General features: G+C 38.3%; 2 protein-coding genes across 3 annotated transcripts; one reads left to right on the top strand and one right to left on the bottom strand.

Moving 5' to 3' along the window:
- Positions 1–9647: 9647 nt before the first annotated feature.
- WDR48 (WD repeat domain 48) lies at positions 9648–39623 on the top strand. 2 transcript variants are annotated; one of them, XM_035554338.2, is made up of 19 exons: positions 9648–9728; positions 16609–16749; positions 18106–18184; positions 18459–18541; positions 18653–18782; positions 22161–22249; positions 23123–23224; positions 23567–23791; positions 25335–25409; positions 25754–25856; positions 26333–26430; positions 27871–27978; positions 28294–28390; positions 29217–29312; positions 31167–31275; positions 31618–31705; positions 32300–32376; positions 33428–33620; positions 34615–39623. In XM_035554338.2, exons 1-19 carry the CDS (start codon positions 9681–9683, stop codon positions 34708–34710), a joined length of 2037 nt encoding a protein of 678 aa, XP_035410231.1. In that variant the 5' UTR covers positions 9648–9680; the 3' UTR covers positions 34711–39623. The 2 variants fall into 2 exon arrangements, with proteins under 2 accessions (XP_035410231.1, XP_035410232.1); XM_035554339.2 differs by having other exon boundaries at positions 31170–31275; positions 34615–36583.
- A 298-nt stretch (positions 39624–39921) lies between these two features.
- Positions 39922–49348, bottom strand: GORASP1 (golgi reassembly stacking protein 1). The gene is made up of 9 exons (XM_035554340.2): positions 49102–49348; positions 47105–47185; positions 45854–46057; positions 44783–44869; positions 44287–44417; positions 43587–43725; positions 42795–42939; positions 42261–42416; positions 39922–41590 (listed from the first exon to the last, which is right to left on the bottom strand). Exons 1-9 carry the CDS (start codon positions 49162–49164, stop codon positions 41310–41312), a joined length of 1287 nt encoding a protein of 428 aa, XP_035410233.1. The 5' UTR covers positions 49165–49348; the 3' UTR covers positions 39922–41309.
- Between the last annotated feature and the right edge of the window lie 8185 nt (positions 49349–57533).

Below are 57533 nucleotides of genomic sequence, written 5' to 3'. Positions count from 1 at the left end.
TACAAAAAGCAGTCTGAAATTAATGAGAATTATATTAACGTTCAGTTAAATGTTATACTACTACACATAATACTACTACACATAATACATATACTACTACACATAAACTAAAGGAATAGTTGCATATTTTCTGTAATATAACAGTTATACATTAACATATATAACAGTTATACATTAAATTTACATTAAAGGCACATTTTCTTATGTACATTCTACCTATATCTAAAATAAAACCACTTCTAAGACCTAAAAGCATAGGTCATATACATATGTATATGTATCCACAGAAAACCTCTTGAATATTTTAACGCAATACATGTAGATTGAAATTAACAAATTTGCAATGGATATTTCTCATAGTATACAAATATTTAGCAAAAAAAAACCAAAACACTTACAGCATCCCCATCGAAATAAAAAGCCTTCACACTGGTTTCTTAAGCTAATTTCAGCTAGCTGGTATCTTCTACAAGACAGAAGGTTTTCATTCTCTCACTGTCACCATTCTGTTCTAAAGAATATCCTGCCTACCTAGCCAGCTCCCATCCAGAAAGTTTTCTTTTGTATTGGGATGCTTGTGGGAGGGATGGAAGGAGGAGCTTGGCTGTTCTGGGAGCAATAAATGAAATTTTGTGATCTCACTGGGAATACTGTAAAAAAGGAAAAAAGTGAGAGGGTAATTCTTTTCAAGAATAATCACCTAAATATTACTCAATTATTTTATTTATTTTGAAATCACAGCTGCACTTACAAAAGCACAGAATGCTTGTGTTCAATGGGAAAAAATATATGTAGAAACGTGACAACAAAAACTGTTCTACTACATATTTCCTTCTGAAGCTGATCTTTTAACCAGCTGAACTTTCCAGCATACATTACATATTGGGACAAATTTTGAACTTCATTAAAAGCTTTTGGTAGAAATTACATTTATATATTACTGGGTTTAATTCTCTAAAATCTACTTATTATTATTCCCAGCTGTGATGTGTATCCATTTTACTTTATAAAGACAAAATATCATGGTCAAATAGTTGTACCTGTACCTTATATATACAAAATCTGAGCTTGAAATGCATTCAATATTACATCATGCCATAACTTCTATTAAAACATACATGCCTTGTTTGAGCAAAATAAAAACCACCATGTTTATCCTCATATCCTGAAATTATATTTTTAAATTAAAGTAATGTAAAGAATCTGCTAGCAACAGGTATTGGTAGTAACAGGTATAAATACAAGCCTTATTGCTATGAACAATTATTTTTCTCACATCAACAGCACCCGTTACTGTCCAACAACTATTTTACTGTTCATCGGATCAATCCTAAATCTTTGTGACAGATGATGAAGAGCTGTCATGGGTTTTGCTGGAAGAATTGCACTGAAGAAACTACGCTGTCCTTAAAAGCCAGGCAGCCCTAATGCGTGCAAACAGAAAAACAATTGTGATCAAACACTTTGCCTGATAGATGCCATCAGCAAAGGAAACAACTAAAGATGGTTTTAAAGAAATAAAGATGCTAAGTGTTCTGTGATGTAAGCAACAATAAGGCATTTTAAGTTCAAGTGTAAGTTATTTTTCCTGAAAGCAATAGCATGTTCTCAAGTTCAATTAAGAGCGCAGAATTTTAAATATCAGTAAAAGGTCATTCTATAATGGCACTGTATCTGCTCTGGTCAAAATCAGCCACATTTTATAAAATGCCATCTGCTAGTACTGCCAAATACAAAACCCATCCTTACCTGAACATAATTCAGCTGCATCCTCTTCATCAATCTGACCCTGTGAAAAATGGGGCACAGGGACTAAAGACAGATCTCAAAGGAGTACAAAGAGTTGCACTTCTCCCTTTTTATTTTGCACACTCTAATACCTGTTTTCTTCTCAGTTTCTTTCATTAATCTTCAAAATCTCAGAAAGAAGAGAAAAAAGCTCATTTAACAAAATGTTCATTATAATAATAATATATATAATATAATAATAATAATTATATTATATATAATTATATATATTATATATAATATATATTATATTATATATATTATATATGTTATATAATATATATTATATATATTATATATTATATATATTATATAATTATATTATATATAATTATAAAATAATTATAATAATTATATAATAATGTTCATTACAGAACCAACTAACTGTTGATTTAGTCTCCTTGTTCTTGCCATAGATCTGTCTCTTCTATTAACTGCAAAGCGTACTTTGCTTTTCCTTTTTTTCTTTTTTTTTTATTGCTAGAGCACAAGAAAAAAATATTTTTTTCTTGGTGGCATTAGTACATCACCATTAGTCTAATGACTGTGAGCACGTAGATGTCAAGTGCTGAAAAAAAACAGATTTTTGGACAGTTAAATGTATCTTGTGACTGTGCCACGACTCTAAACGTGAGATGCTGCTTTAAATTACTATTCAGATAAATACACTTATTAAAAATTGCAAGGCATTTGACGATTCATGCACATTGCATGACCCTCTTAACCTCCAATTCTATCCAGCATCCTCATCTGCTCATTTCTTTCTTCTGAGAAATACTCTGTTGTGTAATCTTAGAAAAAGTTGTCTCCTATATTCAGTGGAATAACAGACCTGCAATGCTTGCCTCTATCTTAGAGAAGGGTTTCACACAAGGTTTCTGTTATTTTCCTCATTTATAGGGATGATACTGTGTTATTTAAGCTCCTAACTTAAATTCAGCTGAACCAGAGCCTTGCTAGTAAATAACTCTTCAATCCAACACACAAAAGCTGAAAGCTGAAACTAGTCTAATGCAGACCAATACAAGCACGTGTAATTTGACAAAAAGGACAACTAAGCACTGAAACAACTGGTGAACGCTTGTGGCCTTCACAAATACTCAAAATCTTTAGCATTGATTAGATTAGGCCTTCATTTTTTAATCCTTATCTTGCCCTACGTACATACAAACACAGTTTGAGAATTGGTAGTAGATTTTCATAGTATAATACTTCTCTATAACGCTTACTTGGAGTAGTGTAAGTTATTAACCCTGATGCTTCTAGCTCATAAATGATATTTCTTAGAAGCTATGTAATGGCGGCAGCTCACTACTCAGCAATAAAATTTCACACTCCTTGTTAAATGCAAGCAGACACCTTTGCATCAGATATACTTGCAATAAGATTATTTGCAGGGATTCCTGTCTACTAAAGCTCCAGCTCCAGAGAACTTGCGATCCTCCCTCCTGTGTGTATCTAAAATCTGCAGATAGAGAGAGGCATGCCCGCAACTGGGGAAATACTACAAAATAGCCAACATATCACATTAAGAGCTCTCTCTAAATAATGCACACACCCTTATTACACTGCAAACTCAAATGCATCCATTGCAGACCGAATTAATTCTGCTGCTGGCCAGAAGCTTCAGGATTCTCCTTAATTTCAAGACCTAAATGAGCAAGAGATGCCAGGAATGCCCTGCATAAAATACCATATCCCCTGAACCGAGTGACATGGAATATCAGGCAAAAAGAAATACATCTTCTTTGCTATACCTGGAATGCACAATAAATAAACGTTGTATGTAGAATAAAGCAAAAACAAACAAACAAACAAAAAATAAACATGCATACACAGAAATAGATTTATATTATACAGAATAGGTAAAGGCCAGAGTTTGTCAGTGAGAAATATTCAGAGGCTCAGGCCAACAGTCACATCTGAGATACACCGAAGGTGCGCCCCAATCCCTCTTAGAAAAAAAAAATAACAGTGTAAAGGATGTGATGAATTTATCAAGGTAATAATTGATTTGATTCCCATCTTCCTTTCTTCATTGTGCACAATGAAATAAGAAATCACATGGACATGAAATTTGGTATTTGGTAAATAGCTAATTGGTTTTACAGAATAACAGGAAATAGCTTTTAGGGTAAGTACACATTAAATGCGTTGTTACACAAAGTAGCTTTCTGCCTAATGACCTAATGTACACTGAGTAAGTCTGAAAATTAGCTCAGTGCCTAAAGTTCAAGCCACTCCATGTTTCTTCTTAGTATTCTGAAAAACAGTTAGGTATTTTTGAAGCATTTTGTATTTCTCAAAAGTAACATGCTTATTATAAGCATGCAAACATTGCTAATACCATTTCTGAAAGATTTCCAGTATTTTTGATGCACTCTTGCTTACACAGCTTACTCTTGAAGTCTCACCTTATATTGCATGCCTCCAAACATAATTATGAAATGACAAATGGAAGAGCTCTACCAAGAACCGAACATTTGGTTTCAAACATATTTCTTACCATAGCTCCCCTGTAAGATTAAGGTCTAAATTTCAACTTTTTGTCAAGAATGCAACAATACCAAGCAGCTTTACAACCTGAAAACAAACAAACTGGATTTTAGTTCTGTCTGTCCCTCCTCTCCAGCTAGCTTGGGCATCTGATTTATCAAAATGGCTTGAGAATTTATTTTATGTCTTTGCTTCCAGTTGCCATCATACTGGTTCCAGTCATTAAGAATGTATGTGTGGTCACTGTTTTGCTATTGTATCCACTGTGCCTTTGCTCACAAGTGGCCCTGCTGTGATACCTGCTCAAGCATGTCACCTGCCTTAGTGACACCACCAACTCTTGCCCCTCTGCACCATGAGGAAACTGACTCCTTCTCATCCAGCAGTCAAAAACAGAAGGATCATAAACTCATTTGAAGTAATTGTCATTGAATTTCTACAAATATTCCCTCATTCTGAACCATGCAAGAAATATAATACAAAAAATCCGTGGGTCTTTAGACTGTCATCTAAAATCAGAACTTTATTCCAGATGAATTCTGCAACTTTTTGGACGTTAGACCAGCAGCAAGACGTGCAGTTACAGACAGACCAGAGACACACAGCAAAGACTGTGACTATTGTACATTGTTCTGTGAATAAATTTTTGTGACTTTTACAGCAGATTTTGGACATGAAGGAGCCTAAAGATTATATTACTTCAACAAATGTCTTGTTCTTGTAGACATGTAGAATGTGATATCCCAGGAAAAATCAGTCTCACAATAATATTAAATAGGACTTAATATTAGCAACTTTCACACCCCGTAAAATACAGAATAAATACAGCAATATCAAACAGTTACCACTGAGTCATGCCCATAAATTATATATTGGCTGCAATACTTTTGGCTTCAAGCTACGTAGAATCTATCACGTCCTTTGGGGGATTTCTTCAGTGATTAGCTGCCCTTAAAAAGCATGTCTTCTTCATAGCTTGAATTTATGTAGCTCTTCTCCAAGCTACATAGCCTATTACAGCGTTTCCTAGAGGACTAAAGAGCTTTTTGCTTACGAAAAACATTCTCTACTTTTATAAGTATATTTAAAAATGTAGTTGGAAGTGATATCCTAAAGCCACCTCACTCATGCTTTAGCCCAAACCAGCATCAATTATCCTGATGTAATTCCTGGAGATATTTGTCTAGTTCTTTTGTTACAACAGATGGTGATTCCAAAGCCTCCAACATATTCTAGTGCTTCACTATTCTCACTGCCAATGAAGGTTCTTCTTGTGCTTCATATAATTTTTTCTGAACTGCAATTTCAGTCCATTACTTCTTGTCTTCATCATGGACACATAAGCGAGTTTATTCCATATTTCTTAATTATTTCAAAACTGATACAATGGTTCCTTTCATCTTCTCTTCTGTAGACATCTGAATTTTTCACTCTAATTCCTACTTCTCAGGCTCCAAATCATTCTTACTGCTTACTTCTAAATTATTTTCAGATTTATTTATTTTTTAATGCTGTGGCAGCCAAACCTCACGAAGAGGGGCTGGAAAAAAAACAAGGAGAAGCAGCTGGCAAATGCTATAGCATTCTTCATCCTATCATTATTGAGAAAATATCTTTATATTTTTATTTACTTCAATGGTTACTTAACCAATAAACATCCTTTTAGTTTTCTCCTCATCTCCATGTCCTGGCTTTACCCATGAACCCTGCTCAGCTCTCTTACAATTCCCTTTTGGCTCAACATCTGTTTGCTTGCACTCCTGTTTTCAGAAATTCACAATTTAGCCAAAGATGATCAGATTTTCAGGGAAATTGAAAAACAATCCCTGGACTCACATATACATCATGTTCCTCCTCTTCCAAAACCAAAAGCTAACATTATAAATGTGGTGATCTCATCACTTTTCTAAAACGAAACAAAAATCATGAAAGGCTGAAAGATTTACTGCAAAACAAAGAAAAATTTACCTACCCCATTTTTAGTGTAATATTGTCTTTAGGACTCCATATCAGTTCAGACTTACTAAACATACACACAGAAGCCTGAAACTTATCACTTATCACTACGATAATTCTTTTGTTTTAGCAGCCCTCAGCAAATATGACCTTTGTTGGACTACACAGTCTCCAGAGGTCACTTCCAATTTCAATGATTCTGATACAGTGATTGCTGTGCATTTTTTTTTCTCCTTCGAGTAATTAATTGCTGATATGAAAGGTTTTTGAAACACTGTACTATATATACTAATAGCAGGGACTATCCACAAATAGTCACACAGAGAGGAAAAACAATTTAAAAACTGCACAACAATGTAAATAACAAAGGTCCTCAGTCTATAAACAAATCTAATTTTAAAGCAAATATACAAAGCAAGAAGATTGCCCTTGAAGACATAATATGAAGATTAACTCTAGCAAGTGAATAATCCACTTGCGATTATAATTAGTAGGGTTTATGAATTAAATTATTCCATTTATTTTTTCAGAGTAACAGAAAAATCATAAACAAATACGTAAATATCTTTAAGAGAAAGATACAGAGAGAATTTAAAGTATGTGTGAAAATTATTGTGCTATGAAAAGAATCTCAAACCTCATAATGGACTAATGCGTACTGAAAGGTAGTAAGGCACTTGGCTCAGAATTTACTTAAGCAGAAAACTTCTGCCTCTTTCTTTAGTCCATAGTCCATTGAGATTACATAGGCTATGCATATCAGCATCTGAAATGCTCTGATAATTACTGTTAGTCTGAAGCTAGTACACAACTACATTCTTTTTTAAAAAAATAAATTATAAAATAAAGCCATAATTTTATCTAAGACAAAATACAATGCGTTAAACAATAAAACTTTTTCACATTTGTCTTAGATGCTTTGAATCATATACTTCCCGCTGCTGTAATAACACAAAATAGTAGAAATACTGCAGTTAAGGAAGGGCTTTGGTCAAGACAGATCTCATTTCAGAACCTTAGCCTCCACTTGCAGTTGTGATGGTGACACAGCACACTCAACAATGCTAGAAAATGTGATCTATATCAAGATAAGCAAAATTTATATTAGCATTAGTGAATGGCCATTGAATTTTCTGGTTATGGCTATAATCAGCAATAAACGAACGTGAATATGTGAAAATATATATTTTCCACTTACCCCTTTACCCATTTTTTTTTCACGGTAAATTTTTGTCACTAGGTATTATCAATCCTCCATCCAATTCACCAGTTCCTTTACTGTTTACAGTTCTACCATAATGAAGCAATCAGTGTAAAAAAATGCCTTCCAAGAAGACAGCCCTATACACAATTCTATACAGATCTTTACCCAGAATATAGCTACTGCCGCAACCAAATACTTGATGCATTAATGGTTTAAGTGCCGAAGAGATGCTTTGAAACTGGGAGGTGTACCTCTGAAAATCAGTGTAGAACTTCATACAGCCATACATTCACAACTTCAGGATCTATTTTTGCATTAGAAAAAATAATATGATCTTCCCCTGCTCTCTAGGAAAGACAAACAAGTCCTTCCCATCAGCTCAGTGGGAGAGCCTCAAACAAGGGCCAAGCACTTGTCCCCCACCACAGACTTTTACGACAAAGGCTTTGGAGCTGAGTACCCTGAAGGGTGTGCATAAAGCCTCCAGCACCTCGGAAGCGCTGCCGGTGAGCTGGAGCTGAAGCCCATCAGGGCTGGGACATGGCACCAGCCTTGGGTGAGCACCTCAGCCCCAAGCAAAGACCTCCAGCCAGGGGGAAAAGAACTCAGCCCACAGCCCTGGCCTCTGGGGCTCTCCTGGGGATAAAAACATGGCTCTTAGGCCACTGCACTGCATGGAAATGAAAACAAACAAACAAACAAAAAAACCAAAACAAAACCAAAAAAAAAAAGCAAACAAACAAACAAAAAAAAGCGGGGAGCAAGCAACAATGCAGGTGAGGAAGTGGCCCCTATGGTCAAGGACATGGTCCTTGACACGGTCCTTGAAAGGCTCTTTGACGCGGGCTCAAACAGCATTCTCCTGGAGAAGCTGACAGCCCATGGCTTGGACAGGTATACCCTTTACTGGGTTAAAAACTGGCTGGACGACTGGGCCCAGAGTGCAGTGGTGAACGGAGTGAAATCCAGCTGGCGACTGGTCACCAGTGATGTTCCCATGGGGTCAGTGTTGGGGCCCATCTTCTTTAGTATCTTGAAGACTTGGATGAGGGAATTGAGTGTATCCTCAGTAAGTTTGCAGATGGCACCAAGTTGGGGGGTAGTGTCGATCTACCAGAGGGTAGGAAGGCCCTGCAGAGGGACCTGCACAGGATGGGTCGATGGGTAGAGGCCAGTGGGCTGAGGTTCAACATGGCTAAGTGCTGCGTCGTGCACTTTGGCTACAACAACCCCATGCAGCGCTACAGGCTTGGGGCAGAGTGGCTGGAAAGCTGTGCAGAGGAAAAGGATCTGGGGGCACTGACTGATGCTCACCTGAACGTGAGCCAGCAGTGTGCCAGATTGCCAAGAAGGCCAACGGCATCCTGGCTGGTATCAGGAATAGTGCAGCCAGCAGGAGCAGGGAGGTGATCGTCCCCCTGTACTCTGCTCTGGTGAGGCCGCACCTCGAGTACTGTGTTTGGTTTTGGGCCCCTCAGTACAAGAAGGACATTGAGGCCCTGAAGCGTGTCCAGAGAAGAGCTACAAAGCTGATGAAAGGCCTGGAACACAGGTCCTGTGAGGAGTGACTGAGGAAACTGGGGTTGTTTAATTTGGAGAAGAGGATGCTCAGGGGAGACCTCATTGCTCTCTACAACTACCTGAAAGGAAGCTGTGGGGAGCTGGGGGTTGGCCTCTTCTCACAGGTAACTAGTGACAGGACCAGAGGGAATGGCCTCAAGTTGCGCTAGGGGAGGTCCAGGTTGGAAATGAGGAGCCATTTCTCCTCAGAAAGAGCAGTCAGGCATTGGGACGGGTTGCCCAGGGAGGTGGTGGTGTCACCGTCCTAGGGTGTGTTCAAAGAGAGGTTGGACGTGGTGCTTAGGGACATGGTTTAGTGGTGACATTGGTGGTAGGGGGATGGTTGGACCAGATGGTCTTGGAGGGCTTTTCCTGCCTTAATGATTCTGTGATTCTGTAACTGTACGATTCTAGGGCTGTGTGATTGTGTGACCGTATGGTTTTACGAAGGGCAGGACGTTCCCCACTGCGGGCACAAAATGGCGCAAAAGAGCGCTGGCCCCACCCCCTCCCCTGACCCCGCCCCCCGCCGGTCTCCCTAGCAACGCCTCAGCCGCAAGCCCCGCCCCGCCCTGCCTCCGCGCGGGGGCTCGGGGAGATGGGGAGGGAAAAAGAAAAGGGGCTTCCGGTCCGGCTCGCCCTCCTCGGAAATGACGTCAGAGTGTCAACATGCAAGATGGCGGCGCATCACCGGCAGAACACGGCGGGGCGGCGGAAAGTGCAGGTGGGGCCCCGCGGCGGGACGGGGCGGCCGGGGTGGGCCCGGCACTGCTCGGCTCGGCTCGGCTCGGCTCGGCTCGGCTCGGCCCGGCCGCCGCAGGAGGGCTCCGGGCAGGGGCTGCGGGGTGGGGGCGGCCCGCAGGACAGCGGCTGCGCGGCCCCCCGGGGCTGTGGATTCGGCTGTGCTCGGTGGGGAGGGGGAAAGGGGCAGGGGGCTGGGGGCTGGGGGCTCTGCCCTGCAAACGTCGGCTCCTTGTGCCTGCTGAAATGCCGAGGGGAAGGGGGAGGCTCGGTGCTGGGGAGGGGCCCGTGGCCGCTTCGGAGTGGGGAGGCAGGTGCGGGAGGTGCTCAGCTGCCCCCTGTCAGCCCCCCCGTAAGCATTGTTTAACAGTAAAAGTCATGAAAATGTGTTTGTTGTGGTCCTTAACTTTAGTTTCCTTGTTGTCTAGGATGCTACCAGCGCTTTAGATAGTTTTACACTTCTCAATATGGGAAGGGTTTAAGGTTTTATCGATGTGTAAAGCTGCCTCCCTCTAACGGCAAGTGCAAGTTTCAGCTCTTTCTATCCATTGTAATCAAAAGAAACGTTGATTAAGCCTGAAATAGCATCCTTCCAAACAGAGGTCAGTTCAGTGGTCGAAGGCATCGTTTGTGTTTTGTCTCAAAGAGAAAAAGTGTTACCTTTTCTAGCTTTTGGTGGTTTTCGTGGTTAAGAAAAGCGGATGATAGATAAAGAATAAAAAATTCCGTTGGTATTCCAAAAAAAAAAAGCCCACTGACATTGTTTAAAATACAAAGAATCCAAAATTTAATGTCCCTTTTATTGATCTCGTTGTCTGTGCCATATACAGGTTCTTGCAGGTGAACTTCCTAAGGCGGGGGGTTTACGATAACTAGTTATTTCTTTGATGTAGCCCTATTTCTTTATGAAATATTATTTCTCTGAGAGCAGCATATATCAAAGAGTACGTTGTTTCTGTGTTTACTGCTACACTCCTCTTCCAAACAATGTTTAGCTCAAAAATGTGTATTTACGGGTGTTTCTGTGCTGATTTATGACGTCCCCTTTTCTGCTGTCATTGCGTTACTTGATGCTTTTTACTTCGCGTACTGCTCTGCTGATCTGGGCTTCAGGCAGTGCATATTAAGTCTAAATCAGCAGAGAATAACTTTACATATGCACATAATGTAACTAAAGCCTTGAGTAGAAGCTAAGTATTTTATTGCACTCATATTATTTCACTTAACTCGGTTAGATAGAGAATTTCAGCCACGTAGTGGATTTCTAAGTGGCTCCTGTATCCATCAGCTGCTGAAGGAAAGTTAAAACCATTAACAATTTATTTTGCTTCCCAGTGGCTGAGTGTTCAGGGCGCTGCTACATCAAGCGAGACAGGGGGAGAGCGGTTTCTTCCAAATCATTGAGACTAGGGGAAGACGCTTTTTAGAAAAACACCTCTCGGGCATGGAGGAACCTGATTCCTTACGTGACATGAGACCTGGTTAAAGTTTATGGAAATCTGAACTATTATCTTTGATGCACCTGTTCTGCTGGTCAGCAGAACCATCCAAAACGTCAGTTTAGGATGCTTCTGCGTGTAATTCTATGTTTAGAAGGGTTTAATCAGACTAGGTGTTTCAGGCCTCAAAATAAATTCCGTGCATAAATAAAAGTAAGAAGTATAATTATTTAAATGTAAGTCGGGCGTTGGAAGTGGCCTGTGGAAGGCTGTTTGTGCTGCTTAAGCTTGGTTATGCATGTATGAGGGTTGCAGTGGTAAGGTCGCCTTAGTTCAGGAGGGAATGAGAGTGCAGGGGTGTGGGAGCAGCAGCCACCACTGTACGAGGAGCAGTTGGCTGTGTGCTGTAGCTTTCAGGTCTGTTGCTGTGAATTAATTCAAGATGAAGCCGCTTTTCAGCAGGTGGCTTAAAGTAGCTGCCCGTGAGGGGCTGCTTTGTAACTGCTCTCCCAAACCTGCTGCCTGGCCAGGATGAATTTGCCCATGTGTTCAAAACCCCTTGACGCAACAGATGAATTTGGATGTGACTTGGGTCAGTATCTTGGTTATGAAACTATTGGCTCAATTTTAAATATTTTTATTATTAAGTCCTGTACAGAGAAGACTTTCTGCACTGATTTTGTCGTATCCATGCACTAATACTACATGGCAGCCAGTGGAAAGTAGTGAAAGAAAAAAAAAATATTTCTAAATATTTCCGATACCGATTTTTCTTTGGTAGAATTTACTAACATGCACAGATTTTGTATACTACAATTCATTAGATTATATATGTGTATATATTATATCTAATTCTTAAGCAAATGAATAGCCAGTAGGTTGATTCATAGTAGAAGGATAAGATGAACTTCTTAATACATTACTTCTATTCTAGGGCTTGGAACCTCTGGTGAAAATTCAAATATCAATATGTTCTTAGTTTTAAAAACTTATTTTGAGGAATATCATCTGCTCTACCAAGATGCTAAAGAAATAGGCATTTTTCTTGGTGGGTGACTGCTTTTTCTCTCACTTTCTAATGCAGTTGATGATAGTTGTGGAATCCTTCCAGGGATTTAGAAAAATACCATTTTTTTAATTGTCCACATTAGCATCTGTCTCTGAAATTTTCCCTGTACTTAAACTCAGGGAATACATGCTATCAGACCTTGCCTCTTTGCTTCTTATTCCACCGTGATGGAGTACTGGTATATTTAAAAGCACATGTTACCCACCCATTAAGAAAATCTGTTATAAAACACGTAATTTAACTGGGGTAGCAAGATTTCAGATTAGTTGATATACTCACGCATGAAGGAGATTAATCACAGGTCCTCTAAGAACCTCACTTGGCCTTGTGTCCTGGAATGTATCTGTTGACACTGGTTTATATCTCTAGAGCTCGTAGTCGTTGAAATGCCTACTCCTGATCCATTTAGGATACCGGATCCCATAAATAGTTTATAATGAGGGTCCATCACCTTGTAATGTTTTCTTTCAGTGTCTACCACAGTGAAAGCTTGTTATTCGTTATGGCAGTTTATAAATGCTATGGCAGTATAAATGTAAGAAGCCTTGGTCAGTATTACAGTATTTCATATCCCATCTTGCCCCTTCTGGAATACCATGGCAGTAACACAACTAAATCGGTATCACAATCTTTATCTTTGTGGTTTGAAGCCGCCTTTGTGAATCAGCGCAGTGAACCAGGCGGTAACGTGCTCTCAGTCGGCTCTGTTTGAAGTCTTTGCCAGGTGGTGGTGGCCACAACTTCCTGGTGACCTTCACAGCCCTCTTCAGATACAACACAGGACCTCATCTGGGGCAGAAAAGTTGTGTATCCTGTGGGTTGGGCTGAATTTTACCACAGCAGAAACCTGTTGCGTTTATATTTGTGCATGGGCACATATGCTTGAACACTTACTTTATGTTTATTTTATAGTTACTGTATGTACTAATAGTTGTTCTATTTCTATATTCAGTGGCAGTTCAATTTAAAAAAGCAGACCTTTCTTCTCAAAACTAAGGTTATAAGGAGAACCGCGTGGATTACCAGCGATCTTCCTCTGTTCATCTTAGTGAACTCTAGGTTTTAGTGAACTTGCCTGCTGCCCACCAGTCTTAAACAACTGTCGGGTCTTTTAAATCACATTGTCATTTTTATTGATCCACTTCATTTTCCCTGTTTTGAGAACCATTTCAGCACCCTTTCCGCAGATTTTATGGAAGCCTTATTTTGTCCCTTTCTATTATATATTTTGTTATTATGTAATTAACTATTTGAATACAAGCTTGGATGCTTCAGGCGTGCAAATGTCTTGTGAGGTTATTTTTTATTGAGCAATGTGTATACTGTGTGTGTTGTTGGCATGTGGAAGTGATTAAAAAGACTAAATAAATTCTGTTGAGTATTTCATTACTGCTGGTAGTTGAAAACTGTTGTCAGTATTCCTGTCATGTCTAAAACAGCAGAAAAACAACACCCAGTTAACCCAACAGCCAGTTTCAAGATCATCTGGATGGCAGTTTAATAGTTATGCGAGCTCCATTACCGATGGAAGTGAAAATTATTTTACTACATCTAATCTGTATGAGCATTCTTCACTGTTAGTGAAGATTAAGAAAGTAACACTATTATGAGCAAAAAGCTCCTTAAAAAGTTTGGGTGACGTGGTGGTTTTAACTCTGCTGGGCAGCTGAACTCCACCACAGCTGCTCTCATTTCCTCTCCTCGAAGGAAAAGGGGGAGAAAATACAATGGAAAGAGCTCAAGGGTTGGGATAAGGACAGGGAGATCATCCACCAATTACCATCACGGGCAAAACAGACTCAAAGTAGGGAGATTAATGTAATTTATTGCCTATTGCTAACATACTAGAGCAGTGAGAAACTAAAGGCAAACTAAAACCACCCTCCTCCTCATACACCCTCATCTCCTTCTTCCCCATGAGCAGCACAGGGACCAGGGGCTGCGGTCAGTCCCTGACACTTCATGTCCGCCGCTCCCTCACGGTCCCTCTCTGCCCCTGCTCCACGCGGGGTCCCTCCCACGGGATGCCGTCCTTCCCGAACTGAGCCTGCAGCTACCAAACCCTTGCTGTGTAAACCCAATACAGGTGACCGATCTAGTTTGACGGTCTTCTTTATGAACAGAATAAAGAGAGAACTCTCGATTCATACCTGAAAATATAACAAATCTGGGAGATGATTGACAGAAGAGGAACAAATCCAAAAACTGGGGATTTGTCAAAAAAATGGCCTGCTAGCTGTTTGGAGGAGCAACAGCTGAAGGACCTCTGCTGCTCTGGACTCTGTCAGTGCATTTCAGAAAGATTTTCACCTTAGTAGTGAACATCGAATTTGATCTACTGATCTTTAAGTTCTTAGTTCTTTATAGCTAACATTAATTTGCGTTTATCTGCTTGTGCTTAGTGTTTTTAACTGAACGTTTTCATTGCCTTTATTTAAATAGTTTGAAAGTAGTGTGAATTTGATGGCCATCCCTTTGGTTTACGTTTTGTGTGGTGCTAGACCTTGACTTTGTTCCTAACATTCTTTTATTCAAGCAGACTGTGTGGGTCTTTTAACAACATAGCTGTCATATTATTAAGGCCAGGTGAGGAGTAACACAAACATCTTGCTCTATACATCACTAAAAAACACTCCAAGTATTTGAAGTGTTTCACCATAACTCTATTAGCTGTGCTTGACTGTCCTCTCAGTAATGTCTCTAAAGCTGTGTAGGTGGAGACTTGAGCATGGATGGCAAGAATATTATGGATGAATCTGGAATGGGTAGGATAATTCAAGAGTGTTCGAAGTTAGGACAATCTGAAATTGAGAGGAAGAGCCGTGACTCTGCAAGGACTGCGAGTGGCTAACAAAGACTGAGCCAGAAGTGCTTTTAAGAGCATCAGGATGCAACAGATTAAGTGTAGTAAATGGACTTGTGGAATAGTGATGGAGCGTATTGCAGCACAAGGATTCACAAGGCCCTAATTCTGATTCTCCAGTTGATCAATAGAGCTGTTGGCAGCTGTTTCTAACACACAGAGAATAGGACTGGATTCATGGTTGTCAGAAACAGTAGGTTTCTTCCTGTGCTGCTTGGGGATAACAGAACTCAGTTGAGGACGCATTCCCCTAATGGACCTGTCAGTCCTCGTGGTATAGAGTCTGAGATGCTGTACAATGTTTCTTCAGTGATGTGGACCACTGAAAATTTTGTTCAATTTCTTGGTTTCATTTTGCATAATTGAGAACGATCTGGAAAACGTTTTCTTCATACTGCTATAATGCAGTTTTTGGACTTCTAGATCCAATAATGACTTTCAGATCTCTGGTTGAAGACTACTCCTTCAAAGTGTTTTCAAAACACTGATAGCTATATATCCAAATGATTCCTGCTGCTGGCAGGTTGGATTCTGGCGAGTTTATAACTTTACCCCGATGTGACTGTTTTATATAATCTGGGAAGAAGCATAGATGGCGGTTTCCCCTCCTTTTCTCCAAGTGTGAGGGCTTTCCTCCTAGCACTACGCAAATCCTGTGTAAGTGATGAGAAGAGAGGCAGCACAGTGTGAATGGGAGAGCTCTAAAGAGTCTACAATGCCTTATAACTGCATTTACTGCACAGTAATAGTGGAGAGTGCAGTAGCCCTTGCAGTTTGTCTCCTCAAATCACCATTTGGTGTTTCTAAACAAAACAAAGAAATTACCTATGCACTCAATGCTGTGAAATGCAGAAAGAATGAAACTGAAAGAATAATTTCTCTGGTTGAAAGAACAGTAAATATTTATGCTGCTTATTACATTAGAAAGGAGGTAGTTAAAAAAATAACAAAAAAAAACAAAAACCAGATGTCAAAATATTGTCCTTCTTAAAGTATCTTAATACTACTAATAGTGATATCTGGGATAGCTAGGATTTGTACCTGCAGTTTTTCAATGCTGTGTAACCCTCAGTGCTTGTATCCTCTCCCCTGTGAGTCTGGAAAACACCATCATCCCAGCTTTGGAAGCTATGAAACCCACTTAGAATATGAGACATGAACTCATTGTGTTTTTCTGGGATCACCCAGCATATCTGTGCAGAGTAGGGAAATGAACTAAGCATTCTCTGAGTTAAAATGCTTAAATAATCCTTTGGGCTCCATATCTATGACTGCTAACATCTTTATGATTCTTCCCCATTTTTTAGGGGGGCGGGGGGGGGGGAATGACCAAGAGTGATGGTAACTCTTGAACTGACAGACTCATTAAATGCTTTTAAAGCTCTTCATATTTTCTATCTGAGAACCTTACAAAAATGAAATTAGATGGTAGCATTTTGTGGCCAAGTCAATATCTTAATGCCATAATCAGATTTGTGTAAATGTATTTTAGGTCTCCTATGTGATTAGAGATGAGGTGGAGAAGTATAACCGAAATGGGGTAAATGCACTTCAGCTGGATCCAGCATTAAATAGACTTTTCACAGCAGGCCGAGACTCTATTATAAGGATATGGAGTGTCAACCAGCACAAGGTAAGCCAAGAGAATTTATCAGTCTTAAATCTCCCCCTTTTTTTTTTTTTTTGAGTTATCATGCTAGTAAGCTGCCTACAGGTATACACCTGTTACTGTTTATTAACAATATTTAACAGTATTTTTAATTAATTGCCAGTCATTTTGACATTACTCATTGTAACAAAATATGTGGGATTTTACAAACCAATACATGGGCCAAACAACTAGTTAGAGCTGAGATAAATACAGAATGTTGTCATTTCCAGTGATAAAGATGACGGAAGAACAATCACTAGGACTACGCATATCATGTTAATTTTGAATGAACTTTTCAATGGATTGTTTGGTATATTCTTTTATTTTGAGATGACCTTCAGTCATCACCTCCCCTTTATTGTTATCTTTGCTTTGAAGAAGAAGAGGAACCATTGATCAGATTCTATTGGTTCCACTTTCTTTCACCATTGCATTTGATCTTCTAACTAAAGAAAACTTACGAAAATGTTACACTAAACATATGCTAAACACTCCTGGCTCTCTCAGCCTTTCCTCAGAGGTGGGATGTTCCTTACTCATCTTTGTAGCCTTTTGATGGACTATCTTGAGTACGTCCATGTCTCTCTTGCACTGGGGAGCCCCGAACTGGACACAGTGCTCTCGGGATGGCCTCACCAGTGCTGAGTAGAGGGGAAGGATTACTTCCCTCCATCTGCTGGCGATACTTTGGCTATTACAGCCAAGGACACCATTAGCCGTCTTTGCAGAAGGTCACACACTTCAATGTTCATGTTCAAAGAGGTGTCCACAAGGACTCACAGTTTTTTTCTGCCAAGCTGCTCTCCAGTTGGTTGGTCCCCTCCTATGGGTCCAACTGAACAAAAGGTGAGTGTTACAAACCTGAATGGATTACTGGAAATCAGGGCTTCCATGTGAAAGACGCAGAAGATAAAGCTTCCTAAAGTTCATGACTTGGAGAGATCTCGAGAGATCTTGTATTGTGTTTTGGTTGTTCTGTTTCTCTTTGCAACAGAACAAGTCTGATCCTGTAAATGCAGAAATAACTAGCTTGGCAGGCCCTGCTGTTTTGGTTATAAGTTTTCCTGTACATACAGGATACAAAACCAGACACTTTAAGGTGAAATTATATATGAGGTAGGACTGAGAGTCTAAAATGTATAGGAATTCCACTGAAAACCACTTTGGTATCTTACATTGAAGAACAAAACGAAACCTGGAACGGTAACTTCAAGCAACTTCAGTTAGGGAACTTTCAATCCATTTGAAGGTTGAAAATGTCACAGCAGGATCTGATAGTTGTGTTAGCTTTTCCATTCATGAAGAGATCTTATGAACTTTTTTTTTTTTAATTTCCAGCAAGACCCTTATATAGCATCTATGGAACATCACACAGATTGGGTAAATGATATTGTACTGTGCTGCAATGGTAAAACATGTAAGTATTAAAATATTTAAAAACTAAATACTCAGAAGTTATGTATAAAGCTTTATTATCCACTGCTTCTGTGGTTTTACATCTTGTCTTAGCATGTAAAATTTCTGTGATGTATTGTAAATTTACTAAAAATAATATAAGCACATGTTTAAATGAATCCCATATACACATTTCAATTTTCATTAAATCATTTGAAAAGAAAATTAAAGAATAGTGCAGACATTTTCTAACGTAATAAGCCTTTGAAGTTTACTCTTTATTCTTTCCAATCTAGTGATATCTGCTTCTTCAGATACTACTGTTAAAGTGTGGAATGCACATAAGGGATTTTGCATGTCAACACTAAGGACGCATAAGGTGAAAAACATTATCTGCAACTACTCTATTTTACTGACAGTCTTTTAAATATTATGATATAGACTTCAAATGGATAATATTGTTGACTCATGTTGTTATACTTTGTTGTAGGATTATGTGAAAGCCTTAGCATATGCAAAAGATAAAGAACTGGTAGCATCTGCTGGTCTGGACAGACAGATATTCCTCTGGGATGTAAATACTCTAACAGCACTGACTGCCTCAAATAACACTGTCACAAGTAGGTACCTAGGGAGGGGAGGCAAACGCAATGTACTTTGAGTAGCATAATTGTGTGGTCATTTTAAGACTATATATACCAGTTTCTGTGTGTATGTTAAAAAAAATGTGCAGGAATCTGATTTTTTTTTAATATGTACTCAGCCCATTTGTTGCCATTTGTTGTTCTATAATAGCTGAAAATCTAGAGCAACCACCAGTCATGGTATTCAGAATAGAAGGCAGGTCTCTTTGAACATTTTCTTGAAATGTAATGAGCTGTTGTTCATTGAAACTTAATAGAGCTTTAGCTTGACAAGCTTTTTGCTCCTTGACTAAAACAAATTATAATATACACAAAAAATACTGAGAAATATCTTGAGGGAAAATTTCTGTAATGTATTTTGTATTTGTTTAGATGCTGCAACAAATGCAGCACAGCCCCTAAAGCAGAACTTGATAAATTTATCAAATTCATCTGTCAGAAAAATAAAGTTACTATATATATTTAGATATAAATTCCTGCAGTTGTGGGTGGTGTTGAAGTAATACTAAGCACTGGTTACATGCAGGGATAGTGTAGTAGTGAGATCTAATCACTAGTTACATATTAGAAGGCAAGGGGAAAACGTTGGTGGATTTTCCATCAGGGTTAATCCTTAATTTCATCATCGTCTTTTAAGAATGCTCTGATCCTTCTTCTGTGTCCCAGTAAAGACATTGCAGTAAAATATGAGATTTTTTTCCCCAGAGAGCAGTTTCAACACCACTTTTTTGGAATAGTCAGCATAGAGCTGGTTAAGTTTCTCTTCTGGGAAGCATAGCACCAATCTTGAAGTTCAGTTATAGTAAGTTGCTTGAATGAGTAACACAAGTCTGGGTCGTCAGCATCCTGCTTTGCATTGGCTCTTGCAGAATTTCTGTTTTGTGGTAAGGGATCTAGTTTGACAATGATGTGCTTTGCTGCCTGTAGGTTGTTTAGAAAAATGCTGTTCCAAGTGAGTGATCTCTTTCATTTTATGTTTAATGTTTGGTACATGTTTGAACAATAGTCGAGTTTCAGCTGCATGTGTTGGCAAAGCCCTTATCTTGCCACACTGCCACACTTAAATTCCCTAAATAAGACCATTTGCCTACTCATTCATAGGTTAGGAATAATTCAAAGGAAAAAACAAAAGTCTGCAAAGCTAAAATTTGGAATTGGCACAACAGGCAAATTAAGAAATTTCAGGAAAAGTATGTGATTATGTAAATAAGAAGCAGGCATCTCATTGCTTTGGTGTGGTTTTCTTTTGAATTATGGTTTTATCTGTTTCTGAAAGGAATGTTATATTTCAGGGTCTGTTAGCTTTAAAAATGAAAGGTGCATCTGGTGGGCAGAACTGTCAGTTTTGCATTTTTTTTCTGTCTACAGGACTCTTAATTCAGGTATAGCCTTATGCTGACACATCTGTGCAGCCTTCAGGAGAGAGAGGACTTCTAGTGAGGTATTTTGGACTGCCAAGTAGTAGTAGGATGACACATAACTGCACATAACCAAACAGATATACGTATTATTCCCCAGAAGTCTGATATCACTAAGAGTAGAAGTGTTTTATCACCAAACTTAGCTGATAACTTTAAAACGTTCTATCTTCTGGTTGAACAGGGAGTTTATGAAGAAAGAATTTATTTGCCTGTTAATAAGAAAACTTGGTTGTGGGGGAAAAATGGGTTTCTTAAACACTGCTACAGTGATACAGAACCCCAATGATCCAGGTGAATCATAATTGGGAGACAGGGAGTGCTGTTTTGAGCACAAGATGAAAACGAAGTAGAGGCATTACTTCTGAGATGGCAGAAATAAATTAGCATTTCTGGAGCTAGAGCAGTAGTGCTTCATTAGGGAGAGGGAAGAGAAGGAGGCGGGGGGTGGTTTTTCTCTGTAAGTACAGCTCTGCCAACTAAGAGTGCTTCTGTTGGGAAGAACACTGTATATGTCCTAGATAAGCTGGTTTTCCTCAGTCCTTTCAAACACAAGTGATTTCCACAAAGTCTAAGTGAAGATTGTATTAGTGGTTTAACTTCCTGTCTGATTATAGGGAAGCAATGTACACAAGCCAACATTAAAAGGAAACTTCATTTTAAAGAGTGTGTCTCAAATCAGGATAACCATAATTTAAATAAGAGGGAGAGATTTTGCTTTTGGGAGGTAGTTCTTTCCAGAACAGGGAGGAATCAAGCATTGCTTTTTGTCCCACATAGATTTTGTTTTTGAGCACTTCAGATTCTTTCTTCTGTTCCTGATGTTCTCCTGCCTGTGATAACTCTCTAGAGGCAGATTTAAAGCCTCTTATAAATTGTACGGTTGTTGGACAGTGTGCTAACCTTCGAAGGTTTTTAGTGCTGCTTTTTACGTTCAGTTATTCTCTGGGAACAATTGAAGACTATTACCTATTTTGACCACATATAATAGATTTCATTTGAAAGTTCGCATTTAGATAGCTATAGGTAACGGTTAAGAGAACCCTGAAGTAAAGCTGCACAATTCTTTCCCTGACAAAATGTTTATGATACAGGTCGCAAATAGCGTGTTAAAAACTTACTTCCATGACGTGCATAAATTACTATATAAAGTTTCCCGTTTTTGCTGATGGTATAGTTTGGTGCTGTTGTAGGCTTTTTGGCATACCAGTGATACGGTTTTGAATCTTTGAAGCTTGCTGAAATGCCTCATGCTGCTCTCTGAATAGATTTTCATTTGCTTTGACCGTGCTTGTCTCAGTTGAGGGTTGATACTTTAATCTGTCCAAAACTAGGCTATGCTCGATGGTACAGAATTTGTGAGCTCTGATGATTACTGCAGTCCTTTACAGGTAGTTGTGATGCTAAAGAGTTTCCATAGGGTTTTCCTGAACAAAAAGGTAGCATCCGTGCCCAAGTAACATGATTCAGCGCTACAGTGAAAGTTTACTAATGCATCTCCACTGAACAGTCTTTAATTTATAATGTAGAATTTTACTGTTGTTTGGCTTGGAAAAATTTCTGTACATTAATCCAAACACTAAGTTATTATGAGATCACTTAGAAGTACCATTCTCTAATGAAGTAGTTGGAAACAGCAATAGCACCCTGCACTGAATTGTTGTGCCAAAAAGACACCAGGATTGTAGTGACCATTAATCTGAGGGGTTACTTTGTTTTTATATAACATTAGATCAATAATCACGGTGGTGCTTTCATAGGATTACGCTGTCAGCAGTCTTTCCTTTTTTTGAAGGATCCCCATATGTGGGGTAGGGTGGCGGTATTTTCATAGGTCAAATTGCATTTGGGTCTGAAAAAGGTAGCATTTTTGACTGAATATGTTTTTAAATGACAGCAATAAAATTGAAAATGTTAACTTTTTATTTTGAAATAGCTTCTTCCCTGAGTGGGAACAAAGACTCTATCTACAGCCTTGCAATGAATCAGATGGGAACAGTTATTGTATCAGGGTCCACTGAAAAGGTAAGCAAAAATCTATTAAGGCATGTTCTACATCCGTTCATGTTTTAATGTAAAGAAAAGAGACAACTTTATTCATTTTGAGTTTCACGTCTGTCGGAGCTTTTGTGTTTTAAATAGTGAAGGTAGACAGTTTTTGTTGTTTTCTAAGCAAAAGTTGAAGGGTAGGATACAAATACCTGCCCCAGTATAAAAATGTGTAAGTTATCTCCATAGCTTTAATACATCATCTGACTTTAGACCTCTCTATATCAGGGTTCATTACATTTCACCATAAGAGCTCTGATTTTGGGGGCATATTAGATGATTATACTCAGATGATTATGCAAACTGAAGCATGTGCCACATGTAAGAAGGAAATGGTACAGCAACTTGCAGTGGTGGGAAATGAAATGGGATAATGAAGTAAAGTGTTTGCAAGAGAGAGACCATACTTTTTGTTTTATTGAAAGATAAAATACTCTGAAGTTCTCCCTAATAATTTTTTTCCTAATCTGATCTTGAGAGAATTTTATTTCCAAGTCAATATGAAAATGAAAATACCAGCCAAGCATCTGAGAGGATTCTCAGAATCTTTTTCTTCTTTCCCCACATCACACTATCTTGCTTCCAGTCATTTCCATTCCTTAATGTCTCAAAAAGATGACAGAAAAAGCCAGAACAAATGCAATTACAAACAAGGGAAGAAAATCCCATCTGATTATTAGAGGTGCATAAGATCTAGTCATGTATATCCTGTTCTAATGAAATATGCTTTTGGTGATGGATGTGTGCATGTTGAGAATAAGGGTCAGTTTGTTCAGAAAGACGTAATTTTCTGTAGAGGAAATGCATTGGTGAAAAGAATGTTAATGCAGTTATCCTGTGTCTATGCAGGTTCTAAGGGTGTGGGATCCAAGAACTTGTGCTAAACTAATGAAACTCAAAGGGCACACGGACAATGTGAAAGCTTTGTTGTTGAACAGAGATGGCACCCAGGTATGTGCTTTTATTTGAGGCAAAGGCATTTAACAGAACACAGAAATGTCATTAGCTTTTTCAGTACGGTAACTATTTTATTTCGTAGGCTACAGGAGATACCCTAACTAGAATTTTAAAGATATTGAGTGGTTAAGGGTTGTCAGTGGATGAGGTCCATCTAGGTATGGGGTGGTGGTTGATACAACATGTCTGGAAATTGTGACTAGAGTTGTTAACTGCCAGTCTTCATTTAGCATTGTCTTACTGGAGAAAAAAAAAAAGAGTTATGAAAGATCTTTATGGAAGAGAAAAAACATACTTAAATACTTGCTTGATTTAAGTACAATGATTGTTGCTCAGTGTCTTTCAGGCAGTTCCGATGGGACTATCCGTCTGTGGTCCCTTGGGCAGCAGAGATGTATAGCCACATACCGAGTCCATGATGAAGGTGTTTGGGCCCTGCAGGTCAATGAAGCCTTCACTCATGTTTATTCAGGAGGAAGAGACAGGAAGATTTATTGTACAGATTTACGAAATCCTGATATTCGTGTGCTTATCTGTGAAGAAAAGGCACCAGTTCTTAAGGTAACTGATTTTGCTTCACAGAATCACAGACTGGTTGAGATTAGAAGGCGCCTCTGGGAGATCATCTTGTCCAACCCCCCCCTGCTCAAGCAGGACCACGTAGAGCCAGTTGCCTGCGTCCAATTACAGACAGCTTTTGAAATCTCCAAGGAGGGAGACTCCACAACCTCCCTGGGCAACCTGTTCCAGTGCTTGGTCACCCCCACAGTAAAATAATAAATAAATAAATCCTGATGTTCAGAGGAAATCTCCTGTTTTTCAATTTCTGCCCATTGCTGCTTGTCATGGCACTGGGCACCACTGAGGAGAGCCTGGCTCTGTTCTCTTTGTGCTCTCTCTTGAGGTATTTACACACATTGAGATCCTCCCTGAGCGTTCTCTTCTCGAGACTGACTAGTCCACCCTCCAGAACGTGTAACCATTTCTAATTGTTGGCTAGAATTGGAAATCTTGGAATTTTGGATTATATGAAAAACCTATAGATTTTTAAATGTTCCTAGTATTCTTTCTGTTACAAAGCAAACAAGTTCTTCTAAAGAGGATATTTTGATGGAAGTTGTGGTTTAAAAAAAAAAAAAAGTTAAATCATCAAACGTTTGTGTTAGGAAATAGAATATTAGGGCTGGTATAAATCTTTAGCTGTGTCCTCTGATGCGTGTGTTAGATTTTCTTTTTTGCAACAGTTTGAAGTCTCACAGATTAACTTCAAACTATATTTCAAATATTTAATACACATTTGAGGAACAATTTGAAATTTTCTCTGCTAGAAAGGCTTTAAATCACTAGCGTGGACAATGAATTTAGTAAAACGTGCAATTATATTGCATGTTGTGTAATGAAACAGTGGCTTCAGGTATATATTGTTAACAGAATCTGTATTGCACATTCTTACCTGAGTAACAAGTGTTTAGCATATCACATCTCCAACACATGGACTTTGTCTCCTAAATTACGTATGAAACTTAATTGTCTGAAGAAATGCCTAGCTGCTACCTAAAATACATAAATTTAGATATTCCTGAAATTGAATATACTTCAAACATGAGAAGTTGTTTTTACTAGGCTTTAGTACAGTTTTAAGAAACAAAGACAGCATTGTCAAGGCTTTAGATAAAAATGGATGTTTCTTAGAAGTACTTTATATGGACAAGACTGTATTAGAATATTGTGCATAATCGTGGGAACCAGTAGGAAGATTGATCAAGGGATTTTTGAATACTGAAACAGAATTTTATCTTAACTGGAGAAAACTGCGCGCTCAAGTCTGAGTCTTTTGAGAAGACTGCTTTTGAAGAGAGTGCAGATTGGAAACATTTTGTCGTCTGTAACTCTAGATGACATGACATTGGAACATTTATGTGTAAAAAGTGTGTGATTGAAGTAGAAACCAGTATATAAGCAGTGTGTGTGTGTAGATATATATTGCTTTTATTCTAAGCCAACAGAATATATTCACAAGGAAAGCCAGTATATAAGCTGTATGTGCACACAGAGTAAAATTAAGTTAAGCATGGCTGAAAGCATCTATGGTTTCGTTATTTAGATGGAACTTGATAGATCAGCTGATCCTCCTCCAGCACTTTGGGTTGCAACAACTAAATCTTCTGTGAATAAATGGGTAAGTGATATATTTTACGCTATTAATTCAGTAAAGTAGTTGTGGAATTTGCAGTCTTGGTTTGGGATCTGTTGGTCTGTTGCTTGCAATTGAATTGTGACTTGCCATGACCTGTAAGTTTTCTTTAAAAATAATAAAATGTTAATACTCAAGTTGACCAAAAGACATCAAGCTTTGAATTGCTTTCTTTGCTATCTATTTATGCTGCTTTCATGAATAAAGTATCTTATCCTGCAATAGATGATTAACATCTAAATAGCAGCATGGACTGGCAGTTGTTAGTCAGATACGAGCAAGGTTTTTAGACTATTATGAATGTGTCATTATTTTATTTCTTTCTTTAGACTTTGAAGGGAATTCACAATTTTAGGGCATCTGGAGACTATGATAATGATTGTACCAATCCTATACCACCACTATGCACACAGCCTGATCAAGTTATAAAAGGTAAACAGCGGTTTTCTAGAATGCTTATAAAATCCAGTATCGTTAGCAGAAATGATAGATCTTTAAGACTGGCACAATTTTTTGGTACATGATTTCTGAAAAGACCTCAACTCTGTGTAAGGACTGCTCTGCAATGACTCTCTCTGCAGTGTTCTGCAACTGCTCTTCAACAACTAAAAACTTGAGTGGGTTATCACCACTGTTTTCATCAAAAATCCAAAACACAGCATCATATGAGCCTGTATGAAGAAAATTAACTTTACCTCAGTCAAAACCACAAGAAATAGAAAGACAATGTGATTAACATTTATGTAAAGTTAGTTATGATTAAAATAGAGTTTACACATTGGTGATGCTTATATAAAATAGTGAAACCAAAGAGCAGTCACATATGTTGTGTTATACAGTTTAATTTAATGTAAAATTATTTAAAGAAACAACTACCGTAGTGACCTTAATTCTTGTTTGTTTGATAGGGGGTGCTAGTATTATTCAATGCCACATTCTTAATGACAAGAGACACATATTAACCAAAGACACAAATAATAACGTGGCATACTGGGATGTGTTGAAGGTAAGTACATAATTCTGGATTAAACATCTGCTGTCGGATGAATAAATACTTCGTGTTTTTTGAAAAAAAATATTTATTTTTTTTTAGTGTGGGAGATTGCTGTGGTAGAAAAAATAATTTTCGTATGGTTGCCTTTTTTTTCTTTCTTTTTTTTAATGGGAGGCAGCATTTGTGAGCTTTTCTGCATCTTAGGAGCATCTTTGTGTCATGTGAGGTTGGGTAGTAACATCTTCATTCACTTCAAAGTCAGACCCTTGAATTCTGTCCTGAAAATAGTCACCTAATTCAGTAATGTATGTTTTGATTGGATTTTCTTTTGAAGAGGGCTCAAAGAGGGCCTTGGACATGTCTGCCCAATGCTGTATGTAGTAGTATAAGAACACTTATCCTGTAAAAAGGAAACCTGTGCTTCAGGTCCTAAGTCTGCTATGAATCCATAGATCCCAAGAGACTGTGCTGATTAGTAGTCAGTGGATTATTCTGGGAGCTTGAATTTACCACTTCCACTGTTGGCTAGATAGCAGGCAGGAGTGCAGGACTGGACAGAAAGCTAGCAGGAGAAAGCATGACTCCTCCCTAATGCCACTTGCTTCTGTGGGATGAGAGAGACGTGATGTCTGTCCCTAGTTGTCTTTATCTCCTTACACCCAGCGATTGGTCAGAGGAGAGGAAAGGCAGTGCAAAGAGGACTGGAGCCTCAGATCAGTGAGATGGTCAGCGGTTTCTTCTCTTGCAAAACCCTGTGTGCTCCAAACAAGATTCAATAATAAAGCACACTCAGCTATCTTACTGAGTTCTTGCTGACTGAAATGAAAAAGAAGGGAATGAGGTTAGTGAATGTAGATTTTGTGCTAAAAATGTTCTAGAAGACTTGTGGAAAAGTGAATAGCTTTTCTTAATTTTCATTTACAGTTGTTATATGTTTGAGAACAGTATTAGTAGCAAAGTTATATTCTAATGTTAATCGTTCAATTATTTTCTGCTTTTGTTGGTAGGGTTTTCAGAAGCATCTCTTAGACGTATCTGCATACATACTCACTGTAGAGATGGGGTATTCAGCAAATGAAGGTGGTGTCTTCTGTTTAGGATTCACTGCATTCTAAATCTGCGACTCTCTATTCAGGAAACTGGAAGAAAAGTGGGAGTTTGTTACTTCTCACTACATCCTCCAGTCTTCCTGTAACATTTTCTTTTTTTATCCTTCTCTATTGGCTTGATGCCATTACCTTAGAAAAAAATCATCACATTCCACATGAACTATTTTTCAATTTATGGAGAAAAATTTGAAACTTTAACTTGTGTATTTCTACACTACATTATTATGGAGAAATCATAATTGTCGTAATCATGTTGAGTGTATGTGAAAGTTAAGTAAAAGTTTTTAAGGGTTTATGTAACTCAACACAACTTAAAAACTTCTGTGTTTGTTTTGGTGTACAGGCATGTAAAGTTGAAGACCTTGGGAAAGTAGATTTTGAAGAAGAAATTAAGAAGAGATTTAAAATGGTGTATGTGCCAAACTGGTTCTCAGTAGACTTGAAAACAGGGGTGAGCTACAACTCCTAAGTCTATTGCTCTGCTGTCATAATTAATATAATTTTGTATGCTGTTAGTTCGCTGTTTGAAGAACAGTTTATCTGATGGGTTTGATTTACTTTGAAGCAAATCAGCAAATTTTACCTTAGTCCTTAACAGTCCTCTATAACTTTTTTTTGTTGTGTTATTATCAGTTTAAATGCTCCAATATGAGTTATAAATTAATTTTTAGCTTTGTATTCTCAGCTGTTCCTTCAGTAAATTTGTAGACTTTTTTTATACAAAACAATTACTGTGTTCTTCTTGCTGATGGTCTTCTTCCAACAGATGCTGACAATTACTTTGGATGAAAGTGACTGCTTTGCGGCCTGGGTTTCAGCAAAGGATGCTGGATTTAGCAGTCCAGATGGTTCTGATCCAAAATGTACGTTTTTACTAGTATTAGTGCTTTATAGAAACAAAAAAGCAGGATGAATTCCAGTATTTGTTACAAAATATTCCAGTGTGAGATAAGTTGTTGGTTGGTTTTTAGGTATGTTTTCTTTAGACTAAATTCTGCAGAGAATTCTCCAATAAAAATGTTATTTTTTTCTGAAATATTTCAATTGTTCAATTTTTTCTATTTAACTTGGTTTTAGGCCTCCAGAAAGCAAAGGGAAAAAGTAATATTTCTTAACTTAGAGCTATTACTGAAACTAGAGAATGCTATAGCATGTGAGTGATCCAGCAGTAGCATTTCAGAAACTTTAGTCTTTTTGAAAAATCAGCTTTTTCTGAAAGACTGTAGCATCCAGTTTTGAGTTTGTGATATCTGTTCCTATAAATAGTTTTTTTGGGGGAACAGAACTACTCAAACTTTTGGGAAAGTTCTTGTCTGTGGATCAAATAGGGTCGGCCTCTTTTCACAGGTAACTAGTGATAGGACTAGAGGGAACGGCCTCAAGTTGCACCAGGGGAGGTTCAGGTTGGAAATAAGGAGCCATTTCTTCTCAGAAGGAGCAGTCAGGCATTGGGACGGGTTGCCCAGGGAGGTGGTGGCATAACCGTCCCTGGGGGTGTTCAAGAAGAGGTTGGACGTGGTGCTTAGGGACATGGTTTAGTGGTGACATTGGTGGTAGGGGGATGGTTGGACCAGATGAGCTTGGAGGTCTCTTCCAACCTTAACGATTCTGTGATTCTATGAAATGTAAAAAACACTGGTGTCATAACATCTTACATAACTGAAGTTTTTCCTAACTGTGTCTTGACAGTAAACCTTGGAGGGCTTCTACTACAAGCACTTCTGGAGTATTGGCCTAGAACACACATCAACCCAATGGATGAAGAAGAAAATGAAATAAATCATGGTTAGTATTTTTAATGTTTTCCTTTTTCAGAATTTATTCATATATTTTTGTCTGTTTATTTAACAGATACAGCTTGATTTGCTATCTTATAGTTGTCTATATATGAATTGTAGCTTTTAATGCTGTTTACTGCTTTTAAAGTTGTTTTTCACCAAAACATGCTGAGTAGTTTATTCTCGTCTAAGTGTCAGCAAAAATATTAAGAATTCTAATCTTAAGAAAAAAAAAGTAAGGTTCTGAAGTTACAGAAACATGATGCCGTGATGAAAAACAATTAGTGGCAAAAGCAAGGCTCAACTTGGAAAAGAAGCAATCTAGATAATGAGAGCAAAGAGCAATGATTCATTTATTCAACATTAGTCAGTACTCTCTTGACATAACGCCAATTTGCTTTCAGGCATTATGAGCAATATAATATAAAAGAAATAGTTTTTGGAAAAAAATGCATTCAATGAATATTACAGTCATGGGGTAAGTCTATAAAAAAAAAAAGTGGTCTTTTAGGTAATAGTGCGAAGTCTAATCAGGCAAGTAAAATGCAAGATGGTGGCTGAGTTTAGCAGAATGAGAGGGACTGTAGAAGTCCTACATTTGTGAATTACTTTGAAATATGTTCAACCCAGGTCAGAGTTGACTAAAAGTCTTTTCTTTGAATGGCAATTAAGAAATTACTTTCTGCAGATAATGCAATTAAGAAAACTGTAAGTTCAGCAATATCTTGCCATTTTGTGACAAAGATTACGCCAAGAGTTACCTACTTTTTTCTTTCAAAAGTGATCTCTGAGCAGGGTGACAGCACTTGGCAGACTTTTCTGGATAATGTTGCTGATTCTGATACTTTTGTGTGTTAGCAGTTCACAGCTTGAGAGTCAGAGAGAAGTGTAATTCTCAGGTATTTGTATTATTGGGACACTTAGACTACTCTACTTATTTCTGCGAATAGTTGTGAATGAGTGGAATGTTCAGAACATTCACTACAGAATCGGAGTCTTCATTTTCTTTTTCAAAAGTAAAAAAGGAGATGAGAACTTCATGTATTATTGTTATCTGTTGTTAACAGAACTGTTGGGAAGAAATCTTTCAAACTATAGAATTTTTCTCTTGCTTCTAGTTTGAGTATTATATTCATCTGTCCTAATATGTAATAGAATTTCTTTTTTGAGTTCTTTGATTTTTTTGATATTTCTTTCACTACATTCTGCTTGTAAGAATGCTAAGTATTTATTCCTCTCATGAGCCTGAGCCATTTAATTTTTTTTATGTTGCTTGAATTCGACATAATGTTCAAATGCAGTAATTACATGCTGAAATGCAGTCGAGTTGATTTTTCTCAAGTGGAAGGAATAAATCTAAATACTTCTATCTTGTGTTTCAAGACACCTGAATGACAAAAAACAGTGCTCTTCAAAAATGACTAAATAATGCTGGTTTTGGGGGGTGTTGTTTTTTTTTTTTTTGGAATCTTGCATGGATGTAGAATCAGGTTCTTCATTGTTTGAAGACCATACTGCTAAAACTATCTAAAAAATGAATTTAGAATACAATAACTTCAAGAAAGTATGTGTTTGAGCTTTACTAGTACGCTATTTTTGACATTTGGCAAATGCAGGTAGAAAGGCAAAGCTAACATCTTTGCGTTCTGTACTGTCAGTGTAGGGGAAAATTTCATCACTTTCTAGAGTTTGTTTAGATATACTTGCTGCGTGTTGGAAATGGGGATTTTCTTGCTTTTATGAAGCTTGTGATTTTGTTTCATTTATTAAATTCATTAACTGTAGGTAGAAAAGACACCTGGTCTATGCATACCCAATTTTAATGCCTAATGCAGTCTTACTGTTGACTTTTTTTTTCCAGCAGTGAATGGTGAGCAGGAGAACAGAGTCCAGAAAGGAAATGGATATTTTCAAGTGCCACCACATACACCAGTTATTTTTGGTGAGGCTGGAGGACGCACTTTGTTCAGGTATAGAGACTCAAAAGTGTAAATTAAGTGGCCAAACATTTCCTTTGTGCAAGCAGAAATGTTGTCAAAATATAATACTTGTATCCATTCTGTACTGTACATTCAAGACATGCCCTTGGCAGAGAAAATAAGCAGCTGTTAATGATAGTTCTTGCATTGTTCTAACTCATGTATGTTGGTGGACATCAACAAGGTGTGGGGTAGGTTTTACAGCATTAAAAGTTGTATGGTAGTTGTAAGTTACATGGTGTTATGGCTTTGAGACTTTTTTTTAATGCACATTACAATTACTCTTTTCCTAAAGCTTAACTCTTTCATTCATAAAGCTTTTCTGTGTCTTAGGTTATTATGTCGGGATTCAGGTGGTGAAACTGAATCTATGCTTCTTAATGAAACCGTGCCACAATGGGTAATTGACATCACTGTGGATGTAAGTATCCCATGTATAGATTTTGATATTTTTGTTGTTGTTGATTTGTTTGTTTGCTTTAAGGTCAATTACAAAATTTTTATCTGAACTCAATCTGAAATGATATTTTAATTTTTTTGCTCTGTTCTTTACATATTGCATTTTAAAATAAATGGTCTGAAGGACTATATTTAAGAACCTTTGAAACATGTTATTTTTTGATATGTCCAATTCAGATTTTTTGTTCATGTCCTTTTGACAGAAAGCTTAGAGAAGGAACTCACAGCACTGTGCGTAGTTGGTATCCTTTTCAAGTGTGGAGCTCAGGAACAGAAAGTAGTTTTCATATTGCTGCAGTCGTTTCATGCTATCTAATTTCCTTTGAAATGAACAATAATTCATATTCAAAAGCTAGATATAGTACGTACATCATCTAAACTGAAGCATCTCGGGAGCATGAGTAATTTGGAAGTTGTCTGTGGTGGTTATGTTTATTAAGACTCTCTTGGGTTTTGATAATTAGGATCTGAATGTACTTTACATACCAGCTGGTACAAATAGGAGCTGATAATAGTTCATCCTAAATTTAACACTTTTCAAATTGCTTCCTTCTAGAAAAATATGCCCAAATTCAATAAGATTCCCTTCTACCTCCAACCTCATTCATCTTCAGGGGCAAAAACTCTAAAAAAGTAAGTAATAATGCATATTTGACTCTCAAAAGTGGGAAAAAAAATGGAAGCTCTTAAAAAAGTTTAAATAGAATCTTACTGTGGTTGATGAACTTGTAGAAAAATGTTTCCAGTCATTTAATCACCAATGCTCTGAAGCATTCAGTTGTATCAGAATATTTGAAAGAAAATAAGGGTTGTTTCGGTTTCAACTGACAGTTGCTTAAGTTGATGCTAAGAAGTCTCCAAAAACCAAACACTGTAATTTAACTTGGTGTCTTTTTGTGGTGTTTGTGGTATTTCATCAGAAAGCAGAGGAACTTACTGATTGTTACAATGTCCAGAACCACAGTTTTATATTCAGTTATGTTTCCTCTTTGTAAGAGTGATGAATAATAGATTTTTGAAAGGAGAAGGTACAAAACCTGACAGGGAATGCGAGATAGTCTGTCCATCACATTAGCTGCAACTGGGGACTGTGTAGGTTAGAAGTCAGTGCAGATCCTCAAATATGAAGTCAGTGTTGTGGACAGTATGCCTACTGTTTATTTGCAACAATTCTGGGTATTGTTCATAAATGTCCAGGTCCTCTTTAAGTCTTGATGAATTCTACACATCAGAGACAATTTGTGAAAGAGCAGTTCCATAGACTTTGTGTGCTTTGTGGAAAAACTGCTGCTTGTTGCTTCAAAATTCCCTTTTGCTGTGTAGTAAGGAGAACAGCGTAGTGTATTTTACCTCTTTTATTGTTCCATATCCTTTTCATCTTCTTGTTAATCCCTTGTCTATTGAAAGAATGAAGGTTGTGTACAATGCTCTTCATCTAAAGTTTGGTTTTAATTCAGTCTTTTGAATATCTTATGGCTTTTCTGAGTTCCTCTGGGTGAATCTTTGGAATCTTCAGCTGTTACATCATGGTATTCTGGATGATCCTGATAAACTCTTCATATTGTAGTAGGAGTAACATTAAATTATCTTGTGTACTTGCATAGTTTGCTACAGGTAGGGTATTGTGCAAATAAGAAATAGTTTACTCAAGATTATTCTACCAACTTTTGCTTAATTTACATAGAGACCGACTGTCGGCAAGTGATATGCTTCAGGTGAGAAAAGTGATGGAACACGTCTATGAGAAAATCATAAACTTGGATAATGAGTCTCAGACAACCAGCTCTTCCAATAATGAAAAAGCAGGAGAACAAGAAAAAGAGGAGGACATTGCTGTGCTAGCAGAGGAGAAAATTGAACTTCTGTGCCAGGACCAGGTAAGTTACCCAAGCATTTTAGCCTGTGAATAAAACCAACCTTTATAAGATCACTTACTCATACTCAACAACTGTACTTAACACTATTCCATAGGGTTCTTAAGTAGCTCTTAGTCCGATAGCACAGTTCTCTGTGGTGTGTATGTATATGTATATTATGTTTATTTGAATAATACTTCAAACTTTATACTGAACAGATGAGTCCTCCTATTTGGACTTCTCTCTTCTATACTTTTTTGCAGTCAGAATAGTCATGAAGGAAGTCATCATTGTACCTCTCTGCGTACAAGTCAGGTTAAATAAATAAAGTGTTAATTTTTTGAACTTTTATACCACTTTCTTAATTTTTCTAATTATACATTTCTAGCAGTGTTTAAAACTTGTCCAAAATCATGGATTGCTTAGTAAGTATAATAACTGGGGAAAAAAAAGCCACAAAGCTGCAGTTGCAGAAAGTGAGACCAAACTTCGCTGTTTCTGGGATGGGTTTACTTTTTCAGTGGTGTAGGAGGGCTGAATAGTGACTCTGGACTCTGTAACTCTACCAGAGGCTACACCACCTATTTCTAATGCAGTCGTTTGTGGAATACACTCACTGAGTGCAAGGCGTGGTGAGTATTGACATGTATAAGCAGACTTGAATAAAAAACAATATATAAAGGTAATGATTGGCAGTGTTCTCAATATGAGCTCTGAAAATCATCCAGTTCAAAATTTTAATCAAGGAATTGTTCCTGTCAGCTGCTTGCATGAAGGTTAAATATTGAGGAGGTGGTCGTTAATGAAATTATGTTGGTAAAACCTTTCTGTAATGCAAGAGATTTATTCAGTAGTTGAAAAATCTGAGCCTTTGCATGGTTGATCTTTGATTCCATTCACCAATAGGAGTGTTTTGCCCAGCCAGTGTGTTTTATCCTTGAATTTCTGACAGTGTAGCAGATTGTGGATTAAAACACACAATTTGTGGAATAAAAGATTAATTCTTTCTATTTAGGTTTTGGATCCGAATATGGACCTTCGAACTGTAAAGCACTTCATTTGGAAGAGTGGCGGTGACCTGACGCTTCATTATCGCCAGAAATCAACGTGAGGGGAGTGGTGGACGCAAATGGTTGCTCATTTACTTGACCATACTGTGCTGGTTCCAAGAGTAGTACTATAGAAGCCCACTGAACCCCTAAGGTAGATGAGACTTCTAATGACTCAGTATGGACGGAAAGTATACATTTAATTGAAGTGACTAATAGATCTGTAATATAGAGGAAAAAAGTCTATATGATTTAAACTAAAGTCTGTCCTAGTCTCAGCCAATGAGATGGGAAGTCCCTGAGTGGTTCGTATTGTGTGAGGTGTACAGAGAATGGATGATAATCCAGTGCAGACTTTTGCTTCCTCCTTTTTGCTTTTTTTTTTTTTTCCAGAACATTATATTCTCATCGGCTCATGCTTGATATGAAACCATTTTGGCCATATTAGTAGCTGTGTTCGCAATATAACTCAGAACTGCACACCAGGTATTTTAATACGTTCCGTTCATAAAGTACCTACAGTGATCTCTCACAGGTTACTAAAACATTTCTATCACTTAAAGACATTTGGAAAAGAAAAGGAACAGACAATAGGTATTGCATACTTGAAAGAATCGGGCCATTTAATTGAAATTGAAGGGATTACATTAGACTTGTGTTAATACTGTGATTCAAGCGTTGCTTTAGAGAGCTATTGACATGCAGAATAAGAACACTAGATAAATATTGTAGCAGGGTCAGTCCAATGATGCTGTGCATCATAATAGTGAACATGCTTTGCAGCAACCTAAAGAGATTTTTTTTTAAATATATATATAACTAGTTCCTGCAATGTGTTTTAAGGACACAGTAGTCTAATTTTTGGTAACTTTGCTCCAAAACTATGTGACATTTTGTTAAAACTTCAGACCATTCTGAAAATAACTTCATGTGTTTGATGTCAAACTTCAGAAAATTCACAGCAGATTTCATACTCATGATATAAAAATACTTACTCTTTTTTTCAAAAGTTTTATATGCAGTTCTTTTGTTGTAGATGTATGCAAATCTTTTTTTTCACTGCTATTTCTGAAAATCTGTGGCTGTTGTAGACTCATAGTAGTCTTTTGTAGAGTTTAACTTATTGGGGGGAGGGAGGGAAAGGCATTTCAGCTTTTGGTGGGAAAATGTGGGACTGTCCCAGAAAACCATTTGTAGCCAGAAGAAATTACAAATCCTCATAAAGAAATTATATAAAAATGACTTTCTGAAGCAGAAGCACAAGTGCCTTCCAAGGGCAGTATAATATTTGAGTTTCTTCAGGAGACATATGCTCTTGCCCCTCCTGTGTCTTGCTATCAAGATTTAGGTTGAGGCCTAAAGAAGGTCCCAATAGATTATATTACTGGGATTATATTGGTTAAACAAAAAATGAAATATTTTTCACTGTATTTTATTTGAAAAATAATCAAATCATTACCTTCTGCACTCTTAACCTTAGCTAAACAAGCTCATTGTTTAAACAAAAGATGTGGTTCAGAACTAAGCTAGCCTTTTATCCATCTTTTGAAAGAGTCAGTTTCAGTTTTTAAGGCCTAGTTCTGTGTATGCTCAGTCCAACGCAGTTGTGCTATCTGCACATTTTTAGTGGTGTTTGTGAATTAAATGGTTAAACAGAACTGTAACTTTTATTGATGAATTGTCCTGACTTGTATTTATTAATAGCGAAGGTCTGTGCTTCCTTTCAAGACTTTTTTTCTTGTTGTCTTGCTGTCCTGTTGTATACATTGTAATTGCTCCCAATAATTCTGTTTGAAATCAGCCAAGGTTGTAACTTTTTTTTCCCCCCTAACCATCCCAAAACTGCAGTTTCAGTAAAGATTGACAGAGGAGTCTGCAATGCCAGGAGGATAAATGATGTTTCACAGTTGTACAGAATAAAAGGCTTTAGTTAAAATAGTCTAAAGTTGTTTTGTATGTTGGATCACTTACGGAAATTTAGAGCTTGTACCATTGCTACTTAGCCCTTGTACTACAGAGGACCTTAAAGTACTTTCAGGTTTCAAGTAAAGGAATGGCTGAAGTAATTGCAGTGCCTTAATGAAATCCCTTGAAGATGATCTTGTGATGTGGGTGGATGTAAGAATTTAGCAGGCATGCTAGCCTTCAGATAAAGGCTTTGAGATCCTGTTGAGGTAGAGAATGTGCAAGTAATGCAGTTTGCATGGGCAGTGCTTCCTTTTGTACTACTAAAATAGGGTGTGCCAAACGCCGGTGTACCAAACAGAAAAGACTGCCCTGCTACAAGGAGCTCTTGACACTGAGTTTTCTGGATGTAGGAAGATTAGTGCTGTAAGAGACTATTGGAAATCATGATTGGGTTTCCTGATGTTGCAAATGACAGTACAGAATACTCAAAGCATTTGCTCTGCGCACTTTCACCTGGGCTGCTCTCAGAGGAAGCAGTAATTCAGTGACCAAATGTGTTCCCAGAGACTGCCAGCACCCATTTTGGATGGAGTGTCAACTAAGAGGAATTTTTTTGCTACTCCCTTGTAATTTTCATCTCGTTTTCTGGAATTCTGCTCTCTGTACGAGTTCTGAAGGGAAGAAGAGGAGAGGCTCTGCATAGCAGTTCAGGAGTAATCTCGAGAGTTGCAGTCTGTTGGTGCATTATGAACAGAGAGATTCAGATTGTCAGAATCATAGAAAAGGCCATTGATTTATAGAAGTTTCTTTAATTTCTAAGCTCATACTGGAAAGGAGTTATAGATTATTTAGTAACATAATCTGTCCTGAGGAAGAACTTTGGAATTTACTGTGGCAGGTGATTTTTTTCTTCAGCTGGGGTAGTACTGAAAACAGGAGCATGATCCAATAGTTGCAGCTGAAGCGTGAGTATCATTTTAGGAAGAGGGATGAAAGTTACCACTGAATCCTTCAATCCATTTGTGGATTGAAGGATTTAGTGGTAATTTTGAGCACTACTTTTGTAGCGTTTCTAAAATTAAGACCAGAAATCATAATGTAGTTCTACCTCATGGCCAGAAATAGTGGAAAAAAGTGACTTGGGATTTGTTGATTCAATTCTTTATATTCTGTGGGAGAGGGGTGACACAGGGTACTTGCCCTTACAGCAGAATTAGTGCAAATGAGTGCTTCCTTAAGGCGAAAGCAAACAGTAAGAATGTATAGACATCTATTTAATGCCCAGGAAATAACAGATTAGCATAGTCAATTAAGTGCAATGAGTGACTTGTACCTGCTCTCACGTAAGAACAGCCAAAGGCAATGGAGGTGAAAAATATTTGCCCAGGAATGAGGAGAGAAGTGGAATGGTAAGGGCTCTGAAGGAATTCTGAATTAAAGGCTCCCTGTGAGGCTTCCCTCAGCTTCTTCCCAGTTCTGCTGAAGTCACTGAGCAGTGCTCCAGGAGCACAGCGGGTGCCAAACAGCTGGTCACCCTCTTAATCAGTTAGTACTGTAATCCTTGGTGCTATACCGGGTTAAATTCTGAACCCCTCAGCACTGCAAGTGCCTAGTTCAAATCATCGGTGTGCACTGGAGTGTTGTGATCTCCACTCAGTTGCAGCCTATTGTGCTGCAGCATTGCTCAGTTACAGCTTAGAGGAATTCAGTCAGGTGTGGCATCTTGGATGAGATGCTTCTAAACATACCCTAGCAGGAGAGTCATGCAGACTGAGTAGATAGACAAACTTCCTGTGAAAGTTGAAGGGGGGAACTAAGTCATCTCTGTCAGAGTTTTGGTATTTCCACAATCCTTTTCAGTAGTTGTTCACCTTCAGATCACTAAATACCTTAATTCTCACATTTAGCTGGAATTAATTTTGCATCCATTTTGTTGTTAATAAAATTTGCAGGTTTATCTCTAGGATGCTTATTTTCAGATCATGAGTTTTGGGTGTGAGGATCATTCTAGTACAGGGTTATGCTGCCTGAAGTTCCTTTGTGTCAATTTACTTCAGAAGGGAGGGGTTTGGTCCTGCTCTTTGAAGTCAGCCACAGTTGAGTAAGGCTTGATGTAATCACTTACACCTTTGAGTAGTTGTATCTGGGTGGAAGGAGGGCCCAGGGCTTCTTGGAGCACCCATCAGCAGCTTGACCACATTCAGGTGCTCTAGCTCACTCGGGTTGCTCAGTGAAGATAGAAGCAAGAGCTTTACCTCATCCCTGCTCTAACACTTGAGCTCCTGGTGGCCTCTTTGGATTTAACATCTGCCAGACTCACGGCTTCAGGCTTGACTATTTAGGGAGCAAATCAGGTCTGGAAGCTTATCCTGTTGTCTGGCCATGCTGAGCCACTGGGCAATACCAAGCCACAGCTGTGCTGCAGCCAAGCTCTAAAATTCATAGAAGGTACATTAAGCTAATAACCTCTCTTTGTTTTGCCCTCCACATGGCACTGCTGAGCTAATCCTTCCTGTCTCTGCAAAAGAACTACTACTGTCAGGTTTATCAGATGCCCCCAACTATGCAGCTGTCATACGTACTGGAAGCAGTAGTTTGGGACAGCACCTGATTGATTGTAAGTTTTCTTTTTATAAATAACATAGAAGTGAACCACTCAAGCCCTGTTAACACTTTGTCTTCCATTCTCCTTGTTCCAAACCTGGATTAAATATTTACTTTTTTTTTGCAACTGGCCTCTCTTCACAGGCTTTGTGAGGTACCTTTCTTATAGCAGTAGTACCTGGTATTGGACTTCCCCTGATACTCCCTTCCTTAAGGCAGGAGCAGTGAGGTACCTGCAAATGCTCCAGCTCACTCTGTGGCATGTTATCTGTGTCAGGTGGGGTGGCTGTGCTTGCAGCAGGCCTGTGGCTCTGGGACAAGTGGATCCTGTCCCTTGTAGGATGAGATTTGGCACCAGCCCCTTGCAGGAGTTTCCAGAGTTTGTTGTTTTTTTAAGCTAATATTCTGAAATTAAAAAATCTGAGAGCTTTTTTATTTCTGCACCCACAAGTAAAAGAATACTTCGTTTCTCTTTATTTCAACAAAGATGCAAAATACTCAACAAGTACTCTCCAGAGCTTATAAAGGGACAAGGAATTGGATTCGAGGTTCTGCTTCACCTAGTTTAGCTCTGTCATTTAAGTGCTCTCTGTTACAAGAATGTAACATACTACTGCTAGAGGTTAACACTCAATGGGATTTTCTAACCTGGCATATTAGACAATTGCCCTTTAAACACTATGAAAAAGGAATCAAGTCTTCAAAAACATAAACCACCTCCCGAGAGCCAATTAACATGAAGCAGGCTGGACAAAGACTGCTGAAGCATTAAGCTGTTTATTCCTGTGACATTTGAAATTAATTTTGACATTTCCTGCTCTGAAATTTCAGAAGGGTGCTTACGGTACAGCATCACTTAAGTGTACTACTACAAGCTTAACCACAGGGTTGATAAAGGTGTACGACTAGAACCAGCCCCAAACAAACAAAAACAACACAAACTCAAGAGATGTCCTCGGTGTCTCAGAAACACACCAACCACTTGAATTACTTTATCTTTAGCGTTTGGCTGTTTGCTCTTCTATCAGTCAACTAGGGGAAGAAAATAAATTTCATTTTAGCAGTACGTAAATAATGAACTTCTTTCCCAGACCGCGCAGACTACATTTCAAATCCTTTAATTCTACCATCTGTACCTAGGGCTTAGTATTTTCCTTTTAAGCAGGAAGAGGAGGATGTTTTGACCATCCTGACCTATTTTATGGCAAAACAGTATTTAAGACTAACACAAAGATTACGGAATATAAAGGACAAAGTTTACCAAATGTTGTACTCATCTGAGACCCCTCTTGTGTTGCTACTTCATCTACACCGTTTTGTTGAAGCTGAGCTGTTGCAAGCAACGCTGTGTGACTGCAACTCCCCATCCTGCATGGTTACTAGATTCCAACCAAGTCAGTCATTTTGCATCCTGATCTCTATAGGGCGCAGCGTAGAAACACACCATGAGAAGGGGAGGAAGGGAATTTGACACTGGCCTGCCAGCTACATATACAGTAGTTCATAGATTATACCTAATGTACCCGACGCCCTTAATTTACTGAGGATTTTCATCACATTAGCTGCGCTAACTACTGATTAGGAATACCTTCACTCCAGATTTGAAACTCCATGACAAATCACGGCCCTGAGGTGTATAAAAACACCCTCATGTTTTCAATTGTTCATTTCATATTTAGTATTCACCATGTAACATATATATTCAAAAGCAAGTATAAACAAAATAAAGCTACAAAGAAGATTAGTGTTGCTGCACCGTGTTCTATTCCAGTGTCTTAATGATTTGTATGAAAATAGTAACTACGTAAATAGAAAAGCAGAAGAAAAGCTATTCCTTTGTCACTACAGAAACCAAGACATACTCAACTCCATTGAAGACTCCGGTCTCCAAATGGTTTCTGCCCTAGTTTTGTCTTTCATTTAGTGATTTTGGACAGCATTCAAAAAAGTTGGAACACAGATCAATCTATTAAACAATGATTAGAGAAGACAATAGAATATGTATTCCATCTAAATATGCTTTTCTGGTTTTTATACTATTGTCTACACTAACAAAATAGAACAGGCGTAATTCTTTCAAGATCAGAAAAATATTCCAAGCTGTAGAATTACAGCATATGGCCATCTGTAAACAAAAGAAGCATCCATTTCACTCTTGACCTTGTGCAGCTTCCTCCTCTTTCTGTTCACATGCTTCTTCATCATCAGGTTTCGTCAGAGTAGTGGATAATGAGCTCTCAAAACTGTTTAAGAGTACTGTTTCTTCGTTCTTGGAATCAGTTCCTAGTGTTGTTTTTGAAGAAATTTCATTAGGAAGAGTAAAAGAAGGCAAAGAAGAAGCTGTAGGCAGTAGGTGGTCCAACTCAGGCTGCTTAGTAGAGGCTTCAGAATACATCATTAAATCTTCAGGGTTCAGAGTTGTGGCATTCTCTGGAAAATGAAAAAAATAGTTAAAAACAAGCAAACACTCAAACCTGTCCAGCTAACAAACAATGCCTCTGGTTACCATGTATCATCACCTTGAGTGAGATACCTCTTACAGGAATGTGACACAGATTCACAGCTGCCAAATACGTGACCTGTTTTTACTCAGTTCTGCAAAAATCCAGAAAATCTGATGATGCAGTAAGTTTTAAGAGATACTCAGCCATCTGGTCTATTGCATGCTTATGCATGGAAGAGCATCCATAATATGAAATTGTTTTGTTTTAGATAGAGAAGTCATTATTAAGACTGCCCTTTATATTTTTTTTTTTTTTTTTTTTTTACTTTTAGAATTGTGAATACAAGCCTGTGGTACAAAGACTTATTTACACAGAATTTAGAAATACCTACTTTTAAAATCAGGTTAATCTGGATCATCAACGCTTTAAAATTAAGGAGAGATGTTCTACAACTTTATAAAAAAAGAAGCCTGTTACTTTTTGCCCATTTCTATATCTGATTTCTGCTGCTATATTAGGAGATTTGGCTAAAATGAGATTTTCTCATTTTTCTTAAAAACACCTTAATTCCCATAATCATAATACAGTTGATCAGGCATGAGTTGCTGCCATTCTAGAGATGAGGTCAGAGGCCTGGAAGTCTTGAATACACTTACCAAAATAAGCAGAAGGTTCACTGTTTGACATGAACTTTTCAGTGCCTACTAATGTGTCTACTGTTGGCATGGTGAAGGAGGCAGATGAAGACACGTTGGACACTTTCGTTAAGTCAGGGAGTTCAGGAAGTGAAATACCAGACATGTCTAGAAATCCTGAAAAAAGGAAGTGTTCCAGTACTGTTTTAGATTAACACAAAATTCCAGATTCAAAAAGATACGTTACATGCAGATTGAAATCATTTAACTCCATATTACTTATTAGATAAACACTAATAAATTTAACCTATCAAGTCAGTGGAACAACTTTTACAGGATCTTAACGTTGGTAAAAGCTCACAGTATCAGAATTCTGCAACTCTGAAACCCCATGAAGTCAAAAAACTTTAAGGAAAACACCAATGCTCATAGTTCTACATTTAAGTCTCAAACTTCTTTAAGACCTTTTTATTTTACTTAAATGCCATATAAAGAATTGCAGAGGACTGGGGGAAGGGGCGAGGCATGCTGGAAAAAGCACACAGGAAAACATACCTGGATCCATAACTCTCTGGAGAGGGGGAGGAGAAGAAAGTGAGCTTTCTGGCGAATACCCACTCATTTCTTGGCCTGTGGAATGATCCAAGTTCATAACTATTTCAGAGTTGTCACTTTGAGAAGTAGGTGCCAACAATGGAGTCTGGAATGACACAGTAAAAAGGAAAAGCGTCTTTTTATGCTGCAAGTTTCAGCTGAAATCAACCTTCCTATGACAGCATTCTGCCTCTGTCTCCAAGTACATCAATTCAGAGAAGTTGATGCTGAACCCAATCGTCACACTGCTGTTGAGGACCGGTTCCAATGTACCCTTCAAAGACAGTGTGTTCTTAGAAGAATGGTTGATACTTAATTCTTGAAGGTGTATTTTATTTCCTACTGAGAAGGGCATTCTACTATGGTTCTCACTGATTGACACGGGTGTTGCTATGCATGTTGTCAAAACAGCAAGTATCTGTCAAAAATTCCAGCCAATGCCGATGAAAAATTAACTGGAATATCTGTAATTGCATGCAAATACCCAACTACAATAAAGAATATGGAGGGAAAACCAGAGGGAATTTTGAGGAAATAAAGGGTAAAGCTCAGCAAAGGGAATTTCTCTTTCATGCTGTCCTTCCTGTCACCTGCTTGGCATCATCAGTTCTTACTTCCCTTCACCTAAGTTCATTTCATTCAAGCAAAACTGTATGCTGTACTCAAATACACTGTGTTATGAATCTTAAAACAAGCTGAAGTCTTTGAAATTCCAGAGGACATGCCATAGATACGATCATATTTCTTACATACCTCTGTGTAACCATTAGTAGATGGTGCAGGAGTTCCAGCTTCTGGTAAGGGTGAAGGTGGTTTGCTTCCTGGCCTTTTCTTCGATAAAGACTGTGTTGGAATTCTGTGCAAATAGCCATAACCAATTCCACATCCTAAACTGTGCAAGAAAAGTAAAACAAGACTTGAGAAAAGCTTAACAAAGCTAGGAAGTGTTTTGAATTCTGACTCTAAAGCAAAAAGAGTTTGAGACCTTAAACTAGAGCAAGAAATACCTACCTGCAAAAATCATTTCAGTTACTTACAGTACACAAGAAATACTCTGCAACTGACATTTAACAGATATGTAGCTCAGTTTTTGATTAACTATTTTGTATATCTTTACAAAATATATAACCTGACCTGATTTGGATTTTGTTCTTGATTTACTGAATGCTTGACTGTGAGAATGCAGTTAGTAAATCTGCTATCAGGGAAGTGAACACAGGTTTTGCCATCAATGTCAACTCAAACAGGGCTAGGTCCAGAACATGACTAATTATTAGTTCTCTCTTTTTTTTTTTTTTTTTTTAAATGGAAGAATGATCATTTTTCTGTGACAAATGTAAGGAAATAAGGCTTTAGTTGAAAACAACAAGCTGTAATCAGTATTTTCAACAGGAGCTCAATTAAAGCGAGTGTATAACCTGTCATCAGCCAGTGACAGTCTGGAGATCAGTACCTTCCTTCTCCACCCCAAGCTCCATTGGGAGTCACAACTACCTCTCGAATGGAGTCTGCTTCAGTGTTATAAACCATCAGCTTCAGCGGCTTTCCCTCATGAGATTCAATCAGTGAGAAGAAGTCCTCTGACTAAGAAAAAAGTAATAGTAGTTATTAAACTCAAATGTGTAAGATGAGGAGCTGGAAGCAAATTAGCATTTCAGGCATTTGCTTCAGCATGAGATAGTAAAACCCTAAGACAGACTAAAATTCACTAGTGTTGTTTGATCTTTAGGGGCATCATTTTGTAATAGTCAGATTTTATTTTTTTATTTTTTTTAAAAAAAAGGTACCTCAGCCTTTAATCATCTCTCATAAACATCAGCCTCACGAAATCCCCCAATACTATCCCCCATACATTTGATGTGCAAGCAGTTACAGATATAAGAGAAACCCTACAACATAAACATGGCAGGCACAGAAACAATCACTGCTTGAAGGAACATGCACCCTACCTCCTGTAGAATCTGATCAGATCCAACAATGTAGTCAGTGTATGGCTGCAATCCAGCTACAGCTGCAGGAGATGCAGGTTCAACATCCTGTGAAAGAATGACACGTCATCTGTGCTCACAGCAGAATAAGTTACCCAAAGATCAAAATGGAAAGCTAACTCCAAGAACAACAGAAGGAAAGAGCATTTTGTTTATGGGACAAAAAAAAAAAAAATCCTTGAATAGTTTACATATAGGTCCTGTAGGATATGCTGAATTAAAAAAAGACCAAGATACCAACAATTCAAAATGAGATACTTCAAAGACGTTAAGATGCATTTTTTTTTAACAACCAGAAACAACAAAATGGTCAGTCTTACCTAAGCTGTTCTACACTTCCATCTCTCCCTTTTAATTTAAAGTGGTTTTTTTTGGGTGCTTTTTATATATGAATATTACTTTGATGAAGCTGAACCAACAGAGACACCAATTGAACCAAAATCCTTTTTTGCTTTTGCCACTGATTCTTCAACATAAGACACAAAATGGCCTTCTCCCCATCATACAGTCAATGTGGTCTGATTGGAATGTAGTTAATTTTCTTCATAGCAGTACTAACAGTTACCAACGTGTCCCTGTTCAAATGGCTCAGACGAGCTTTCAAGACAGTGTTCACTTCTTGTGGTTTCAGCATTGCACTTCTGTACTCAAACTACTCTTAAATACTAAGAAACGATGTTGTATGAGCACTAACAAGCCACCAACTGAGTTCACTGTACTTAGCATGAAGATGCAGGTGAAATTCTCATGCTTTATCTATAGATCCTTATGAAAACATTCCCAGAACATCTCAGAGCATGAACTACAACTTATTCCAAATACTAAGTGGCACATTTCATCTGACAGAAAAAACATATAAAAAAGTTTCAGGTTTGAATAGTAAGAAACCTTTTCAATGTTTACCCTCCATGCAGAACAGTCCCCAACAACAACAGTATATCGGTATCTTGCAGGAAGTTTTCAAATGGCAATTTACATTCTGTTCTTAGCTTGTTAGACAACTTGTTGGACAAGCAAAGAATTGCGTCTCACCAAAACATGCCACACGTGTTCATTGGCTCCCTGGAAACTGCAGAACCTCACGCTGGCTCCAAGAAGACCTTGTCCTCCCCACATGTTACTGGGGATCACCTCCACCTCTCTTATTTTCATTGTTTTGATATTATACACCTCCAGCTTCACTGCTTTTTCAGCATTTGCCTTCAGCAGATCTTTCAACATATTGTTTTCTTTATTCTGTAGAACACAGAGAGAGATACATGCTTAACATTTCTAATTGCACCCGTAACACAGACATCACACCTGTGGCAGAATTTGAATACTAAGAACCAAAACAGTCATTAGACTACATTTTACGATCAGATCCAGCAGTTCAATCTTCTATTATTAGAAAGATGTCAGTACTGTCAGCTCATGTTCCTCTATGAAAGTAATTACAACTATTCAGTTTCATCACTTACTTTCCTTTTCTTCCTAACTGCTGCTGAGTAACAGGAATATTAAATCTTAACTACGCAATCAAAACAATAAACAGCAACACTTCATGCCTGATCCCAGTCCTTACTCCATACCCTTACTCCAACCCTTCAAAAAAATCACTGCAAATTGGCTGTGGAAGGACAGACGCTTTGGGAGCATCTTAGCAAACTACAATTCTGTAATGTCATCAGATTGACTCATCTTCCACCAAAATCTGCCGTTACACTGAACATTTCCAGAAAGATGCCTGCACTAATACACAATGAATTCAGCTTCCATGTAGCCAGGATGAAGCACACAGCCAAAGCTGTGAGCCTTATTAACCAAAACAATACGTTCAAGTTTACTCAACTGTTCTTTGATAACTCACCATACGGAAATGCGTTACCAGCCTTAAAGTATAAGCTAACAGGCCACGTGGCGGTTTTCTTCTCGTTAATGGTTCTTTTTCATATTTTATCAAATCTTGAAACAGGTTTGCTTAAACAAAGCAAGCTCTTACCATTGACTCACTAGTTCAATAATCACCTTGTGGCAGAAAATATGCATGAATGAGCGATATCATAAACATAGTGTTAATCTGTTAAGAAGTTAAGGTGACTAAAGGCATAAGACTCTTTCGTCAAATTCGTATCCAGCCAGAGAAAAGACTTTAAACACTACCAAGTTTTACTTCACCTTTTTAATACCATATCCATGTCCAATAGAACATACTTTCTCTATTCTGACAGCTTTGGCTTCTACCTTTCATAATTACAATAGCCATGCTTTATATAGGAAAGAAAAAAAAGAGAAAAGACTTACAAGCCTAGTGTGTCCTATTGCAATGATGAAATCAAAGAAAGGTTCCAGTCCTCCTTGTTGAGCTGGGGAGTTTTCCTGAACCTGCAAAGCATACAGTTTTTTATTACTATACATGGATCTGTGGTTACACTAAGTGACACAGTGTTAATCTTTACACTTGATTCAATATTTACTTTTGATTGAACCAGAAAAGAGATACCAAGTGACAAACCTTGGGAAGCAGTCCACTATTGTGAATTTATTTTTTATAGAACTAAGAACAACAGGTGGCCGAATTAAGCTGCCAAATATAGGTTTTGAACCCCACATAAGAAACAAGTATTGCGATGCAGAGCGCATAGCGTGGAGTTATTAAGTACTGAAGACTCTGGAGAAGGGCTCAGTCTTCCAAGAGCTGCTTGGGGATTTTCTTCCATGCCACTAATTGCCTGAGCTCTTGGAGAGTCCCCAGTTAAAGTACTGTTTTTTCATAAGCACAATTTCCCACAACTTAAAGCACATTAGAATAGGAACACTTAGAAGAGTATGCTACAAATGCATGGCTAACAGAACTTGATATACGCAGAGTATATCTTTTAGAAGCATAGCAGCAAAGCAACTTAATGCTAAGGGAACCATTGCAAACATCCTAACGCTGCTTTACTGTTAGTGAACACCAAAGTACAGCCCGTAACCTGCAATATATTTGAGTCCTGAAAGCCATCCCGTGCTTTCAGTGGCTAAGTTATAACCCACACATCATCTAAAATAAGAAGTTCAGAAGTTTCATTTACAAAGTTACAACTACTACATTTTATAATTGGTCTCGTGCTATATCGTAAACCTTTTCTCTATTAAATAGGTAAAGCTGCATCTGTATTGGGGCTATTCCTCGCATAGCTGTCTATGTGGGTTTAAAAAAAAAAAGTATTAGCATAGTTACTTCAGCAGAAACTTTAAAACTGAAAATTCATGCTTTATTATCAAATAGTCAAGACAAGCGATGTTAACCACAATGGGGGAAGCATCAACTTTCACCACAACGATAAAGCGCATCAGTAGCAAATTGCCACATTACACTGAACCAAGCTACAAGGTTAAAAAAAAAAGTTCTGTCTGCACTCCAATTCTAAATAACATGCAAGAAGCTTTACAATGAAACTATCATATACCACAATGCCAAAGATTAAAATGTACACAAGAAGTCATAGAAGTTATTACAGAGCTTGCGACACCTGTCCAGATGTCTGAGAGCCACACAGATTCTCGTATGGAGCTGGGAGTTGCAAAAAAGCCTGCAGTGTTTTTGAAAGCTAAATGACACCCTGGCAAAATTTGCATGAAATCCCTGGAGGAAAAACAAAACAAAACAAAACAACCAAAAAAAAAAGGAGAAAAAAAAAAGGAAAAAAGAAAAAACAGACTGCCTTTTGCACACCATAGGTCACAAAATTCAACAATCATCGCTCAGTCAACAGACAACTAAGCAATATCGTGTATTTAACACAAAAATGGGGGGAACATTTCGTGACCGATGGTCTTTTCTGACAGAGCTAAGTCAATGAAAGAGGCTGACAAAAGCAGATGAAGGGAGCATACCGGTACCCCGAACACATCTTGCAACTCCGGGAAGCACAAACTGCTGATGGAGTGGGAAGCAGCACGTTCCTGCTGCTGTTTGGGGAAGAAAAGCAGCGGCTAAAGGTAAGCACGGCTCATTTTGGCTTATTAAACAGCTGTTAACACGGCAGAGGCTACAGCAAACCCGCCGCCACACGGGCGGCCTGCGAGGAGCGGCCCCGGGTGCAGGGAACCCGGCGGGGAGCAAGGTAACGCTGCCGGTGGAGGAGCCCCGGAGCCTGTCAAAAAGTTTTGGGGCTCCCCAGTGGAAGCCGCCGGGCTGGGGGACCCCAGGACCTGCCGGCAGCCGCCGCTCCTCCCCTGCCGCCGTGGCGGCCGCCGACATGCCGCTCCCTCCCGGCCATCCCCCCTCATCCCCTCGGCCGCCGCCTCCTCACCCCGTGGACGTGGAAGCCCTCGGCGCCGCCGTCGGGGACCTCGGAGCTCGAGCCCAGCCCCATGCCCACCAGGACGGGCGGCGGCTCAAGAGTTGGCGGCGGGGATCATCGCCCGGCTCCACGGAGGCCTCCGCGAGTGGGCGGCGAAGAGAGGCGGGCGGGCGGTGTGAGGCGGGGCCGCCCCGCACTGGGCTAGCGCCGCCGCTTCCCGCCCGGCCGCCATCTTGTTGGGGGCGGGCAGCGGCCGCGCCATGACGGGGCTGGACTGGGGCTCCCCGCCGCTGAGGGAGGCGCCTCGTGAGGGTGGGAGGGAGGGAAGGCAGGGATGGATTTGATTTTTATTTATTTATTTATCTTTTTCTTCACGTACGCTCGTAAATCTCTGAGAAATATAGTTGTCTGTTTTTCTCATTCTGACGGCTTTTTCAAAGTGATACTCCTGTTCATAGAATCATTAAGGTTGGAAAAGCCCTCCAAGATCATCTGGTCCAACCATCCCCCTACCACCAACGTTACCCACTGAACCATGTCCCTAAGCACCAGGACCAACCTCTCTTTGAACCCCCCCAGAATGGTGATGCCACCACCTCCCTGGGCAACCCATTCCAATGTCTGACTGCCCTGTGCCAGGGCCTCACCACTCTCTGAGTAAAGAATTTCCTCCTTACATCTAATTAAATCTAAATCTCCCCACTTCTAGTTCAAAACCATTACCCCTTCTCCTATCACTACACTGATGTGTTTTACCAACACACACTTAGCACATTTCAAAAGAGAAAGTGTTTCTGTTCTGTTCCTGCCTGTAGGCATATATTATCTACTATGCTCAAGAAATGTATTTCCACTTGCTGAGCCAATTTGCAGACTTGGAACTGAAGAAGCAAATCAATGATCCAGTGTTGCTGATTTTCAAGGCCTACGGAGCCTTGTGTTTAGGTAATTATTAAGAAGTGGTGATATTTCCCTTCCCCTTGAAATTTCATATCTGTTCCACTCTGCTTTACTAAGGATGAATTCTTCTGATTCTGCCTTTTAGTCTTAATCTTCAGTAATAGAAGAGTTCTGAAAGTTTTCAGAGTAATAGTAGTAATTTGAAGCAATACTATATTAATATAGTTAAAGTGCCAGCTATATTTCCTCCATGAGTTCTTTCATTTCAGTATAAAAGCATCCATTTTGGTTAAACTAATTGGTACTTACTGCTTGAACCTCTGAGATGTCATTTTTCCAAAGGATCTATCCACATAATTCCTGTGGTTCAAGTGCGATGCATAAAGACAGAGCAATAAAAAAGCTGTTTCCTCCATCCTTTGCCTTTTCTTCCAAGTGAAGCTCTTAAATTCCCCATCACTTCAATAGCTATTTATGTTCAAAAGCCATACATACTGGCTTATCCTGACCAGGATATTCTTAGGAGCCTTTTTAAAGTCACTTTTTCCTGTGTAATTTCCAATGTGGGATTGCAGATCTGTGCATTATATTCATTGAGCATGTGGTAGAAGTGCATGCAAATATTCAGAAAAAAATAAATTTGTCTTAAACATTTTTTCTGTGTTTCCTGCTACACACATTTGGGAACCTTATTACACAACTATATCTTTTCCTAAATTTTGTTCAGAATGTCTTTTGTAACAGATGGGCCAATGAAACACTGTGGAGTTAGCCATATAATTGTATATCTACAAATATTAGAAATAAATATTTCTTCAAACATACCAAAAATGGATGCCAGAGTCTGTAGCACACCTACTAACCAACCATAATAAAAAATAAGTCTAGTGGGTACCTGAGTGTTACATTCTTGGGAAGGGTCAACATGCCTTTGATAAAGGGATGTACTGTCTGGCAGATCTACTGGAGTTCCCAAAGGGGTTAACAAACATACAGGAAGGAGTGATCTGGTTGTTTAGATTTCCAAAAGTCCCTCATAAAAACCTTATCAAGGGCTTTTAAGGAAACTAAACAACTATACCATAAGATATCTAAACAGAAGGTAGGAGTGAATGATCACTGCTTGGAAAGATCATCCATGAGGTACTGAAAGAACTAGACCTTACTTTTCCTCATATTCCCCAAAGTTTGGAAAAAGGGAATATCAGGAAATGACAAATTATACTGATATCATGGAATTATTCAGAACAGTAAAAATAAGGAGCAATTCCAGAATTACAGAAAGATCTTAGACTATAGGCAATATCGACTATGTAGGCAATAAAACCTCAGGTATAATTAAGTGTAGATAAACATAAAATTATCCATATGGCAAAAAATCCTGACCAATTTGATGTGTGAAATGGTGGCCTCTGAGCTGTTCAACAGCAGCCTGAATTGAGACCTAGAGTTTAAAAAGTGTCATTTCAGAAATCAGTAATAACCAAAAAGCAAATCCATTGAGAACTATAAAGAAAATAAATGGAGAATGATAAAGAGGACATTGTTGAATTACCATATGAAGTCATAGTTTTCTCACATCTTCCCATTAAAAAAAAAAAAAAAAAAGTAGAAATGAAAATGGGCTTTAAGTATAATTAAAGGTATCACTAGTTGCTCATAGGTGTGATTAGGTAAACCAGGGCTTCTTCATTCGGATGAGAAACAATTGAAGAGAGGATGTACTACAAAGTAATTTGCAGAACAGAGAGCATAGTCAGGAGTTGAGTGTTTGCTCTCTTTCAGTTTAATAACAAGGGAACTGTTGAAACAGTGAGGGCACAGGTTCAAAGCAAGCAAAAGGATGTGATTTTTCATGTAACACCTAACTGAGTTCTGCAGCTCCCTACCACAGGAGGCCGTGATACCAAGAGTTTATTTGGACCCAAGGAGGCACTGGGCAAATTCACTGAAGAAAAATACAGGGAGGGCCAATAGGTACACAGAAACCACTACAGCAAAGGATGTTTTCTGAGCTGAAACCATCTGAAGGCTGGGAGAGCATTTGAGGGAAGTATCATTTGTACTTGTCCCAGTCATAGTGTTTGTTCGCTATGTGCTTTAGAGTTGCTGTTGCAGGTTGAGAGCAGGCTAGATGTGGCTTTGGTTTGACCCAACTCAGTCGTTCATAAGTCAATGCTCATAGCTCCTTATCCCTTTCTATTCCACGTACTTTACAAAGCTATTATAGAAACACACATGCACTGAGAACAGCTTATTGTTGTAGAGCTTGTAAGTGAAATGAGTTACTAGTTAGACTGTGGCTCAGGGTTCATTTATACAAATCACTTTTAAAGTGATTGCTAATTATGTCTGAATCAACCATCCATCTGCAATGTCTCCGCAGGTGAAATACAAGATGCTAACTCACGGCTAGGAAATGCCAGAACCGTTCTGATGTTTCATTCTCTTGTCTTTTGGCACTCTTTTATGCACACAAAAGGTGTAAAAATATAGGCAAAGTTTTTTGTGTTTGCTTGTTTTCTTTTGTGTTTGTTCGTTTTTCCATGTGTTTTACATATTACTTCTCAGAAGTTTGGCAATACATTAGTCCAATATTTTATCTAGTTATCCAGATTAAATTAAGAGTTGTAGAAGGGAAGAAATCTAGAGGTGATTTGACAAAAGTAGGTATATTTTAAGTACAATTTTGTCCAATTTGCTAGGTACCAAAATTGTACTGCTATCACTGAAATTACTGAAAAATTGAATCTGCCTTGAAGCACTCTTTTGCAACGCGTTTGTATTTATTCAGAAAGGTAATTTAGTTCATGTTTATTTAACACTTAAACAGTGTTTTCATGTTCAATTTGTCAACTTATACAGAGCTTGGAGACTTCAATAAGTCTCAGCAGCATTACATAGGAGAATTTGTAGTGATCATGTTATGATATTCTTATGACAAGAAATCAAGTTTTATTTTCATGCATATATCTTGAAGTAGATTCTGTGCTACACCAAAGATTTATTTTGCATGGGTATTTCTAGAACATCATCACAAGAGTATTCCAGATCCAAAAGAAAACACTAGCTACTAGCTATTTCTTCTTCTATTAGAGGTAGTAAATTTTAGGAATACAAAGATCGTGAAGACACAGAACACTTACAGCTCTTATGGGAGCGACCCAGTGCTCGGCAGCAGTTAGGACTGAGCAGAAGTCCCATCTAAGGTGATGGGAGATTTACATTCTATATCATCGAAGAATTGTATATTATTTTTCAGTTTGTCTTTCTGCAAAAAATGGTTCATTTTTAAAAAATGTGACTTCTAGAGGAGGAGAGTTTACTAATTTACTTTCCAATCTGGCAAATGCTGAACAATTTTGATTTCAGTAACACTAGCAATCCGAGAAGTTATGTACATATGAAATTGAACACATTTAACACTTTTTTTTTTGTTTGTTTGTTTTAGATTGTGTAGCTGTTTTAGAGCTGGAAAACAAATGAAACAAGAAAAAATGAAGGGACTAATTAATTATATTGCATAGGAATGTTTTTATAGCTCACATGTGAAAATGTTGAAGTGCTTGACAGAATGCTGAAAATATCCCCAGGAGCTAGAGAAGTAGCATATAAATGGTATTTCATCCATAACAAGACAGACGTTCTCATTATTTAAAAAGTAAAATGAAATAATCAGGCTTTTAGCAAAATACAAGAAAATATAAACATGCAGAAACAAATGTATAATGTACTTAGGATTATTATTATTTACATTACATTTCTTGTTTAATATAAAATCTAAGAAAGTTCATTGAATTTTTAGTGGATAGTTCTACATAAATCCAAACCTCTTCCTCTTTCTGATGAGGAAGAATATTTATGTTTTGGGTTGGTTTGGTTTGGTTTTCCTGCAGTGGGAAAATAATATAGTGGTCAGGTGGTAAAACCGCTTAATCAAGTCTACTTACAGTTTGTTACAACTTTGGAGTTACTTTGATGTAATTACATGCCAGAGGCAAGCAGGCTAGAATAAAAGGCTTTCTGAACACGTCTTACAGATAACTCCACTAAAAGGCAAATCCTTACCTACTGAGGAAAACACACACAGAGTTTAAGAAGAGTTTCAAGCCTCATCTTCCTGTATTTCTTTCCCTGATTATTCTTCATTTATAGATTGTGTTAAACAGGAAACAGTCTGCATTTAAAAGATTTTCCAAAAATATATGGAGAGGACTGTCTGGTCACATCCATGACATTACACAAAGGTTACCAATCTGCACTTTGATGTAGTCAGAACTGGCTGCTCTAACTGGTGGATGGAAATTGCTGCCAAGTTTCTTAATGAATATGTCTTGAAATCTTACTCTTTAAATCTAACTTTGTTAGTTGTTTACTAGAAGGTAAAAATAAGATAGTATTATCGTCAGTAAATGTCCAAGAGTATAATTGTAGTCATTCTCCAAAATACTTTGTCGAGGGAGGATGTTCCTTTTATAATAAAGTCAGTGCATGAAATAAAACAGCTAGTTGGCAATGTGAAGTTAAAAACATGACAATTGGAAGTCATTAGAAATATATTCTGACTTTTACAAAGTTTTGAGCTACTTGAAATAATGCAGTTATGGCATTTTCAGACAATGAAATCTATATGAGGTCTTTGCTTTTGCAGAAGTTGAATTTTGAAAGAAATGTAATTTGTCTTTCAGGGTAATGAAACTAAAACAATGTGACATGTAACTGACAGATTCTGCAGAATATTGTAAACGTTAAGTGCTTATTTTTCAAAGCTCTTTGTGTGTTTAGCAACAACTTGCTTGCAGAATTGGTCTTTTCTAAAGTTCCCTATGTAAATGAACGTTGATAGGTGAAATGTGTGCTGACCATTCTAAAATACGCTTAGATATGTTGATATAGTATACAAAGCTGCAGCTGAGTTAGTCATAGGTTCCTTTTTTTGAATCAGTGGAGAAAACAGGCACTTCTAGGGTGTAGCCCTTACAATTATTTTCCCTGCACATTATACAGGTTATTGTTCAATATGACAGAAGAATTGTGTAGTATCAATAAAGATCTTTGGCTTCTTTCAGAACTGTTTTCTGTAGAACTTATCAGAAATTCTACAGGTGATGTTTCAAAGGAGTGAACACTTTCTGATGTTAACCATCTGAACCCAGTAAGCTTCAGAAGCAAGCTTGCAATTCAGAGGAAACTGTGAATGTGTTTAATTAATTAGAAGAATGAAGAACGATGAAAAATGTTTATGAAAAAATAATTCTTTGGTAATTATGAATGCAAAGTATTTGTATAATAGTACACCTATCACAAATTTTAAGATAATCAAAGAAGTTGAACCTAAACAAGCAGTGATGTTTTGGCCAAAATGGTTCAGAATAAAAACTAAGCATTACTGAGGACAGATCACAGGAATCCATCATTCAAAACTTAGAGGAAGACTATCTAGTAGGTCAGACTGGCTTAAACTCCATTAGACTCCATTGGCCCTACTGAGCGTGGTGCAGGGCAGCGTTAGCAGTGAGCTCAGCAGAAAGGAGCTGGGATGGAGAGCGGCAAGCTAGAGGCAGGACTGAGCCCAAGGGCAGTGATGAGGGTCAGACGCAGTCCAGTATGACTGTATGAAGGGGCGGGTCTGAGCTCAAGCAAGAAGACAAGCCAAAGAATCCAGATCAGGGCAGCCATGTGAGACTGGGCCCAGGCCTAGCTGCTGTGGTGCCGCAGCATGGCTCAGGGGGCTGGTAGCGAGGCCTCAGCTTACAAGAGAGACAAGAGTCTCTCTTGTATTGGGGAAAATAAAACTGGACATGCTGCTCCAGGAATGCAGCCTAACAGCTGCCGAATAGAGGGGGAAATTACTTCCCTTGACCTGCTGGCTACACTCTTGCTAATTCAGCCCAACATGTTAGTCTTTATTTGATGCAAGGGTTCACTGTGCAATTTGTTGTTCACTGGTACTCCAAGACCCTTTTGTACAAGGTGCCCCCCAGCCTGCACAGTTGCACATGGTTATTCCATTCCTGAGGCAGGACTTTTAATTTGACTTTGCTGAACATCATGAAGTTTCTGCCAGCCCATTTCCAGCCTGTCCAGGTCTCTCTGAAGAGTAATCTTGTCCTCCAGCATATCAACCACTCCCCCTAGTTGGGTAATACCTGCAAATATAGTGTGAGTGCACTCTAATCCATCACCTAGATCATGAATAAGAATATTGAACTGTAGTGACCTGAGGCATGCCACCAGTATTGCCACAAGTGGGACCTGGCAATCCACCCATCCACTTTATTATCTAGTCATCCAGTTCTTACATCAACAGTTTGTCTGTGGTCAAGATGTACAAACAACATCCACTGCTATCCTCCGAACCAGCCAGTCATCTCACTCTGGAAGGCATTGGGTTGGTCAGGTGCAATTTGCCCTTGGTAAATCCATACTGGCCAATCTCAATCACCTTCTTGACCTTCATGACTTTAAGGAAATTTTGTACCAAAACCTCATAATATGAGAAATATGCTGGGAAGAAAAAAAGTATATAGACACTGTAGTTCAATGGCCATGCTCTCCCCAGAGAGCACAAGTAAAGTTTGCATCCCTACTCTAGTTAATATGTTATTTATGCAAAATGGAACAGCATCAGTGGGGAATGACTGAAAGAGATTGATCTTATAATACCAGTAGTCTGGTGTTTGGACATAAATCCGGTGCTAGGAGACTTGAATTGAGTTCTCTGTTTTGGAGCAAGAAAAGGTGTTGTGAAGGCAGGTGCCCACTGCTCAGGTGGATGCCCAGGAAATAGACGCAAAAGGAACTGCTCTGAAAAAATACCAGAAATTGTTGCAATTAATATTTCAGTTTCATGAATCTCTCTTACGCTCTTCTTCATTTCTACATGATTTTGAATTGCATCAGAGAACACTGAAATGCATCTCTTTGGAGCAGCCAGGTTCAACTTCTTCTCAGAAGTAGGTGGCAGCAGTGATTAACATCCAGTCTGATGAGCACGAGGTGGGTCGGAAGAACTATGTACAAACTACTGGGATCTATAAAAATGTGTTAACATATACAACAGCTAGTAAAGAAAGTCTTTTTAAAAATCTTAGTCAACATCTTATTCATAATATCTGTACACAAAGTGAGTGAAATTGTTGTTAGTGTCATGTCCACAAAAATGTAAACAAGAAAATATTTATTGATTTTTGGACACCAAAGAATTGTCATAAGTGAATTCTTAAATCATATTTCTTGCATTTGAATGGGATATGATCCAAAAAGGAACATGAATATGAAAATGAAATACAGTCATGTTAGCCAGTTTTGTGCTTATTTATCCACCCAATAAAATGTATAAAATTGAGAAATATTTCTAATCTATGTGTAATAAAGTAAATCACCAGAAGACAGTAACATAACTCAAATGTAAATATCAGGTCACAAAACAAAGAAAATTGGTTGGGTATGGTTTTCTATGAGCAGTAAACTTAGGTTTTAAAGCCCATAAAATATGGGTTTGCAAAAACTCCCATTTACATTTGGGAATGCTTGCTTCT

The sequence above is a fragment of the Cygnus atratus genome, chromosome 2 (genome assembly GCF_013377495.2).
Source record: "Cygnus atratus isolate AKBS03 ecotype Queensland, Australia chromosome 2, CAtr_DNAZoo_HiC_assembly, whole genome shotgun sequence".
Taxonomy (NCBI): domain Eukaryota; kingdom Metazoa; phylum Chordata; class Aves; order Anseriformes; family Anatidae; genus Cygnus; species Cygnus atratus.
Note: the sequence above shows the minus strand (reverse complement) of the source record. Positions and strands in the feature narration are given on the sequence as shown.

Excerpts from the sequence above, each read along its gene's own strand:
- WDR48 (XM_035554338.2), top strand. The coding sequence starts at position 9,681 with ATGGCGGCGCATCACCGGCAGAACACGGCGGGGCGGCGGAAAGTGCAG. Across the intron at positions 16,750-18,105 it reads GGAGTGTCAACCAGCACAAG|CAAGACCCTTATATAGCATC; the intron begins GTAAGCCAAGAG and ends TTTAATTTCCAG. Across the intron at positions 29,313-31,166 it reads AGAAAATGAAATAAATCATG|CAGTGAATGGTGAGCAGGAG; the intron begins GTTAGTATTTTT and ends TTTTTTTTCCAG.
- GORASP1 (XM_035554340.2), bottom strand. The coding sequence starts at position 49,164 with ATGGGGCTGGGCTCGAGCTCCGAGGTCCCCGACGGCGGCGCCGAGGGC. Across the intron at positions 47,186-49,101 it reads AGGGCTTCCACGTCCACGGG|GTTCAGGAAAACTCCCCAGC; the intron begins GTGAGGAGGCGG and ends TATGCTTTGCAG. Across the intron at positions 41,591-42,260 it reads TGAACCTTCTGCTTATTTTG|AGAATGCCACAACTCTGAAC; the intron begins GTAAGTGTATTC and ends TTCATTTTCCAG.